The 50,463-nt window shown below is 55.0% G+C and overlaps 4 protein-coding genes across 13 annotated transcripts; 3 read left to right on the forward strand and 1 right to left on the reverse strand.

Annotated features, from left to right (window-relative positions):
- Positions 1-2,400: 2,400 nt before the first annotated feature.
- Positions 2,401-15,767, forward strand: HROB (homologous recombination factor with OB-fold). The gene is made up of 10 exons (XM_040989205.1): positions 2,401-2,901; positions 3,682-3,732; positions 6,687-7,793; positions 9,218-9,301; positions 10,246-10,386; positions 10,988-11,096; positions 11,287-11,372; positions 11,717-11,842; positions 13,165-13,285; positions 15,420-15,767. The coding sequence occupies exons 1-10, from the start codon at positions 2,401-2,403 to the stop codon at positions 15,509-15,511; spliced, it is 2,418 nt and encodes an 805-aa protein (XP_040845139.1). The 3' UTR covers positions 15,512-15,767.
- A 5,186-nt stretch (positions 15,768-20,953) lies between these two features.
- Positions 20,954-30,674, forward strand: ASB16 (ankyrin repeat and SOCS box containing 16). The gene is made up of 5 exons (XM_040989248.1): positions 20,954-21,300; positions 25,709-25,976; positions 29,147-29,639; positions 29,982-30,095; positions 30,489-30,674. Exons 1-5 carry the CDS (start codon positions 21,000-21,002, stop codon positions 30,672-30,674), a joined length of 1,362 nt encoding a protein of 453 aa, XP_040845182.1. The 5' UTR covers positions 20,954-20,999.
- A 6,410-nt stretch (positions 30,675-37,084) lies between these two features.
- TMUB2 (transmembrane and ubiquitin like domain containing 2) lies at positions 37,085-40,855 on the forward strand. 5 transcript variants are annotated; one of them, XM_040989274.1, is made up of 3 exons: positions 37,085-37,199; positions 38,918-39,469; positions 39,638-40,855. In XM_040989274.1, exons 2-3 carry the CDS (start codon positions 38,943-38,945, stop codon positions 39,999-40,001), a joined length of 891 nt encoding a protein of 296 aa, XP_040845208.1. In that variant the 5' UTR covers positions 37,085-37,199; positions 38,918-38,942; the 3' UTR covers positions 40,002-40,855. The 5 variants fall into 5 exon arrangements, with proteins under 5 accessions (XP_040845208.1, XP_040845209.1, XP_040845210.1 ...); XM_040989275.1 differs by lacking the exon at positions 37,085-37,199 and adding an exon at positions 37,246-37,711; XM_040989276.1 differs by lacking the exon at positions 37,085-37,199 and having other exon boundaries at positions 38,404-39,195; positions 39,307-39,469.
- Positions 40,856-40,932: 77 nt separating this feature from the next.
- On the reverse strand, positions 40,933-48,132 carry ATXN7L3 (ataxin 7 like 3). Of its 6 annotated transcripts, none has more exons than XM_040989266.1 (13): positions 47,901-48,132; positions 46,490-46,600; positions 46,074-46,206; positions 45,736-45,907; positions 45,500-45,597; positions 45,306-45,328; positions 44,952-44,997; positions 44,698-44,726; positions 44,343-44,411; positions 44,064-44,107; positions 43,858-43,929; positions 43,594-43,751; positions 40,933-43,497 (listed from the first exon to the last, which is right to left on the reverse strand). In XM_040989266.1, exons 2-13 carry the CDS (start codon positions 46,538-46,540, stop codon positions 43,349-43,351), a joined length of 1,044 nt encoding a protein of 347 aa, XP_040845200.1. In that variant the 5' UTR covers positions 46,541-46,600; positions 47,901-48,132; the 3' UTR covers positions 40,933-43,348. The 6 variants fall into 6 exon arrangements, with proteins under 6 accessions (XP_040845200.1, XP_040845196.1, XP_040845197.1 ...); XM_040989262.1 differs by lacking the exon at positions 47,901-48,132 and adding an exon at positions 47,190-47,703 and having other exon boundaries at positions 44,698-44,783; positions 44,952-45,018; XM_040989263.1 differs by lacking the exon at positions 47,901-48,132 and having other exon boundaries at positions 44,698-44,783; positions 46,490-47,703.
- Positions 48,133-50,463: the final 2,331 nt, after the last annotated feature.

The following is a 50,463-nucleotide window of genomic DNA, read 5'->3' on the forward strand; positions in this document are numbered from 1 at the left end:
TTTTGAATTGCTGCCACTCTCACCACTCCAAGCACAATGCAGTTGTTGGAGATTCTACTGATCGACATAGTCCAACATAGCGTCTCCGTTTGCCCAGTATTTTCACTGCCAACATATAGTTGAGGTGGTTAATTGGCTGTTTCTGTCCTCTGTCATTTGATGGTTAGTGTTCTGATGAAAGCTCGATTGGGGGGATCCCCAAAGAAAATTTGTCTGAGGTGTTCCCAGACCAGACTCTTGCATGTGCTAGCAAGCACAGGGCCCAGTACAGTCCATCGCCCGATCAGCTGGTGGTTGTAGTTGCTGGGTTGGTTCTGTTTCCACCCCTGTCTTCCTCTGGAACCAATGGGTGTTTGCAGTCCAGCCAGATTCTGCCCAGCGTATACTTGGCCCTCACACAAACCAGTGGGAGCTGCAGCCTAGCCGGAGTGACCCACAATAACCCCCACTAGGCCCACCCCCTACCCTAGTTTGCTAGTATGTGTGGCAGACTAGTCCAGTCTGTCCCACATTCCCTTCTGCTCTCATGCATGTCAATGGGTATTAAAACCTTGTTCCATCTAACCAGCTCAACTGTCTAGCCTTCACGGATGTTGTTGGGTATCTGTCGAGCCACCCCAGCCCCTGTCCTAGTTTTCGTGCCCTTCCGTGGGGGGTGGCAACTCAAGAGGCAGGAGCCCACTATTTTCCTCCCAGGCCTCTCCCACTCCCAGATTATGCACTCTCCAGGTGGTTCTGTGGTTTAATTTGACAGAAGTAGCCCCCAGTGCCAGCTTCTGACAGCTGATGCTGCGGCTAAGCCCCAACAACCTTCACCCACTCTAATTGTAGATTGCACCAGTAGGAATAATCAGCCCAGCCTGGTTTTTCCCTGATCCGGTCCATATGAGGCGCACAGGTGTCGTAGCCTTGCCTAGTCTGGTTTACCCCCATCCCAGCTCACTGGAATGGCACTGTTATAGGAGATACAGGCTGTGTACGTAGAAGGTTAGTCTGATGTTCCACAATACTGACTCCACCTGAATTCTTGAGCTGAGTCTGTATTACTCACTTCGATTACAAAGCATGAAGCATGCTAACCTTTTTACTAAAGAGAAGGAACATAGGCGCCATAACAGGGAGGCCCATTCTTCTCCTTGCCCTATTGGTGACAGTGCTAGAAAGAAGACATTTGATTTTTTGGGGAGAAGTTCTTGAACACGGTGGTGGATGCTTCCCAACCCAACAATCACAGACAACCTCACTAGCTCCTGTAGGCTCTCTCTACAATGCTCTAGCCACCCTCTATTCCATTCAGGTTATAAAAGGAGGGAGGGACTGCAGGTGGGCAAAGGCAGTGCCAAGGGCATCTAACTTAGAAGAAAGATGCTGGAGGAGAAAGCATGGGACTTCCAAGCTGCCGATTCACCACTGCGCCTAACTCTTCTCCTCTGTAAGACATTCTACCCCCACCCGGACCCTGCCCTGCATAGTATCTTTTTTCTTTTTTTTTAATATTTATTTGTTTTTAAAAAAGATTTATTTTTATTGGAAAGGCAGATTACAGAGAGGAGAGACAGAGAGGAAGATCTTCCGTCCGATGATTCACTCCCCTAGAGGCCGCAATGGCTGGAGCCAAGCCAATCTGAAGCCAGGAGCCTCTTCTGGGTCTCCCACGCGGGTGCAGGGTCCCAAGGCTTTGGGCCATCCTCGACTGCTTTCCCGGGCCACAAGCAGGGAGCTGGAAGGGAAGTGGAGCAGCTGGGATTAGAACCGGCACTCATATGGGATCCCAGAGTGTTCAGGGCGAGGACTTTAACCACTATGCTATCGTGCTGGGCCCAGATTTATTTATTTTTATTGGAGAGGGTAGCAGGGGATAGCTTGGCTCCTTGAGTCTCTGCCACCCCTGAGGGAGACAAGGATGGTCCTGGCTCCTGGCTTTGGTCTGGCCCAGACTAGTGATGGAGCCCATCTGGGAGAGTGAAGCAGTAGATGGATGATCTTTCTTTGCTTTTCTGTCTTGCTACTATGCCTTGCATATAAATATATAAATACGTAAACAAACAGAAACATTCAAGTCAGCTGCCTTTCTCCCGAGACTGCCGCTCCAGCTGCTCCAGCAAGAACGGAAAACTGAGGTAGAACTGAGCATAGATCTCTAGCATAAAACTAGATGAAACACTGCACTGGATGTGCAGCGAGCTGGACGAGGCCTCTGCCCTCACCGCGGTTGTCGGGTGGTGACAAAGGCACAAGATAAACTGCCAAGCCACAGCAGGTGTAAATTCTTAAAAGTGCTGAGAAAAAGACTGGCTGTGGTGATAGTGGAGGGGTAGTGATGGGGAAGGGAGTTAACAGGGATGATCTGGGACCTACGGAAAGGAGAAATAATAGAGCCAGACCATGTTTTTTTGCTGGATGAGAGATGACTCGACAAACCGCGCGACTTCTGGTGTGAACCAAGCCTTGTTCCAGCACCCCCGGTGTGGTCAGCACAAAAGCAGAGGCGGCCTGGGGAGGCGCGTGGTGGGCCCGCCCATTTCCCAGCCCTGCGCACCTGAAAGCGGGCGGGGCTCGTCGGCTGCGCCCGAGCGGCCGCTTGGGGGCGACCGAGAGCCCATCCGTTTCCCCTTTAAAGCCAGAGCGGAAGGCGGGCGGGTGAAGTTCTTTGTGTCGGCGAGACAGAAGCCGGTCCCTCCCTTTAAGAGGGCGGAGTCACTGGCGCGGCGGCGGCTTCGAATGCGGCCTGTGACTCTGGCCTCCAGCTTCCGGGCGACCCAGCCCGCTCCTCGACCCGACTCGCAGGGGCCTCTGCCTCCCACTGCTCCCCTGGAGCACCGGCGCCGGCGCCCGGCATCCGACCCTTCCTCCTGGGACAAGTCAGAGGGCCTCGCGAGCCCCCGCGTGGGCGTCCGCGGCGTCAGTACACCGACCCGAGCCCATCCTCCGTCGCCATGGTAATGAGGCGGCCATGCCTGGGGGTCCCGGGGCCGCTTGCTTCCCGAGGCAGGGAAGGAATCTGCGGGTTCCAGTCCCTCTCTCGCAGCAGCCGCAGGGCCCGGGCCTAGGCGGACTCGATGCAGGCGAGAGTCCTGGGTCCTCATCAGGGCTGGCCCGAGGTGGGGCGCTCGGAACTGCACGACCCTCTCTGCACCGCGCACCTGGTCCCGAGTCTCCCACCTGACGCTCTCCTCCTCGAACTCCTTGTGGATCCTTCTGAGCACTCAGACCCATGAATTCCCTTCCCGCCGCTCACTGCCCGCTCCTATTCACCCGAAGTGTCTGGCTTCTGGGTTTGGGTATGACTCTTGGCTTGTTGGGTCTGACACTCAAGTGGCACTGATTAAAAGGAAGCAGCCGGCCTGGCGGGAGCCCAGCTTTCGGCTGGATTCGGTAGAACAAAAAGGGCTGCCGTCCTGGGCCGCTTGGGTTTGTGGCGGTTGCCAAAGCCTGGGACCCCTGTGACCAGCGCTGGCTCGGAAGAACTGCCCCTTGCCCACTTGACAGCCTTCCTTTCTCTTTTTCAGGTGGAGCTGAATGGATGATTTTTTTTTTTTGCAAAAAAGTATTCTGTGTTTTAGAACTGTCTGCCCCACCTCCAAGCCAACTCCCTGCTGATGCACCTGGGAAAACAGCGGAGGATGGCCTGTTCTTCCAAGCAGTGTTTCCCCAACCTCAGCTCCTTTGCTTTCCTTGCAGACGTGCAGTTTGCAGAAGCTGTTCACTGTGGAAGAGGAGTTTGAAGATGAGGTAAGGAAGTATTGGAGATCAGAGGTGACAGGGGAAGTCTTACATAAACACCCATAAAAGAGAAGTCCAAAAACAAAACAAAACACCACAGCAGGTGAACTGCGAGGGTCAGGCAGAGCCCTGTGGAGCAACCCGGCCAGCTGCATTTGGTTGGCGGGGTCATCTCACCACTTGTGTCTGAGCCGGGCTGGGACATGCTGAGAAATGTAAACAGGTGGCTTAGCTGTCAGCAACAAACCAGAACCTAGAGTGCGGGGTGTCTTCCTTGCTGCACCATACAAAGTTGAGGGCCCTTTGCTGGTCTGCAGGCCGTAGGGATGATTTCCTTTGCCTTGAGGCAGGGTTCGGGTGTGGAGCTGAGGAGGAGCCAGAGCAACATGGGTGGCAAGGCAGGTAGCAGATGGCAGGGGTCCTGTAGCTGCCATGTGACCCACTGGCCACGTGACCCGGAGTGGAGAGCTCTATGCCTTGTCCTTTCGTTTTTACTGCCCTCCTGAGAGATGATGTTCTTTTGGCTTCAGTTGCTCTATCCTTCTCGAAAAAGAAGTGGTGAGCCTGATGTGCTGACGTCACCGCTGCCTCAGTGCCTCCACACAGCAGTTCCATCAGAGTCTCTGGCCAAGGCTCCAGAACATACTGACTTCAAAGCTGTCTTCCCATTCAGAACCAATGGACAGGGTGGGCACCTGGCTACAGGTATTAGGACACTGCCCGAGATGCCTGTGTGCCAGATTGGAGGGCCTGGGTTCATGTCCCTGCTCCACTTCAAATCCAGCTTCCTGCTAACGCACACCCTGGGCAACAGCAGGTGGTAACCTAGGTACATGGGTCCCTGCCAGCCATGTGGGAGACCTGGGTAAAGTCCCCTGGCTCCTGTCTGGTCCAGCCCTGTGTGTATTTGGAGACTAAACCAGCAGATGGACGATTTCACAGTCTGATTATTTGGTATTTTCAAATAAATAATAAAGTGAAAGAGGATGTAATAGTTTCACCCACGAGACTGGAAATTGCTACCTGAAATCCTTGATGGCAAGATGGAGCATTTAAGGAAGTGCAGCTGGCAGAGGTGAAGTAGCCAGCCTGTGGATGGAATGCCCACGCGGCAGGGGAACTTGACCTTGTCATCCAGCCTGACAGACATGGACCCTGCCACACTGGCCTGGTAGACCACAGCCACTCGGCTCCCCCACCACCACCCCTAATGACAAGCCATTCAGGGCTGCTGTTTGTCTCCCAGTGCTTGGCCTCAAACATTGCGTGTAGAATTTGCTCTGAGGACAGACTTGGGCTGCCCTGGTGGTGAATGCTGTGCCACGTACCCTCTCTCAGCTCCAAGCCCCAGGTTTCCCTTCCTGTGAAGCTCTTGGAAGCCAAGGTCTAAGGAGAAAGTAGACTTTCTACAAACCTTTTAGAGATCAATCTTGGCTTGGCTAGTTCATGTGTAACACATACTGACAAGGGCACAGGTGGCTTCTAGACTTGGTTCTCTGATGTGACTTAATCTCTCCATTTCTGCACTTGGTAAATGGGATCTGTGATCGTGCCTGTTTTTAGAGCTGTTGTGAGAAGTGAGAGGGGTGTGGTAAAATACTTACAGAATACCTGGTGCTCTGTAAACTTCCATATGCCAATTGTCTTTGTTATTTGCCACTGATTTTTTTTTTTCATAAATCAGAACTGCTAGCTTTGTTGAAAAGATGTGACCTTGTCTTTTTTTTTTTTTAAAGACTTATTTATTTATTTGACAGGCAGAGTTACAGAGAGAGGAGAGACAGAGAGTGAGTGAAATCTTCCATCTGCTGGTTTATTCCCTAAATGGCTGCAACAGCCAGGCCTGGGGAGTCTGAGACCAGGAGCTTCTTGTGAGTCTCCCACATGGTACGAGCCCAAGCACTTGAACCACCTTCTGCTTGTCCAGGAGCATCAGCACGGAGCTGAGTGAGAAGTAGAGCAGCTAGGACTCGAGCTGGTGACCAGAAGGGGTGCCGGAACCACAGGCAACTGCGGTGTCCTTCCCTTTCACCTCTGGAAATGTGTTATGACAGGCCGAGAAGGTGACACTTAGTGTCCCTCGTAGGTCTTGCCGAGTGATGGCTGGGCTGCTGGACTAACAGTGGAATTAGAGTGAAGGACCGGCAGCTCGGGCGCCTGACCATGACAACGGCAGGCCAGCCCCTCCCTGATCCGAGGCAGAGGCGTCACCTCTGGGAGCAAGCTCTCAAAGGGGTCTGTCAGTCACCGAGGGCATCAAGGCCTTCTGACTGCCGAGGTTGTGGTGGTGGTTGTATGAATTCTGAAATGGGCCTGCCTTTCGCCAGGACTGCAACCCAGTGTGGCGCAGGGGTTGGGGGAAGGTGGGAACCTTCCTGTCAGTGAAAATCAGCAGTTCTGACTCAAAAACACCCTCGGAACAGGTCTGCTGTGCTTGAAGGTGTTGCTCTCGCCTTGCTTCCCAACTGAAACCCATACGTAATTGAACTTGCCTGGAAAGCTATATTTAACTTGCACTTGTTTGGTTGGCTCCAGGGCCTCTCCTGCTTACTGAAGGCTGTGTGTGTGGCGTGCGTGTGCATGCATACATACATGCATGTATATGAATTGGAAATGGGGAGTGGGCAAAAGACCCTCGTTGTGACCAGCTGGGTAGATCTCTGCTGTACAGGCTGGACTGCAGAAGGGATTTCCTTGAGATGAGTGTGTGACTGTGGGCCATTGCTTTGACTCCTCAGTGTTCCCCTGTCCCTGCAGTCTCTTGTTACAGAGGTTACAGAGAGAGAGGAGCTACTTATTTCGACATTTAGTCTTAGTGTGTTTCTGGTGGGAGCCTGGCTGCCATTGCCTTTGCGTCATACCTTCTGGCTTGCCTGACCCTGTGCGTGCCCACCCCCACCCCCATTGGACAGTAGGAACAGGGTCCATGTGTGCTGAGACCCACCCTTTCTGCTTTGCTATAGGATTTCCTGTTGGCGGTGGAGGATGCGGAGAACCAGCTTGCCAGCTCCCTGCCTGGGAATGTTGGTCGGGGGAGACCCGTCTCTGCCAGGCTGCAGGAGACCATGCAGGCCCAGTCCTCCCGGCCATTGCTGCTGTCCCCCTCTGCTTTGCAAGAGGCTTGGAGCCAGCCAGCCCTGGGGCTCCGCCTGGCTACCTCCAGCCTGCCTGCAGTCGTCACGGGGCCAACTACTGCAGGCACAGTTCCGCTGAGGCCTGCCTTGACTTCCAGCAGCTTGACTGGTGATCCTAGAAGAGTGACACGGACGGAAGTGCTCCGAGAGCCAGCACTGCCCCTGTCCTCCCTCCCCCATCCTCTGCTCTCCTTTGAGAGCCCCCAGCAGGGCCTTGCCGGCTCGGAGGGGGCCAAACAGGATGAGTTTGATAAGGTCCTGGCCAGCGTGGAGCTGGAGGGCCCTGGCATGGAGCTGGAATTGGGAGTTAGCAGCGAAGCTGCACGCATATTGCCTGCCCAGCCGCCGGAGGACTCGGCTGTGGCTAACAAGGCCTGGAGAAATTCTCCGAATGGTTCTGGTCTCCAAGGGCCCTGGCCAGCCACCTGTACGGCGGGTGTCACCTTGGCTCAGAATGAGCCTGTCGATCCTGTTGGCCACTCTAGGACTCCAAGGCCCTGCCTGCGACCTAGTTCTGCAGGTGGCTCTAATTTCCCAGCTCACTCAGTGACTCCCCCTCAGCAATGTGCCCGCCAAGTCTGTCCCACAGTAACCCAACTTCCCCATGCGACTGGAGGACCCGGCCAGAACAGCCCTCAGAACCGATTCCCCTGTCGGTCTCCGAGGCCCTGGTTAAGCAGCAAGCCTCATCTTCCCAGACCTCAAGGCCCCTCACAGCCTCGAGCTCCAGGACCTTCTGTGGCATCTCCTGTGGGCCTCCCAAGGGGTCCCCATTGCTCCCTGGCTCGCCACACAGCTCTGCAAACGCCTGTAGTCACCAACCACCTGGTGCAGCTGGTTACCGCTGCCAGCCGGACACCCAAGCAGCCTGGCCAGCGCTCCACTGGAATCAAAACCCGCCGCTTCCCTGGCCCAGCAGGGCTGCTGCCTCATCAGGTGAGTGACTGACCTGTATCCCAGGGTGATGGGAAGAAGCTACATCCAGGCTAGAAGGTCTGCCGTCCTAGGGGCAAGGCAGGGAGGAGCACAGAGAAGGGCGGGTTTGCCAAACCGCAGAAGTCATGGGAGGTGAGAAGGAGGAGTTGATGCTCTGGAAGCTGCTGTCCCAAGACACATTCAGTATGACTCGAGGGTCTCACTGTGATCCTGGGTTGTTGAGCTGCCACAAAAGCAGGGCAGCTTCCTCGCTCCTCTCAACTGATTGGTACGGATCACTTAACAAACTTGGAGCTGAGAATGCAAAGATTGGAAGAGAAATGAACTCAGGGCCCAGCGCCGCATTCTAGTGGCTAAAGTGCTTGCCTTGAACACTCCAGGATCCTGTATGAGCACCGGTTCTAATCCCCACTGCCCTGCAGCCCTGCTTCCCATCCAGCTTGTTGCTTGTGGCCTGTGAAAGCAGTCGAGGACAGCCCAAAGCCTTGGGACCCTACACCTGCGTGGGAGACCCGGCAGAGGCTCCTGGCTCCTAGTCTTGGATTGGCTTAGCTCTGGCTATTGTGCCAATTGGGGAGTGAATCAGCAGATGGAAGATCTTCCTCTCTGTCTCTCCTCTTCTCTGTATATCTGGCTCTCCAATAAAAATAAACTAAAGAAAAAGAAGAAATTAACTGAGTAGGGTATGGTACAGCAGAGGAAACCGATAAGAACAAATGGTTAGGCAGAATACCCAGTGTGAGTGGGGGTGACTTCAGGAACTGGGGAGACACTGGCTCTGTCCTGGGCTTGCCCAGGGGCTTAGGCTGGATGAGGAGAAGATTCAGGGGTGTGCTGGTGAGGTTTATCCCTCGATGGGCAGAGGGGAGCTTGGGCAGTGCACATACATGAGCGCGGTTCACCGTGGCTGCTGCCTGCGGACAGTGGGAAGTTGGGGCTAGGAGGAGGGTCAGGCTTTGGGTTAGATCCTAGGGCAAGGACTGAGACCCCAGCTGGCTTGGCTGGTCAGCCCCTTGCTCTCAGCATGGGCTCCTCCAAACAGTCTGCGCTTTTTACTCTTGCCTCTCCCTGAGGCCATAAGAGAAACCCAAGGAGACCTGTGTTTTTCCTCAGTTCCACCTCCCTGCGGAGTGTTGGGTCCCTGAGAGGGGACTCAGAACTACCTAGGCTCATGTGCAGGTCACCGCCCCCGCAGGCAGCGTTGGGCCTGTGCGCTTGGGCAGGCTCCAGTTTCCTCCTAGTCCCCAAACAGCTCCCAGTGTGTCTTTTTTTGAGCTGCTGGCGCTCCCGAGACTTCGTTAGGAGGGATGTAATAGGTGCTAATTGTCCCTGATAGTTTTCTTACCGCCTTACGTCACCCAGACAAGAAGCTGAGCTTAGCAGCAGCAGCTAAGCTTGTTCTCGCCTTCTCTCGCCCCTCTCAGCTTCCTGGAAAAAATCTGGAGGAGATCATGGTGTCTACACCCCAGACTCCAGCTCATGGGGCGCTGGCTAAATTCAGGACAGAGGTAACTACTTTCGTGTCATGTTGGTCCCCCAAGTGTCATCAGAGCATGTTGGGATAGCCAGCACGCCTCAGGACTTGGGGGACAGAGTTGTCCTGTTCCCTTGTGTCACCCTGCAAATGCCATGCTGGGGAGGTAGTGGTTTCACTGGCATCCAAGGAGGCCTATGCTCATACCAGCCAGGCGTTAGCTGAAGCCGGTGGTAGAGGGCGGGGGTGTCCAGCCTTTTCTTCCATCTATAAAATGCAGGCCCTGCCAGGGCCAGCTCCCTGAGGGGAGAGCGTGGAGCAAGTAGCATGAGATTGTATCTTGGGAAGCCTTCTTCTCGGGTGTCTGGGAATTGAGCTGGGAAGATCTGCCCCCTTCATGCCTCGTGGCTTCCCTGTGGATGGGTGGAACCAACTCCCCTCCTCCCCAGAGTTCTGGCTGACCAGCTTTGCCCTCAGACCCACTTTTGCAATCAATGCCCCTTAGTGGTTTTTCTGTTGGTGCAGCTCCCCATGCCCACCAGGTCATTTCACACCAAAGCAGCCTGTTCTGGTTGGGTTCAAGGCAGTTAGCCTAATAAGAATGTCATTCATGAAAGCCAATGACTTTCTAGATAAAACAACGACTACATTTGGGGTGAAATGGAAGCCCATACGTGGGCGAGATGTCCCCACCTCTAAGACTTTGTGAGTCTGTTAGCAGGAACAAGCGTGAGTGCCCCCTGGCTTGAGTATAAACACTGGCCAGAGCTGTAGGAGGACACCTCTGGTATAGCTGCTCCGTGGAAGAGGTGATGTGCCATCAGGCTTCCTGGGCCACTTGCTAACCTTGGAAATAATGAGAGCAGAGCCCACAGTGCAGTTGTCCCCAGGGATCCCTGCCCCCTTGCTCCCCATCCTGTTTCTATCAAAGGTCAGGAGTAAGGCTGACCCCTGAACGCAGGTCTCCTCTGTATACAGATTGTTACTGGCTCTCAGGCCTCTGTGGAAGAGGATTTTGGGCGGGGACCCTGGCTGACCATGAAGTCTACTCTGGGCCTGGATGAGAAGGATCCCAGCTGCTTTCTCTGTACCTGCAGCATTGTCATGGTGCTGCGCAAGGTAAGGAGTCCCGCGTGCCCACCAGCCTGTGGCCCTGCTCTGCCATTCCTGGGCCTGTGCGCACATCAGCCTGTGGCACTGCTTCGTCCTTCCCAGGCCTGTGCGCTCACCAGCCTACAGCCCTCCTCTGCCATTCCTGGGCCTGTATGCCAGAGCCTATAGCCCAGCTCTGCCGGTCCTAGGTCCATGTGCTTTCTCTGCCCCAAGGCCTCTCTTAGTAGCATTCTCCTGTCCACTGTTGTCCACAGTGTTGGACACACAACAAGTGGTAAGAGCATACATCTGCACTTCCAAGCCCTGGATGGAGTACAGTAGGCATGCTGTTAGCCTCCCAGCCCTGCGGTGGTCCAGGGCCACATGCAGACATGTGTGTTACCAGCATCCCAAATGCAAACCAAAGGAGGCAAGGGAGAGAACAGATGGGCCTTCAAGAGGAGGTGGGATGCATGCCTGAAACTGCCCCTTAGCTCTCCACTGAGGACGTGCATCACCGTGCCTGAGCTTTGCCCCCTTCTCCTGGTCGCCCTGGCATGCCTGGGGACCTGGATGCTGACAGGTGGCCATGCTAGTGAGGGAATGCTCAATCTGTCCTTGTAAACAGGCAGCCCTGAAGCAGCTCCCCAGGAACAAAGTCCCCCACATGGCAGTGATGATCAAGTCCCTGACTCGTAGCACGATGGATGCCAGTGTGGTCTTCAAGGACCCCACAGGTAAGCAGTTAGGGTCTGAGTAGGTGGGTTCTAGTAAGGGGGCCCTGTGGAGTCAGGAGATGAGGAAAAACTCCACTCTCAGTTTGCATTTGGTGAGGGTGGGGGTGAGCAGCCCACCCCCAGCCAGGGCCCAAGGCAGTTGTCTCCCTGACATTGACCCCTCAGCTGATGTGCCATGTGCTGGTTTCAGGAGAGATGCAGGGGACCCTGCACAGGGTGTTGCTGGAGACACGCCAGAGCGAGCTGAAGCCTGGCTCGGTGCTGCTGCTGAAGCAGGTATGGCTCCCTGGGGTACCTGTCACCAACCCACTCCCTAGATGGAACCCCCAGGAGTCTGTCTTCTTCCCTGGCCGCCTGCCTCCCCTCTCAACACCCAGGCAAGGAGCGACTGTGCTCTGACTTGCTGGAGCAGGGTGAGGGCCCATGGCCCATTCTCCGGGGGCAAATGGGAAAGGAGGGGTGAGGTGCGTTGGTTCGATCCTGGCACCCAGGCTGAGGCAGGAGCCATCTGGGTGACCCTGGTACAGGGCGAATCTCGGGGGAGGCGGTACACACTGGATGGCTACCTGGCATCACCAGTGCCCCCTTGGGACACTGACCTTTGCCTCCATTGGCTCTAGATTGGAGTGTTTTCCCCTTCTCTTCGCAATCACTACCTCAACGTGACCCCCAACAACCTCGTCCATATTTACAGTCCGGATTCTGGGGATGGAGACTTCCTCAAGCCCTCCCAGCTCTTCCCCCAGGTAAGAGGAGCAGGACAGGAAGGGGGCTGGCAGAGACCTCCTCCTGCCCAACTTGGTTCTATTCCTTGCTGGGGAGAGGCGGGTGGCTGCCTGAGGTGGTAAGGGGCTTCAGGCAACCAGAACCAGCTCCCCCTGTCACTGGGCCAGCTGCCTGCCAGACGGCTCTGTAACAGTAGCTGCAGGAGCAGCTGGCTCCGTAGTGATCCCCTAGTGTCTGGTGACCAGCCTGAACATCTGAGAGGGCTGCAGTCACTTGAGAACCAACTCTGTTCAGGGCTCACCAGAGGTGGTGGCAGTAATTGACAAGGGTCTGATCTGCTACAGGTGACAAGCAGAGCGTGAGCATGGCCTGTCAGGTGAACTGGCACTGGTTCTGCATCTCCTCCCACCCCCTTTGCAGGATTCTGGTCTGGGGTAGGAGACCTAAAGTGTTTTGTTTTGAAGAGTTATCTGTTCGAAATGCCAAGTTACAGAGATTTTCAGTCTTCTGACTTATTCCTCAGAAGGCCACAATAGCCAGGAATAGGCCAGGCCAGAGCTAGGAGCCCAGAGCTCCATCTGTGGGTAGCAAGGCCCAAATACTCAGACCATCTTCCAAGATTTCCCAAGCACATCAGCAGGAAATCAAAGCGGAGCAGCTGGGACTTGGCCCATATGGAATGCTGGCATTCCAGATGACAGCTTAACTCACTCTGCTGTTGTTATGCCTTTAAGAATGAATATTACACTTGACCTCTAATCAAGTGGTTTGGCTTTGAGCGTTTTGGCTTTGAGCGTTAACTTTAGGTTCCAGTTCCCTCATCTTTCTTTTAAGATTTATTTATTTATTTAAAAGAGTTACACACTTACACCATCCTCCACTGCCTTCCCAGGCACATTAGCTGGAAGCTGGATTAGAAGTGGAACAGCTGGGATTTGAACCAGCACCCATATAGAATGCCAACATGACAAATGGCAGCTTAGCAATTTAATCACCAGTTTTCATCACCTTTCCATACACTGAACATAGCTTGGAGATGAACAGCTGATTTCTGCTCTCAGATGAACTTCTCAGCTTACTGCTGAATGGCTTTTTTATTCCAGTTCAAAGAGTCACTAAGACATCAGCACCTATTGAACTGGCAAAGAAAAGCAGCCGTCCAGAGGTTGACTTTGGTTTGTTTTGATTGTCCGCTGTCTTGGGTATTGGCCACCTTGGGCCTGCATCCCTCACCTGTCCCTTTCCTGAGCCACCGCCCAATCTTTTGAGGTTGTCGGTGCAGGCAGTGCCAGCTCCGGGGGTCTCAGGGCATGGCAGTCGTCACCAGTTCCTTTGTCCCCAGGATCTGGAAAGCTTCCGGTGTGGACTCCAGCCTGACATGGCCGCAAAGCCTAGGGAAGGCCTGGGAGCAGTGCAGGACCCTGAGGCAGGGCGCCCCACTGAGGATGAGCCCTTAGAGGCAGGTAAGGCCGCTGCGGGTCTGGGGAGTGAGGCACTCGTTCCTTGGTGGAAGCGCAGCCGGGCCTTCCCAGCTGTGACCTGTTCCTCTTGCTTTGGGTCTTGGTGTGTTACCTATTCCTACAAAACCAGGGATGGTGTCCTGTGGAACAAAGTTGCAGATCACGAGCTAGTTCCATGTGTGTAGGAGCCAGGTAGAGCTCTGAGACCCTGACCCACAGATCTGCCCTAGTTCCTGGGCTGTTAGCCACAGTAGGGGACACTCTTGTCCTCTGAGCAGGGGGACAACTTCTGTCTACACCATGCCAAGACCATTGAGGACTGGTGCCCGGGTCACCGGGGCTGAGTCATCATCTTAACTAAGCTCATTGAACACTTTTCTCCCTTGATGTTTAGTTCTATTGTACATTGTTTTAAAGATTTACTTACTTGTTTGAAAGGTAGAGTGACAGACGGGTCTAATAGCTGGAGCTGGCTATGGCAAAGCCAAGGGTACCTTGTGGGTGGCAGAGACCGAGGCCCTGGAACTGTCGTGTCTACCCGGGAGTTATCAGAGGGCTATGTGAGAAGCAGAGCAGCCGAGCAGCCAGCATTCAAACCAACACTCTGATATGGAATGTGAGCATAGCAGGCAGTGGCTTACCGTGCTGTACCACAACACCTATCCTTCCCCGCTAAGGAGTATAGGGAGAGGGAGCAAGGATGTGCACCTGGCAGGCCCGATCTCAAACCTGCAGGTAGTCGGGCTGGTTCCTAGATCACTGTGCTGAGGCCAACAAGCAAGAGCCTGGTCATTAACTTTTGGATTCCAGAACTCAATCCTGTTTGGCCCAAAGCTTGTGGCCTCACAGATGGGTGTCTCCCACTAATCCAAGTCACAGTGTACCAATGGCTAAACCACAAAGGCCATTGACTTAGGGTTTGTGAAACAAAGTATCTGCCCCGTGTGCTGGAGTCCTGCCTGGTTACCTTGTCAGCAGGCTTGCTGGGGGTCCAGTCCCTGTGGAAAGGTTACAGGAGCCAGAGCAAACAGAATGAACTGTAGAGGATTGGAGCTGGTGTTGCATCTCCACCCTCAGACAGATTTGCCCAGCAGGCAGCTGCTGGCTGCCTGATGGGGATAGAGACAGATACACAATCTATAAATCCCAGTTTATAGGCAGTTCACCCTCACTGCTCACCCCCATGCGTCCTGCCAGGTGTTTGAACAGTCACAGTGTAGCCAGTGGTGGGCAGCTGTTAGAAATGAATTTCAACTCTGTTGCCCTCAGCACCCCTCTTGGTCACCTGAGTTAAATTCTGATTACTCCCCAAACCAAATCCCATCCAGCCTTCCCACAGCAGGTTCGTGGAGTGCTCTCGGTGCCGGGCTCCTGGTTGTAGTTCACAGATGGTCAGACCCACACCCAGAGTTGCCAGATCCTGGCCAGTACGTGGGAGCTGTCTCCTTGGCAAGGAGCCCGGATGTGCTCACCCTGGGCAAGTTGTGTGACCTCTTTATAAACCCTGCTGTCTCAGAAAAGTGGGGTTTCCCACAGGAACTGTGATGAGCAGCCCGCAGAAGGCTCAGCGGGGCACAGAGTTAGTAAGTACTCTGGTGTCGGCTACTGTAGTGTCAGCAAGGACAGCTGAGGCCCTGGTGCTGGGACATCAGTGTGGCATCTGAAAGCTGTGGTCAGAACACTCACTTTCACCCCCTCTGCCCATACAGGCCTTTTGGGCAGGGGTGATATGGTCTCTCCCTCTCAGGTAAGAACTAGTTCCCAGAACTGTGGGATTTGGACACATCTGCTAGCTTTCCCCGGTCATCTTTCTTCCTCTGTCCAATGAGAGGTTGTACGAGGGACCCTCAGAAGCCTCTGGGCTTGGCATTGGGCCTCTGGATGAAAGGGGAGAAACTAAGAGGCCCAGTGGGGCCCTCTTCCTCCCCAGCATGGCCAAGTGACTGTGCCCTGCCTTTGTTATATTTATGCAGTGGTGGGCACATGGCAGTCAGACCAGATTCAGGCTCCCCCTGGCACCACCATCGTCCCAAAGGCACAGCCAAGCCCAGGCCCTCTTGAAGGCATCAGCTTCATCCTTGAATCCCTCAGGGCCCAGGGTTGTCACTGATGCTCCCCTGTCTGTGTCCCCGCGCAGATGACCTGGATGGCTTGCTCAGTGAGCTCCCAGAGGACTTCTTCGCTGGGACCGGCAGCTGGGACTGCTCCAGGACAGGCCACCCTCCGTGAACAAGCAGCCTCCAGTTCCCGGGCCAGCTCTGAGTGCCTGATGGCATCTGAAAGAGAGGAGGAGGCCAGCATGTTAAAGGCCGAACCAGATTGGGGGTTTCTGTGGCGCCCGCACTCACTGCACTTCACAAGAGCTCCTTCCTGCCAGATCCAGCGTTGCCCTTAATGGGAGACTTCCTGTGGCACTGCTGTACCAGGCCTGAGCCTGGCCCTCAGCCTTCCTCTCCTGCCAGCAGGAAAGGTGTGTCACCTTTGGTGTTGCTCTGATGCACCTGGTTTCCATGTCTCTTTGTCCCAAGTCCCTGGAAGCTGAAGAGCCAGGAGCAGCCATGGCACAACCACAGCTGCCCAGCTGCCCTAGCCCAGGGTGCCCGGGCGCATGGGCAGAGAAATGGGTTACTGCACCTTGTTCTGAAATAAAGCAGCCCCTGCTTCTCATCCACCCCATCTCCTGCGGCCAGGGCTTAGCCAGGGCATCTCAGGCCGACGTCAGCCAGAGCGCAGCCCAGTGGTTCTCTTCTTGCTGTCTTCTTCACATACTCATTCTTTTACACAGTTTCAGGTTTACAGGGTTGCAAAACTGTAGAGTTCCCATCAATTCCACATCCCCAGTTCCCCTCTGAACATCTTCCAGTGGTAGACCACATTGCTGTAATAACTGAAGTGGTATTGACAGCGTGATTATTAACTGAACACCACACTTCATTCGCATTTGCTCTGTATTGCTCTCCTACCCTCTGTTTCAGAAACACATCACTGCCATCTGGAATCTCACATCATGTTCAGCCTTCGTGCCTTTTTCTTTGCTCTTCTGAGCTCCTCTTGGCTCTGGCAGTTTTCCACACTTTCCTTCTGTGTGCGTGTTTTTTGTTTTTTGTTTTTCCCAAGATTGATTGATTTGGAAGGTAGAGAGAAGGGGAGAGATATAGACAGACAGACCTTCACATCTGCTACTCCGCTCCCCACATGGCCACATTCGCTGGAGCCAGCACCTTGAAACTTCACCCACATCTTCCATGTGAATGACAGAGGCCCAAACATCTGCTCCATCCTCTGCTTCCTTCCCAGGCATGTTAGGCAGGGAGCTGGAGTGGAATAGAGCAACCGGGACTTGAACTGGTACTGCAGTGTGGGATGCTGGTGTTGCAGGCATGACGTAACTGGTTGTATCGGTACACCAGCCAGTTTGATGACCTTGATAGGTTTCTTTTTAGATTTATTTTATTTTTATTGGAAAGTCAGATATTCAGAGAGGAGGAGAGACAGAAAGAATCTTCCGTCTGATGATTCACTCGCCACGTGAGCACAATGGCTGATGCTATGCCAATCTGAAGCAAGGATCCAGGAATTTCTTCCAGGTCTCCCACGCAGGCGCAGGGTCCCAAGACCTTGGGCCGTCCTCAACTGCTTTCCCAGGCCACAAGCAGGGAGCTGGATGGGAAGTGGGGCTGCCGGGATTAGAACCGGTGCCCATATGGGATCCCGGGCATGCAAGGCGAGGACTTTAGCTACTAGGCCACGCTGCTGGGTTCGACCTTGACAGTTCTGGCTGATCCCACCAGACATAGCATAGATACCCCTCCATCAGACTTTTCCTCATGGAAGCTGAGATCAAGGTTTTAGGAGATGTCCAGAGGTTGCGCACCTGCCATTTTGGTCACCCCTACCTGATCAAGGGTCCATGATGGCCTTGGACATTTGGCTGAGGAAAGGCAGCTCCCCTGCAAGTGGTTGTATTTCCTTCTCCTGTCCTGTTCTTTTCAGAAGGCAGTCATGCTTTGAGTACACACCTGAGGAGCAGAGGCTCATCCTATTATGGGTAGTATCCACTGGAATTCTTCATATATAGAGAGAAGAGGAGAGACAGAGAGGAGGATCATCCATCTGATGATTCACTCCGCAAGTGGCCACAACAGCCAGAGCTGACCTGATCCAAAGCCAAGAGCTCTTCTGCGTCTCCTACATGGGTGCAGGGTCCCAAGGCTTTGGGCCGTACTCTGCTACTTTCCCGGGCCACAAGCAGGAAGCTGGATGGGAAGCATGGGTGCTGGGATTACAACAGGCAACCATATGGGGTCCTGGTGCATTCAAGGCAAAGACTTAGCCGCTAGGCTACCACACTGAGCCCTCATGTTCCTTTCTGAAATGAAGAGCAGGAAGGAAAATGCTTAGTTCCTGGGTGGCAAGAGGTGGGTTACAGGCCAGTTTGGCTGCCACCTGCCCATGCTTTGGGCTCAGCCTTCACTAGGCATTGGAGTGGAGGGGACTTAACCTGGGCAGAAGCCTGGCACTGCTGGAGGGTTGCTTTCATCTTTCCCATAGAGAAGCTGGTCCCTTGCACTGCCTTGGGCTGAAGGGAGCAGTTGCTTTGAGAACGCTGACTGCAGTGGCAGGTTCATTCACCAGTCCCTTGCCCCTTCCCTTCCATTTAGACATCATACCAGAGCCCACCACATGCTCTGCCCTCCCAACCCCCACCTCAGCAGCCAGAGCCCATCCCTACACCGTGCTCTGGCTGCACCTTAGCTACCTTGGGCCCCAGCCCAATGTGCCCCCTTATAGGCATTCCTGAGCTGCAGTCCCTCCCGTATACTCCAGGTCCCAATTTCTCAGTGAGCTCTACAGGCTTCAGATTCCCAGAAAGCAGCCTGGGCATCTGGTCACCTGGCACCTCTCCCTCCAATGACCTTTGTGGGCTCCCAGGAGGCCCATGGCAGGCTGAACTGAAGCTGACCTTGGGAACAGGGGACAGCTGTGGTCAGCACCCTCAGACCTATGACAGAAGGACAGCTGAGAGCAGCTGGGCCACGGTTATTGTGTGTCTTGGGGAAGGAGGGGGGGCCCCTGCCCACCCTTGCTGGACTTGCAGCCCTGGGAACTCAACCGTGGGTGCTCAGTCAGGGCCGTTGGCGGGCAATGAAAACACCACCCGGCTTCCAACAGGGTTAATCACAGCTGTGTTTATAGAGGCATCTTTCTGTGAGGATCTCCGAGCTGTCGCCATGCATGACCTCATCCCTCCTCTGGGGTCCCCCAGCTGGCGTGACACCAACAAGCTAAGGCCAGGTAGGGAGTGGGTGAGCAACAGAGTAAGCACAGCACCAGAAGAGGTCCTGGGTACTGCCACTCACCCATGCAGGCTGTGTACCACACACAGGAGGTCAGCCTGCAGGAGCCAAGTCTCTTTAGCCACCTGCCCATGCCTCTGACTGTCCCAGCCTGGCTGGTAGGCATCACCTGCACAGAACGGGGCTCTCCAGTGTGCGCCTGAAGCCCTTCAGTCATGGGGAGTGGCTGCAGCTACTCCAGGAGTGGGGAACCTAGGGTTGCTGTGGAGACATCTCCTGGGAGCAGGTGACCTTTGAGGTGGACTTGGAGGAGTGAGTCAGCAGGAATTCCACACTAAAGGCAGGTCTGCAGGGAACGACTGGGAAGGGTAAGGAGCTGCGATGGGAGTGTGGTGTGACGTGGCTGATAAGCGACTGCAGTTGGAGAAAGCAAATCAGCCGAAGTTTGCTGGTTTGGGATTTTGAATAAATAAAAAATGTATTTATTTTGAATGGCAGAATTACACAAGAGAGGGAGACAGTCACAGAAAGATGTTCCATCTGCTGGCTCACTTCCTAAATGTCTACAATGGCTGGGGCCGGGCCAGGCTGAAGCCAGGAGCCAGGAACTCCATGCTAGTCTCCCAGGTGGGTGGCTCCCAGGTGCACCAGCAGGGGCAGGCCCTGGCAGCAACAGCTTTTAAGCAAGAAAATGACCTATTCAGATCACTAGGGGCAGAGAAGAAGGGGGGTGGTGTGTGGCCGGAGGCAGGAGGCTGAGCTGCTGAGGCGAAAACACTGAAAGGCATGAATTTAGGATATCTGAGGACATGAAATAGAAGCCAGCACTTGTTTGTGTGCAAAGACCAGGAAGCCAACCAAATGAGCCCCAAGTCTCAGGCTGCCAGGGTAGGGAGAGGAGCACGCCTTGCCACCTTGCTATGTTAGACGGGCCAGACCCACAGCTGCAGGATCACTGGGCAGACTGAGATTAGGAGAGCTTCGGCAACTGCTGGCAGCACACACACACACACAGTCCCCCTCCCCACCTCCTGGTTGGCAGTCACACCCTCCCTGTGGTTTAGTGGCCTCATTCCTCCCCCTAGAGGCTCCTGGAAGCAGAGCCGCTTCCTCCCAGAGGTGATTGGATTTGTGGCTTGTGCACCTCTTCAGTCAGATATTCCTTGAGTTTCTATGTCAGCCTCTTCACCCTGCACAGACAAGCCTGTGAGCCCCCTGAGGAACTGGGTTACACACACACTCTGAAGACGGTTTCTCAGAGACCATGCTGCCCTGCCTGGAGAGTGAGCAGCCTGGCCCAGCTATCCTTGTCCTGCCGTGTCCATACTGGAGCCTATCTGCACAGGCTCAGCCCAGTGGGTTCTGGGGGAAACTGGGTGGGTCCCTCACAAACTGTGACTGGGAACCAGCAGCCCTTCCTTATTAAGACCTACCATGCCTCAAATGTCCAATTTCATTTTTTAAAGATTTATTTACTTTTATTTGAAAGGCAGATTGTTACAGAGAGAAGACAAAGATCCAATAGCTGGTGGCCGCATCAGCCAAAGCTGAGCTGATTTGAGGCCAGGAACCCGGAGCCTCTTCCAAACCTCCCACATTGGTGCAAGAGCCCAAGGACTTAGCCATCCTCCACTGCTTTCCCAGATCATTAACAGGCAGTTGGATGAGAAGCAGAACTGCTGGGACACAAACCAGTGCTGCAGGTAGATTAGCCTGTTGAGTTGCAGTGCCGACCCCTCTCCTCAGCTGTAGAAGAGAAGCCCACTCAGGGTGTTCAACTGTGAGAATTGATCTGGCCATATTGTGGACCTAACCCTATTGCTTTCTTGGATGAGTAGGAAGGAAATACGGTCACCCGGAGAAGGGGCTAGGAAAGCAACTTAGACCCTGCAGGGCCCTGGGCATACATATGCCTACAGCTGCTGCTGCTGCCCACGGTGATGCCTGCTGCCTGGCACCCTGCCTTGACTGCCTTTGCTTCCCAGGTGAGCTCAAGCCTCTTCCCTCCACACGGGCCAACGTGGGCAACTACCCTTGGCCAACATCACAGTGGCTGGAGGGGCCTGGTCTCCCTCCCTAAATTGCCCATCCCCGTGATCAGGACCCTCACCCTGGATCCTGCTCCCTCCAGAGTAGCAGGAGGGCAGGGACTCAAGCCCAGCAGAGGGCCTGCTTACCAACCACAGGACAGCAGCAGGGCCAGGGGCTGGGTCAGCCCTTTCCCTGTACCTGGATCATAACTCTGGGCAAACTGTGTTTACCAGGGCTGCGAGGTACCTATTTATAGCCTCAGCTGCTCCTTCTCTGGCTCTCAGAGGGGTGGGGGGCAGGGTGGCTCCTCAGAGCAGGGGTGACCAGCACAGGGCCGCTGGCCCTGCCTGAGTGCTACTCCCGGACCCCTGCCCTCCACTCTCACCACCATGGCGGGGGAGACCTTCCCCTTCACCTCCTCCACTCTGCGCTCCCTCCGCCTGCAACGAGAGTGGCTGGAGTGGGAGGACCGGCGGCGTGCTGCTGCCCAGCAGTGCCGCAGCCGCAGGTGCCCCTTGAGTCCCCGGGCCCGACTCACTAGGCCTCGTCGCTCCTGCCGAGACCCGGCTGTCCATAATGCCCTGTTCTCTGGCGACCTGCAGCAGGTGCAAGCCCTGTTCCATGATGAGGAAACTGCCAATATGATCGTGGAGACTGTGAGCAACCAACTGGCCTGGTCCGCCGAACAGGGTACAGAGCTGCAGTGGGGGCAGAAAGAGGGCAAAAGTGATGGGGGGAGGGGCAGGGAGTTAGGAGAGAGGGAGGGGAGGGAAGGGGGAGGGAGGTGGTCCTCAGCCCTTCCCTGCAGACCCAAGACTAGACCTGAGCTACCCTGGGTACTGACCCATGCTGGCACCCTCCTAATTTGATGAGGCAGTTAATGGTTTAGCTGCCTTTATAACTGAGTTATATTCTTTAAACATCTGTCTAAAAAAGTGGTGTATATATTGCATAGTAATAGTTACTTCTTAGTGCATTTTTTCTCTATCTATATAATATCTCCACACATAGGAATGAAAATCTATTCCCCATGCAGTTTCATAAACTGATTTTTTTCATGTATCACCTATCCATGTCAATATGTCCTACAAATGTATTTTAAATAGGCATGTAAATTCTGTGTGATGCTCACTAAGACTTATATAACTAATCCCCAGATGGAATGGATTTTGTCTTAACTGTTTACTTGTATTATTTTATTGTAAAGAGTTATTTACAAGAACTGCAGGGAGAGAGCAAGAGAGAATCATCTACCTGCTTACTTCCCATTTGGCTGCAATAGCTGGTCCAGGCTGAGGCCAGGAGCCCAGATCTCCCTTGTGCCTGGCAGGCCATCTTTGACTGCTTTGCCAGGTGTGTTAGCAAGGAGCTGCCTTGGAAGCAGAGCAGCCAAGACAGGAACTTGCTCTTACAAATGAGATGCTCCAGTAGCAGCAGTTGTTCAACTCTATGTGGCATAGCACCTGCTCTCCTTTTGTAAAAAATACTATTTTGGGCCCAGCGCGGTGGCGCAAGTGGTTAAGGTCCTCGCCTTGCACGCCCCGGGATCCCATATGGCCGCCGGTTCTATCCCGGCAGCCCCGCTTCCCTTCCAGCTGCCTGTCTGTGGCCCGGGAAGGCAGTTGAGGACGGCCTAAGGTTTTGGGACCCTGCACCTGTGTGGGAGACCCAGAAGAGGCTCCTGGCTTCGGATTGGCATAGCATCGGCCGTTGCGCTCACTTGGGGAGTGAATCATTGGACGGAAGATCTTCCTCTCTGTCTCTCCTCTCTGTATATCCGCCTTTCCAATAAACAAATAATAAAAATAAATCATTTTAAAAAATACTGTTTTAAGGAGCCCAACATGATGAATTGAAGGCTAAAATCTTAATCTTGCATCTGCCACGATCCTATATGGGTGCCAATTTGTATCCCAGTGCTCCTTCCTTGAGTGTGGCCTGGAAAGCAGTGGAGGATGGCCCAAAGCCTGGGGACCCTGTGCCTGCATGGGAGACCCAGAAGAAGCTCCTGGCTCCAGGTTTCAGATCGGCTCAGCTCTGGCCATTGTGGGCACATGGGGAGTGAACCAGAGGAGGGAAGATCTTTTTTCTGTCTTTTCTTCTCTCTGTAAAGTTGATGTGCCTTTCTAAAATAAATAAATGAATGAATCTTTAAAAGGATTATTTTAAGTAGCAGTATGATGAACATCTTCATGCACTTGTGATTCTGCACCGATGACTTCCTTAGGGCAAGCTCTGACTAGAGGGTTCATGCCTGGACACCAGATGCTTCCCCTGGGGTCCCCACAGCCTACAGACTGACAGGAAGGCAGGTGTTGTGACAAAGCTGCTTCAGCACCTTTCAAATTCCCACTTCCCATGTTGGAGTGCCCAGATAGAGTCCTGGCCACTCCGTGCTTCCAATCCAGCTTCCTGCTAGTACCCCTGGGAGGCAATAGAGGCTAGTCCAAGTCGTTGGGTTCCTGCCCCCCATGTAAGAGACCTCGATGGAACCCTTGGCTCCTGGCTTTGGCCTGGCCTGGTCTAGCCAGCCCATTGTAGCCAAGTGGGGAATGAAGCAGTGGGTGAACGATCTCTCCCCTCTTCCTCTCTCTCTCTCCCTCTGGCACGCTGTACTTTTATATATATATATATTTTTTCAAGATTTATTTGTACCCAGTACAGTAGCCTAGTGGCTAAAGTCGTCACCATGAATGTGCCAGGATCCCATATGGATGCTGGTTCTAATCCCAGCGACCCCGCTTCCCATCCAGCTCCCTGCTTGTGGCCTGGGAAAGCAGTAGAGGACAGCCCAAAGCCTTGGGACTCTGCATCCATTTGGGAGACCTGGAAGAAGCTCCTGGCTCCTGGCTTCAGATTAGCTCAGCTCCATCCATTGCGACAGCTTGGGGAGTGAATCATCGGACGGAAGATCTTGCTCTGTCGCTCCTCCTCTCTGTATATTTTCCTTTCCAATAAAAATAAATAATAAAAAAATCTTAAAAACAAAGAAAGCTTTAAAAATTTAAAAAATCATTCATTTATTTTTATTGTAAAGTCAAATATACAGACAGGAGGAAAGACAGAAAGATCTTCCATCCAATGATTCACTCCCCAAGTGGCTGCAACGGCCAGAGCTGCACCAAACCGAAACCAGGATTCTGGAACTTCTTATAGGTCTCCCATGCTGGTGCAGGGTCCCAAAGCTTTGGATCGTCCTTGACTGCTTTCCCAGGCCACAAGCAGGGAGCTGGATGGGAAATAGGACCACCGGGATTACAACCAGCATCCATATGGGATCCCAGCACGTTCAAGAAGAGGACTTTAGCTGCTAGGCTACTGTGCCGGGCCCAGTACACTATATTCTTTCAAATAAATACATAAACCTAAGAAATAAAGTCCGATAGAGCACTCCCAGACACAACCAAGTCCCCATCACTACTGGCTCCAGTCCTGCTCACTTCAGTAGAAAACGGCCGGGCCTCCACCTCAGGCATCCTGCTCTCATCTCGCCACACGTCCATCATCTCCAAGATGGAACTCAGTCTCGACATTAACCCTCATAGAAAACAAGATGTTCCGTTCAAGATTGAGAAAAATCAGGGATTTATTTGCTACCATGTGAGCAATCTGAAGGTTTTTTTTTTTAAGTCATACCTTTTTAAAAAAAAAAAAATTGCTAACATTTATTGGTCTTAACAAGAACAGATATGGGGAATAGATCACAAGGGTTCTGGAGAAGTAGCCCTGCCCAGAGCTGAGCAGGCGTCCTTCAGCAACGTGCAGGAAGGACCAAGCAGAAAACAGAACAGAAATCAATACACAAGCATTCAGAAGACACGGCTAGATTCAGTAAGAATAGTACGAATAGTACCCTGTAAGAATAGTACCGTTAGCTCTTTGACATCAGTGTGGAAGCTCCTAGAAGCTGATGAAACTCTTTACCTTCCGGAAAGAGTTCCTGGTAAAATCCTGGCAGGACTGTTCATCTGCTTGTCCTTTTTTTTTTTTTTTTTTTAAATAAAGATTATATTTCTGGGCCCAGCACGGTAGCCTAGTGGCTAAAGTCCTCACCTTATGTGTTCCAGGATCCCTTATGAACACCAGTTCATATCCCAGCTGTTCCACTTCCGTTCCAGCTCCCTGGTTGTGGCTTGGGAAAGCAGTCGAGGATGGCCCAAATCCTTGGAACCCTGCACCCATGTGGGAAACCAGAAAGCGTCTCCTGGCTTCAGATTGGCTTAGCTCCGGCTGTTGCGGCCGTTTGGGGAGTGAACCAGCGGATTTAAGATCTTTCTGTCTCTGTCAGTACATCTGACTTCCCAATATAAACAAATAAATCTTTTAAAAATCATTTATTTTTATTGGAAAGCCAGATGAGTTTTACAGAAGACAGAGAGAAAGATCTTCCATCCATTGGTTCACTCCACAAATGGCTGCAACAGCCAGAGCTGAGATGATCCAAAGCCAGGAGCCAGGAGCTTCTTCTGGGTTCCCTATGTGGATGCAGAGTCCCGAGGCTTTGGGCCATCCATGACTGCTTTCCTGGGCCACAAGCAGCCAGGTCACGCACCAGCGCACACATGGAATCCGGGACCTTGCAAGGTAAAAATTTAGCCATTGGTCTATCATGCCAGACCCAGATCTCTGTCCTGTAATCAAGTTCTTGAGCTATTCCACCACTAGAATCTGTCACTAATCACAGAATTCAACCATCTCCTCCACTGTTCTCCACACCAGGCTAATTGTGTTCCTTCCCCTGTCCTGTACCTCCATCTAGCTCTCAGTGCCTAGGAGTAGCCCGGACTCAGCTCCAGGCTCACGTGGGCATAAGCACCCTCCACCCAGAGCCTGGGCTGAGCAAAAATGGCCATGAGCCCCTTAGCAGCTTAAAGACCCTGAGCAGGCTGTACCATCTGCAGGTGGCCCTTGTGGTTTGAAAGCACTGTTACTTCATCCTATGTCACAGAATTCTGTTTTGTCAGGCTTAAGGTAGCCCCTTGTCACGATCACAGCCGGACATACTGGAGAGGCCAGTGTTAGTTACAGGCCAGCATCCTCATGTCCCACCCTGTCTGCCAGTCTCCCCCCCACCACTAATACCACTTGCTCTCCTCAGGATTCTGGGTGCTAACCCCCAAGACCAAGCAGACAGCCCCTCTCACCATTGCTGCAGCCCGAGGCTACACCGACTGTGCCCGCCACCTGATCCTGCAGGGAGCAGAACTGGATGCCCGTATTGGGGGCCGGGCGGCCTTGCACGAGGCCTGTGCCCAAGCACAGCTGGACTGCGTGAGACTCCTGCTGAACTTTGGGGCCAAGGCCAACATCCTGTCTGAGGAGGGCACAAGCCCCTTGCACCTGTGCACAGTTCCTGAGTCCTTGCAGTAGGTGCCTGGGGGTTGGGGTGGTTTGGGGAGCATATCTCTGTGTGTGTATTCATATGCGTGCATGCATATATACGCATGTGCATTGCATGCAAATGTGTGTATCTGCACATGTGTGTAGGTGTGTGTATGAGTGCGGTATATGTATGTGTGTGTGGGCAGCTCACAAAGGTCTCTTTCTGCAGATGTGAAAAACGGGGCTCAGAATGACCTAGTGACTTTTCCAAGGTCATCTCAGATAGCCCTGTTTTCACAACTGCCCATGAGTCCCAGTGAACCCTCCATAGCTCAGCAGGTAACCTGTTTTGTGGAAGGCATCAAGAATTCCAACAGAGTGAAGAGCCCCTCCCAGCCCTTCCTCCCACTTTCTCTTTCTTTTTTGTAATAATTTCCTTTTATAACTAGATGTATCTCCTTAATCGCATTCCATCTTTTAAAAAAAAGATTTATTTATTTTTATTTGAAAGAGATTTATGGAGAAAAAGAGAGACAGAGAAAAAGATCTTCCATCCATTGGTTCACTCCACAAATGCCCACAATGGCTGGAGCTGAGCTCATCCAAAGCCAGGAGCTTCTTCTGGGTTCCCTACGTGGATGCAGGGTCCCGAGGCTTTGGGCCATCCATGACTGCTTTCCTAGGCCACAAGCAGGCGGCTGGATGAGAAACTGAACTGCCAGGATTAGAACTGGCATTCATACGGGATTCCTGCTGAGCCAAGGGCAGGATCAGGAACAGACCCACACGTGCCAGCCCACGCTTGGATTCTGGTGAGCATGGAGTGCACTTCTCAACAACCTCATCCCTTCTGGTCAGGTGATAATACCATGACCCATAACCCTGTGGAGCAGGCTGTTGGGTATTACTGAAGCATGAAAGCAGTCCATGATTAGAAGTAACTAACAAACGAATACAGCAGTTTGTAGAAGACTGGCTGCTTCACAGTGCTTGCCCACTGAGCAAGGTGCCTCCCAGACTGATGAACCCCAACTCCAGCCACTCGGGGCAGGTGCCGGCCTTCACCACTCCCTGGTTCCCAGTGGCTCCCACTGTTTCCAGTGGATTGTTAATTATAAATTACTCTTAGTGTGGTCATCATTATTAATTTACTTGGCTGTGTCTGGCTTAGCCTGCAGTAGGTAATGATGCGTACTGGCTGGAACAGCGCTCCGCTCTATAATATTTTTTTTAGGTACCAGGAGACTGTAAAACACGTACTTTCCCGGATGTTTGCTGTTTGCTCGCTCCAGGGGAGAGTGGAGCAGGGAGGTCTCCTAGTGCCTTAACTTTGAATGAGTGTCACTTGGTCTAAGAAGAATGTCTTTTTAAGTCCGGGAGGAGAAGAGGGAAATGTTAGTTTGTCACTGTTTTTCTGTTGGGCTGATATGTAGTCATTCTCTCATTTTCTTCTTTCTTTTTAAATTTTATTTTATTTTTATAATCTGTACATAGTTAATTAGGGCACAGAGGGTCAAGGGCTACAGGAAAGTGGATAAGACCATTGTTTCCACATTTTCTTTTCTTTATCTGGGGTTATGGGTGAGTAAAGGGAGAAGCCCCGCCCAGCCTCCCAACCATCCCAGGGTCTCCGATGTGGGGCACTGCTGAGGGCACTGCTCAAGTGGTTTTGATAGTTCAACAGCTCTGAATCACTGCCAATCTCACCATGCCAAGCACGAAATCTCTCTAGAATCTGCTGGCTGGCATAGTCCACTTTAGAGTCTCCATTTGACCAGATTTTCACTGCTAACATATGGCTGGGGTAGATGATCAGTTTGGTCTGTCCTCCGTCCTTTGTTGTGGTATCAGATGTCCTCTGCAGGTTCCGATGAACTGCCATATCCTCCATGTGCACCTGGTTTTGTTGTTAAATGTTACTCTCTTATTTTCTATGCTGCATGAGTGTATACTGGAGTAGGTTTTCTTTATTTTTTTTTAAGATTTATTTATTTATTTTTATTGGAAAGTCATATATACAGAGAAAAGTAGAGACAGAGAAAGATCTTCTGTCTGTGGGTTCACGGCCCAAGTGGCCACAATGGTCGAAGCTAAGCCACTCCAAAACCAGGAGCCCAAGGCCTTGGGCCATCCCTGACTGCTTTCCCAGGTCACAAGCATGAAGCTGGGAAGGAAGTGGAGTAGCCAGGACACAAACTGGTGCCTATACTGGATGCTGGTGCATGCAATGCAAGGACTTAGATACTAGGCTATCACTCTGGGCTCTAGAGTAGATTAAAAAAAATGTGCTATGAAAATGTGTCTCTCGGGCCTGGTGCAATGGCATAGTGGTTAAAGTCCTTGCCTTATAAGCCTCGGGATCCCATATTGACACCGGTTCTAATCCTGGCAGCCCCACTTCCCATCCAGCTCCCTGCTTGGGGCCTGGGAAAGCAGTCGAGGACGGCCCAAAGCTTTGGGACCCTGCATCCGTGTGGGATACCCGGAAGAAGTTCCTGGATCCTAGGGCCTGGCAGCGTAGCCTAGCAGCTAAAGTCCTCACCTTGAACGCCCCGGGATCCCATATGGGCGCCGGTTCTAATCCCAGCAGCTCCACTTCCCATCCAGCTCCCTGCTTGTGGCCTGGGAAAGCAGTCGAGAACGACCCAAAACCTTGGGACCCTGCACCTGCATGGAAGAAGTTCCTGGATCCTGGCTTCAGATCGGCTTAGCATCAGTCGTTGCGCTCACTTGGGGAGTGAATCATCGGATGGAAGATATTCTTGTCATATCTGCCTTTCCAATAAATATAAATAAATCTTTTAGAAAAATGTGTCTCTCCTCCTCTCTGTATATCTGACTTTCCAATAAAAATAAATCTTTAAAAAATGTGCAGGGCCCATTTACCAGGGACTCAGAGTCAGGCCACATGGTCCTCAGTCAGCAGGAAGTCAGGGGATGTGTGAGGCAGTGAGTGTCACTTCTGGCAGTCCCATAGATGTCCTTGGCTGCACAAGACTTCATTGGATGCAAGATTTTCATTTGAAAAGCGAAGATGCTGCATGTGGCTTTCAGGGGTCTTCTTGCTCTGCTCTCCTGGGGCTTCTGAGCTCTGACCTGGACTCCAGGCTCAGGGCTGGGAGGCTTCGGTAGGCTAAGGGATTCCCAAGGACAAGTTCTAGGCCCTCAAGTTCTGCCCTGGGGCTCTGCGTCTTGTTCCCCCCCCCCCCCCCAGGTGCGCCAAATTGTTGCTGGAAGCAGGAGCCACGGTGAACCTGGCAGCGCAGGAGAGCGAGGTGACTCCCCTGCACGTGGCAGCAGCACGAGGCCTAGAGCAGCACGTGGCTCTTTACCTGGAACACGGCGCCAACGTGGGCCTGCGCACCAGCCAGGGCGAGACTGCACTGAATGCTGCGTGTGCCAGCGCCGAGGGCCCGGGCAGCAGCAGGCAGCACGAGGCTGCCGCCCGTCGCCTCCTGGAGGCCGGCGCGGATCCCCGGGCAGCCGGGCGCAAGCGCCATACCCCGCTGCACAACGCGTGTGCCAATGGCTGCGGGGTCCTGGCCGAGCTGCTACTGCGCCACGGGGCCTGTGCTGGAGCCCCCAACGGGGCAGGCCACACGCCCATGGACTGCGCGCTGCAGGCGGTCCAGGATGCGCCCAACTGGGAACCCGAGATCCTCTTTGCGGCACTACTGGACTATGGGGCCCAGGCTGTGCACCCGCAGGTACATGGGGGAGGGCCTGGGCAGGGAAGCTCTGGCTGGATGGGGAAGCCTAGGACTGCCTCTGGGGAGACAGGAGTCCTAGAGACAGAAACTTCCACCTTAAGAGCCTGGAGGGCTGTCCCAGGCTTGGGATGGGAAGTTATGGTGGAGGGTGTCCAACAGAAGAGAGAAGCCAAATGCAGCCGAGAGGTTGAGTGGGGGTCAACTGAGGCACAGAAAAAGAAAGGAAACAGAAACCTTAACCGCCAAATGTGGATGTGCCTGGGATTTGGGGTAGCCTGCACTTGGACCTGCCTTGCCCGGGACAGGCATGGTGCCCCTGTGACCCTACTTCATTCCCAGATGCTGAAACACTGTGCCAACTTCCCTCGGGCCCTGGAAGTCCTTCTTAATGCTTATCCTTGTGTCCCGTCCTGTGACTCCTGGATGGAGGCTGTGCTCCCAGAGCTGTGGCAGGTATGATGTCCACTCCTGGGGCAGAGCCCTTGCCGAGGGGGAGGTGGGCAGGGCTGTATCTTCAGGACCCACTGCATGAAGGGTGGAGCAGGACGGCCCCAGAGGAAGAGGATGCACAGAGTGAGACACTTAGGGTCCAGACCCCCACCCCCATGGCAGGCCACATGCTTGTTGCCTCCAGTACCTGTGGCAGTGCACACATGTACAGGGTAGCCCTGGCTTGGGTGACAGGGGGCGCTGTACCAGCACCAATGGGGTGACACTGGGTGCAGATGTGGCTGAGCCCCTTGCCCTGCAGTGTGAGTTCTTCCAGGTGCGCCACACTCAGGATCGCCCTGGGCCAGGGCAGCATCAAGGGGGTGGGGCCCCTGACCTTCCTTCACTTTTGCGCAGGAGCACGAAGCCTTCTACAGCTCAGCCCTGAGCATGGTGAACCAGCCCAGGCGGCTGCAGCACCTGGCACGCCTAGCTGTGCGTACTCAGCTTGGGAGCCGCTGCCGGCAGGGTGCCTCCCTGCTGCCGCTGCCTCCACTCCTCCGGGACTACCTGCTGCTGCGTGTGGAGGGACGCATCCAGTGAGCCGGGACCAGGCTTTTCCACAGCCGGGCCGGCCCTCCCCACCTGGCCCACCTCCCATCTTAGCAGACCTGGGCTCTGCCCTGTGCGCTTGCCTGTCCTCACAGTTCAGCCCATCCCTTGCTCCAGCGTGTGGGTCTACAGACTCAGCCATTGTTCACCACCCCACTTTGCCCACCCCCCCCGCCCCCGCCTCGGATGGATGCCTCAAGCCTGTGATGCTGCTATGCATGCATCTGGCCCGCCTGCTAAAAGGCACAGGTCCTGCCTCACCCTGCTCTGCCCAACCTGCCTCTCTCCTGTCAAGGGAGACCTTGGAACGGATGCTGGAGACATCTGTGGGAATCGCAGCTCTAGGCATTCATTTCCTTCAGCCCACCATCAACACACTACAAAAGGAGGCCCATGTAGACCCGGACCTCTGGCCACTAGGGCACTTTCAAGCCTTCTTATCCTGCTTACCTAACCTGTTGGAGCTGCTCTGCCCTTCTTGGCATCCAGCATTTGCATGGATTGGTCCCATCGCTTCTGGAAGCTTCCATCTCTTTTGACCTACTTGGGGCCGAATGAACCCACAAGACTGAGTTCCATCACGCTCTGTGCAGGGCCTCACTCTGCCTGCCCAGCAAGCATCCCTCCTCGGTGCCAGGCTCACTGAGTGTTAATGTCTGCTTGCAGTCCTTGAGCAGGCTGAGAAGTAGGTGGTCATGATACCTGGGGCTACCCCATGCCCGAGTGATGCATGGCACCATAAAACAGTGGTCACCACATTTGTGGTCTCTGAGAACCCATATTGAGGGGCCAGCCACCAGTTGTCCTCCCTCTCTGTCCCTCACTTTCTGTGGTCTCAGAGCTGAAAGGATCACACCCCATCTTTAGGAGGAAGTTTTACAAGGCTAGCTAGCCATCTTTGACCATTGCCCAGCAAATAAATGGCTTGCACAGAATTAAAGCATGGATGTTGTCAGATTCCAGGGTGACCGCGGGTCCCAGCATTCCAGGTTTATTTCCCTCTTTTGTGCTCTCCTATGATTTCTAAGGTTTTTTTTAAAGATTTATTTATTTATTTTAATTTGAAGGGCAGAGTTATACAAAGGGGAAACAGGGATCTTTCATCCACTGGTTCACTCTCCAGTGGCCATAGCTGCATCTATCCAAAGCTAGGAGCCAGGAGCCTCCTACTCCAGGTCTCTCACTTGGGTACAAGATCTCCAGGCTCTGGTCCATCCTTGACTGTTTTCCCAGGCCTAGCAGGGAGCTTGATGGAAGTGGAGCATCTGGGACTTGAACCAGCACCTGTATGGGATGCCAGCACCACAGGAAGTTTAGCATACTATACCAATATTACTTGTGATAGGAAATAGGCATGAAGAACAATGCAAGACCCTCCCAGACCCAGAACTTGTGGTGCCCACAACAGGAGGAACCCGAGCAGAGGCTCATAGTGCCTGCTCGCCCAGCCCTTTCTTAAGGGAGCCTGGGCTCTTGGGCTCACTACCAGTCAGAGTCCTGGGGCAGCCAGCAGCAGGAGTCCTCATCTTCTGTAGATTCCCTTTCACCCTCACAGAGGCAACTGTGACCTTTGACCTTGGTTGCCTGGTAGCAACCGTCCATTTTCTGGATAAATTTCTGGCTTCATTTTTTGCAGAGCCAGGAGGCCTGAAAGAAGACAAGGAACTGTTCCAGTGGCCATGGCTATAGTTCAATAGGCTAATCCTCTACCATGTGGTGCCAACATTCCATATGGGCACTGGTTTGTGTCTCAGTTGCTCCACTTCCCATCCAGCTTCCTGCTTGTGCCTGGGAAAGCAGTGGAGGATGGCCCAAAGCTTTGGAACCCTGCACCCACATGGGAAACCTAGAAGAAGCTCCTGGCTTCAGATTGGCTCAGTTTCAGCCATTATGGCTGCTTGGGGAGTAAACTAAGAGATAGACCTTTCTCTGTCTCTCCTCTCTGCAGATGTGCCTTTCAAATAAAAATAAATAAATCTTAGAAAAGAAAAAAGGAAGTGCTTCCTAGTGCTGGGCAGTGGTGTACCCTTCACTCCAGGGACCAAGCTAAACGCCCCGCCCCGCCCCGCCCCCACACACCTCACAACAGCTCGGCATGTTTTTCACTTTTAGCACAGCAACAGGATACCTGTTCAGACCAACAGAAGATTATTGTGCTTACCTGTGTTTGGGAATGGGAAAAGATTTCCCAGCATAGAAAAAAAAAAAGAGAGAGAAATAGATCATGTTACAAAAAAAAAAATTAAATTCAGTGACACAGACACCAAATCATCACCATAAGCAAAAGGCAAAAATATTGGAGCAATTACCTGCTGCTAAAAGGTGCTGTTCCCCTGAGCTGTGAGGCTGGGAACAGCATTTGTCCAACCACCTGCTACTTAGAGCCCCCAGTGCCTCCCACACCTGTCACATCACTGAATGATGATGTACCATTTCACTGGTACCCAGGGAATGCAAATCAAAACAACAGGGGCGGGCACTGTGAGGCAGCAGGTAAAATGCCACTTGGGATACCTGCCTCCCATACTAAAGCACTGGTTTGAGTTCTGGAACCTGCGTTTCCTATCCAGTGTCCTGCTAATGCACTTGGGCTAATGCCCCATGTGTGGGAGATACAGATGAACTTCTTGGTTCCTGGCTTAAGACCAGCACAGCTCTGGTTCTGTGGACATTTGGGAATGAGCTCGTGGATGGAAGATTCCCTCTCTCTTACTTTGTCTTTTCAGGTAAATGAAAACAAACATTAAGGGCCCAGCACAATGGCTCAGTGGCTAAATCCTGATCTTAAATGTGCTGGGATCCCATCGGGTGAAGGTTTGTGTCCTGGCTGCTCCACTTTCCTTCTAGCTCCCTGCTTGGGGCATGGGAAAGCAGTTGAGGATCGCCCAAAGCCTTGGGACCCTGCACCCACATGGGAGACCCAGAAGAAACTCCTGGTTCCTGACTTTGAATCAGCTCAGCTCTGGCTGTTGCAGGCACTTGAGGAGTGAACCAGCAGGTAGATCTTTTTCTCTGTATTTTCTCCTCTCTGTAAATCTGCCTTTCCAATAAAACTAAAATAAATCTTAATAAAATAAACATTAAAAAATAAGACAACATTAAGATATTATTCCTGTTGGGCCCGGCAGGATAGCGTAGTGGTTGAAATTCTCGCCTTGAACACACCGGGACCCATATGGGTGCCGGTTCTAATCCCTCCAGGCCCGCTTCCCATCCAGCTCCCTGCTTGTGGCCTGGGAAAGTACTCAAGGACAGCCCAATGCCTTGGGACCCTGCACCCACATGGGAGACCTGGAAGAGCTCCTGGCTCCTGGCTTCAGATTGGCTCAGCTCCGTCCATTGCGACAGCTTGGGGAGTGAACCATCAGACAGAAGACCTTCCTCTCTGTCTCTCTTCCTCTTTGTATATCTGCCTTTCCAACTGAAATAGATATTCCTGTCCTAGATTGAAAATACACAGTACCTGTGAAGATAGGAAAACCCAGTCTCTCCAAGCCTATTAGTGAGCAAAAGCCTCTGCACAGGTAATCTAAGAGTATCAAAAAAAAGATTTATTTAATTTTTACTTGAAAGATTTAACAGAGAGAGGGAGACAGAAAGATTTTTTACCCACTGATTCACTTGCCAAGTGGCCACAACAGTCAGAGCTGAGCCAATTTGAAACCAGAAGCTAGGAGCCTCTTCTGGGTCTCCCAAGTGGGTTCAGAGTACCAAGGCTTTGGGCTGTCCTCAACTGCTTTCCCAGATCACAAGGAAGGAGCTGGATGGGAAGTGGAGCAGGTGGAACATGAACTGGCACCCATATGGGATCCTGGTGCTTGCCAGGAAAGGATATACCATTGAGCCTTCGTGCTGAGCCTTCCCATGAATTCTTGTACAATTGTTTTTAGAAAAAAATTTAAGAATGTGCACAATCTCTATCAATTTAAAAATTAGCATGAGAAATATGTAAATACACTAGGAATCACGAATACAAATGAACACACATCTTTGCCTATTAAATTGCCAAAATTTCCTAGTGGTTAGGAAAGGGGCACCTTGTGTAAATGGATTTCCTGTAAGCCTGTTAGTGGAGGTACATTTGGATTCAGATACCCTTATCACTACAAAACCATCAAATTGTCCTGAGAGGTATAACAGCACCAAAGTTCAGGGTCAGTGTTGTAGCCTAGCAAGCTAAACTGCTACATGCAACATCAGAATCCCATATCAGAGCTTTGATTCAAGTCCTAGCTTCTCTGCTTCCATCCAGCTCCATACTATGGCCCAAGTGTTCAGGACCCAAAAGAAACTCCTGGCTCCAGGATTCAGAGCAGCTCAGCTCTGGTCATTATGACCATTAAGTAGTGATCCAACAAATGAAGTATCTCGGTAACTCTGCCTTTCAAAAACAAAAACAAAAAAATAGGGGACAACGCAATGGCTCATGTGGCTAATCCTCTACCTGCCATTGCTGACACCCTATATGGGTGCTGATTTGTGTTCTGGCTGCTCCATTTTCCTTCCAGCTCTCTGCTTGTGGCCTGGGAAACCAAAGATGGCCCAAAGTCTTGGGATCCTGCACCTGTGTGACCTGGCTTCGAATCAGCTCAGCTCTGACCATTGCAGTCATTTGGGTAGTGAAACAATGGATGCAAGATCTGTCTCTCCCTCTCTTATTAAATCTGACTTTCCAATAAAAAATAAGTGAGTTGGACCTGGTGTGAGAGCCTAGCGGCTCAAGTCCTCACACACGTGCCGGGATCCCATATGAGCACCAGTTCTAATCCCTGTAGCCCTGCTTCCCATCCAACTCCCTGCTTGTGGCCTGGGAAAGCAGTTGAGGACCACCCAAAGCCTTGGGACCCTGCACCTCCGTGGGAGACCTGGAAGAGGCTCTGGGCTCCTGGCTTTGGATTAGCTCAGCTCTTTCTGTTGCAGCAGCTTGGGGAGTGTGAATCATCAGATGGAAGATCTTCCTCTCTTCTCTCCTCCTCTCTGTGTATCTGACTGTCCAGTAAAAAAATCAATCTTAAAAAATAAGTCTTTAGGGCCCAGCGCGGTGGCGCAAGTGGTTAAGGTCCTCGCCTTGCACTCCCGGGATCCCATATGGGCGCTGGTTCTATCCCGGCAGCCCCGCTTCCCTTCCAGCTCCCTGCCTGTGGCCCGGGAAGGCAGTCGAGGACAGCCCAAAGCTTTGGGATCCTGCACCCGCGTGGGAGACCCGGAAGAGGCTCCTGGCTTCGGATTGGCATAGCATTGGCTGTTGCACTTACTTGGGGACTGAATCATCGGATGGAAGATCTTCCTCTCTGTCTCTCCTCTCTGTATATCCGCCTTTCCAATTAAAATAATAATAATAATAAGTCTTTTAAATAAATAAGTAATAAATAAACCTTTTGTATATTAAAGAAAAAGGATTTTATTTATTGGAAAAGCAGAGTTACAGAAAGAGGGAGACAGAGATCTTCCATCTGCTCGTTCTGTTCCCCATGTGGCTGCAATGGCCAGCAGCCAGAAGCTTCTTCCAGCTTTCCCACAGAGGTGCAGGGGCATTAGCAGCGAGCTGGACTGTAAGTGGCATAGCAGGGACTGACTTTGTCCCTTCAATAGAGTGGATGTGGGCATCAGGTATCACACGTGGTGGCTTGTTTTACTGAGGTGCAACAAGCCCCTGGCCAACTTGTGTTACATAAAATTCAAAAGCAGGAAAAACTAAGCTATGAGGGACATCAGAGGCCAGGACATGAGGGGAGCTGTGCCAGGGTCATTTTCTTTCTTGCTCTCAGCATTTATTCTACCAGACTGTACAGACCACCGAACTCTTCACTTTAGGAGTGTGTCTGCGTTATTTATACTATAACCAATAGTTCACGAACCACCAAAGCCAACACCTGTCCGTTGTTCAAACTTCCTCCCTTTTTCTTTGGTTCCTTTCTGGGGGTTCTAAAGCTGCGCGGAATCCAGCCGCGTTCATCCAGACCCCGCGCTACCTAAGTCCTCCATCATCAGTCCGACTCGCCCGGAGCTGAGAAAGTCCGGTCCTCAGTGCCTCGGCCAGCGCGGAGCTCAGTTCGCGAGGCCGACGAGGGAAGCGGCCGGTCGGCCCGGGAGGCGAAGGGGACGCAGGCTGCAAGCGAAGGTCCGGTGCTCGGGCTCGGCCAGGCAGCCGACCTTGGCAACTCCCCCGCCGTGAGACCACGCCTACAAGCCACGCCCACCAGGCCCGCCCCACGGGCGTGGCCTCGCCCCCGGAGCCCGCCAACAATGACTCCGCCCCTCTTTCCGGGGCTGAGAACTCTGTCCTTTTTATTTAAAGAATACGTTGACATCAGCTCGCCTGACGTAAGGTTTACGTCATCAGTGCTCGGCGTGGAGGCGGGACTTCCTTGTGGTTTAACAGCTTCCGGGAGAAGCCGGAAGAGACGGGACCCTGGACCGAGTCGAGGGTTGCCAGCCCCTCCCCCGGCCCCTACGGGAAGACGAGTCCAGGGGCCCGTCCTGGAGGAGGCGGAACGTTTAGCCTGGACTCTTCAGGTGAGGACCTCTTTCCGGATTCGAGCGTGGTGCGAGTCCAAGCCCCCTTATTTCCCATGACTCCTCGCGCCCTCACGCCCCGCCTCCGGTCCCCCAGCCCCGCCCCGAAGTTTGAGGGGTGTGGATGGTCTGTGCCCCCTCCCCTGGTGGTGCCCCTCGGGGGCTTGGGGGAGCCGGGTTCGGGCCCCGCCACCGGCCTAGGAGGCCTCCTCCTGAGGTGGCCCCTGCGCGGAGCCTCGGGCTCCCCGGACCGGGGTGGCGGACCCCGTGGCCCGCGTCAGGCCGAGGAGAGGTCCGTGGGGGCCGTGGGGTCCGGCGCGAGCCCCCCGCGGCCGCCGCTGCTTCTCCCTGGCCATCGGAATTCATGACAGTCACCTTCTGGCCGTCAGGACTTGGTTGTGGGAGCGCTAACTGCTTGCTCCCACTTCCTTTTTGAACAATTGAGTGTACCGAGCACTGCACTCAATAATTGCTTCAGTAGTTTCACGTCATCTGCAAAATAGTCTCGTGAGGTAGGTAACTATTTTTAAACCCGGTTGCAGACCAGGAGGCTGAGGCGTTGCCCAGCCGGTAACAGGTGTGCGGCCAGGCTGTGGACATCATCCCGGCGTTGCTGGGCTCCATTCACACCTCCTGAGCAACGACTCCTGGACGGCGTGATCTTCATAGAGGGACAGGCGGAGTGAAGTCCTGTGGGTGCTAACAGAATAGTCAGACCCCCGCTGCATGTGTCCAGGGACACCTTGAGGCCATGGCGGGCGGGGGGAAGAGTTGGCACCGCATGGAGCAAGCCTAGCGCGCAGCTCCACAGCAACCACAGGGACCTGCAAGAGGGGCTGGGAGAGCTCTCCAGCCATCCTGCTCCCCCTTGGGCGTGCACCTGCTGGCTGACCATGCTGTTCCAGTGGGGTGTCCCACTGGAGTGACGTGACTCCTGGTGACGAGCACGTCATCTTCCTAGGCTGTCAGCATCCGGGCCTGAAGATGTGACCTATGAAGGAGATGCAGGGCCCTGACCTGGCTGAAGTGGTTGCCCAGTGCCTGGTCTCTTTAAAGCTGAATTGCAGATTGCTTAGAGCTGCGTGTTTGCTTAACCATGTGTTAGAAGAAGTCCCTGCTTCTCCCCATTCACCAGAGTAACAGCCATTAGGGTAGGGGTTGTGGTACAGTGGGTTGAGTGGCCATCAGCTGGGGCACCCCCATTCTATACTGGAGCACTGGTTCAAGTCCTGGCTGCTCTACTTCTGATCCAGCTCCCTGCTAAGGTGCCAGGGAAGCTGTGGATGGCCCAAACCCTCGAGTTTTTGCTCTGCTTAGGAGTGACCTACGTGGAGCTCAGGATTGCCTGGTCCAGCCCTGGCAGCTGCTGCCTTTTGGGGAGCAGGTGGAAACATGCGCGCTCGCTCTCTCTCTCTGCTTTCTCAATAAGCATTTTTTAAGAGCAGCAGTAGCAGCACAAAGCTGAGGTTTTGCTGGTGACCTGCTCCTTGGGAGTTTGGCATGTGCAAGAGGAAGGGTGTGGAACCTGTGAGTTTCACAATAGTGGCAAAGGGAAGTCCTTGGCTTTAGGTTTGGGGTCCAGGATTAGGAAGTTCTGTGCCTCCCTCCCCCACCTAAGGTTATTTTCTTTCAGGGCTAGGTCAGTGAGAGGCCAACCAAGCTGGAAGGCTGATCCCAAGCCCCCAGGCTCCACTGATGATCCCTCTTTGTTCTTGCAGCCCGGAGGCAGCCGGTGGGCAGAGCATGGAGCTCTCTGACGTCCCCCTCATTGAGGGCGTGGGAAATGAGGTGATGGTGGCCGCAGGTGTGGTGGTGCTGATTCTAGCCTTGGTCCTGGCTTGGCTCTCCACCTATGTAGCGGACAGCGGTAGCAGCCAGCTTCTAGGCACTATTGTGTCAGCCGGTGATGCTTCTGTCCTCCAACTGGGTCATGTGGACCACCTGGTGGCGGGACAGGGAGCCTCCGAGCCCAGTGAGCTCCCACGTCCATCAGAGGGTAATGAGGAGAAAGCCGAAGAGGCTGGTGAAGGTGGGGGAGACCCCACAGGGGAGTCTGGAGCTGGAGGTGGTGCTGAGCCCAGCCTGGAGCATCTCCTTGACATCCAAGGCCTACCCAAAAGACAAGCAAACATGGAAGGCCCCTTGCGGTCCGAGGATGGCACCTGCACATCACCCAGCCCCGGCCTCATCAACGTGCGGCTCAAGTTCCTCAATGACACTGAGGAACTGGCTGTGGCGAGGCCTGAGGACACTGTGGGTGCCCTGAAGAGGTGAGTGGGTTGGAAGGTGGGAGGCTGCCAGTGCCATTGGTGGGGGACAGATAGTGGCTCGACTGGCAGCTGGGAGGTCTAGCCTTTTCCGGGGTGCTGGGCTACTTCCTTAGACTTGCACCTTTGTTTGGCTGTTTGCCTTCTCATTCCTCATCTCTGTTTTTTTAGCAAGTACTTCCCTGGACAAGAGAACCAGATGAAATTCATCTATCAGGGCCGCCTGCTGCAGGACCCAGGCCGCACCCTGCGCTCCCTGAACATTACTGACAACTGTGTGATTCACTGCCACCGCTCGCCCCCAGGGTCAGCTGTTGCAGGCCCCTCTGCCTCCCTGGCCCCCTCAGCTGCGGAACCAGCTAGCCTTGGTGTCAACGTGGGCAGCCTCATGGTGCCCGTGTTCGTGGTGCTGCTGGGTGTGGTCTGGTACTTCCGTATCAATTACCGCCAGTTCTTCACAGCACCCGCCACTGTCTCCTTGGTAGGGGTCACAGTTTTCTTCAGCTTCCTAGTATTTGGGATGTACGGACGATAAGGACATAGGGAGAAAATGAAAGGCATGGTCTTCCTCCTTTATGGCCTCCCCCCTTCATGGCCAGAGCTGGGCCCAAGGGCCTGGGAGGGAGGAGTGGAAAGGACATGGGATTGCCCCTACTCTGTTGGGCATGGGACACAGGCCCAGGACCACCTCTTCATGTCCCCAGGGACATATACATCCCTTCTGTGTGAATACAACTCAGGTAGATTAGAGGATGTCCTCTTCACGTAAGGAGTCCTGAAGGAGTTGAAAGCTGATGGGCAGATTCAGTGGGAAATTGGGTTCTGAGGGTTCCCTTCCATGCATAGTTACCACCCCCAATACTTCCCAAATGCCCTGCATGTTCCTCCCCCCCAGCACCTAGGGCTGCCTGCCAGGGTGGCTTGGCATGCTCCAGTGGGGAGCCTGGACCATCTGCAGCTCCTTAACCAAGGACCAGTCTGTCACAAGTAAAATCACACCAGCGGGGATAAAGATTGTGCCAGTCTTCCTCATGTACTCCCAGCCACCTCTTTTCTCCCAGCCCTGTGGCAGGAATAGGGCATCTCTCATGTTCTAGACAATTCCCAGTGTTTTCCCCTTTCAGAGCACTTTTTTTCATGTCTTGGTAGAGCTCAGTTGGGATGGGGAATGGGGCATGGAGCCAAGCCCCTGGCATGGGGAGAAGCCAGGCCACAGCTGCTACTCCCCTAGGCCTAAGGCTGTGAGCAAGAGACAGTGCTGGCCCTCTGCCAGCATCCTACCCTGCCCAGCTCCAAGGACAAGCTCTGGGTATGGCTCCTGGGGCCCTGAGCCCTCATGTCTGGGGCTCTTGCAGGGTCACTATCTCTGAATAAAGTTCTATTACTATGGCTGTGGAGCTGCCTCCAGTGACATTAAAAGAATGGCTTTGCTCTCCTCAGCAATGTAACAAGGGGGGTAGGCCGGGTTACCAACGGGAGTTGCAGTTTATTTACACCAGCAGCCATGGGGGCAAAGGGAATACACAGCGTTTACAAAGTTAGCTACCTGTACAGGATGGATTACATATGCAAAAATAAAAATCTCAAGACCACAGGACAGCGTGAGCCCCACCCCCCTCCCCCAATGACCCCAGCATGCGGTAATGCCAGGCGGGCGGCCCCTGGGCATGCGGGGGGGAGTGATGCATGGAAGGAAAAAGCCACCGGCCATGGGAATTAGTACAGAACCCCCCACACACTCAGACACATGATAGGATACAGGGTGGACAACACCTAGCCAGGGTGGGAAGGATGGGAATTGAAACCCACACAGCCTGCTGTTAGAGGGAGGTAAGTGGGGAGCTCCTGGCCCCTGTTCAACTACATGGTAGGGGGGGGGCACACTCCCCAGAAGAAAGGGATCTGCTTGTTCCCTCAGGGTTCCTGCTGGACCAAGCCCATCTCTTACCCAGCCTGGGCATGGGACTCTGCCCTGAGGGTGGGCCAAGGACCAAGGGGGACGTTTATGTGAACAAACCAGTTCCCAGACTGCTCCCCACTTCTCCCTTTTCCAACCAGAAGAGGGGGGAAGGGTGAGGCCAGAAGGGAAGGGGGATGCTAGGGTCTGAGCTGCAGCTGCCTCCCAGGAGGGAGAGTGGCCGTTGGCCATGGCCGTGCTGAGATGCTCCTCTTCCTCTGGCTTCCCCCACGGAGGGAGAAGGCTGTGTAGAGCCAAGAACAGAGGCGCCTGGGCCCCAGGATTTATTCTATCTGCTGCCAAAGTATGTTTGGCTTTTTAAAAAATAATCATTCTTGGGTTAAAAACCAATCTGTAACCAGGCATCAGCCACAATGAAAACAACCCCAACAGGGGCCTGGGGTTTCAGACAGGGCCCCACAGCCCCACCTCTGTTGCTCCCTTAGCCCTCAAGGGTCCCTAACCCCAGTCAGTCCAACCAGTCCTGGGTACTAGCTACCCAACCCATGGGATGGCTCCTGGGAGGAGGGCAGGGATGTGTCCAGGAAGCGCCAAAGAACTGGGCTCAGTGTCAGCTCCATCCCTGGGTCAGTCAGCTCTGCTCAGACCAGACCGCAGTCCTCCAGCTCGGCTCCTGGGAGTGCTGGTGCCCACTGGAGGTGGGGCGGTACATCTCTTCCAGATGTAGACCAGGCAGGTGGGCATACTGGTGCAACAGTCCCCAGAGGGGCATGACACCCCTTTGTCCTCTGACAATCCAGGGCACGAAGACCACCCTCTCTTCCCACCCCACTCCTAGCAAAGGGGGAGAGGCACAAGAGTCAGGTTTTCCTCAGAGCCCCGAACCACAAGTACAGAATAAATAACTTAAAAGCGGCGAAGGGAGGGGACACAGGGCAGGCTCTGGAGGGAGGAGCACTGAGAGGAACTGAAGCTGGTCAAGGTGAAGGGGTGGCAGCAGCAGTTGGGGACCTGGGCTGCCCCAGCAGGGCAGGGTGGGCAGGAGGACTGTGGGGCCACCCCAGGAGGGTGAGGCTGGGCCCCTTCCTGGGGCAGGGAATGAGGTAAGAAAACATGTCAAATAAAGCAGCACCGTTCCCTCTCACCTTGGGCCCCACTGCTCACCAGCCCCGGGGCAGGGAGGAGAGGCAGAGGGGAGTAGCTCTGATCCACACCACTCCCTCTTCTTACCCTCCCCTCTCCTGCCCCTTGAAGCTGTAGAGGCCAGAGGCCCTTTCCTGGCACCCAACAACAAAAGGACAGCTCCTGCTGCCAAGGAGGCCCATGGGGACTGAGGGGAAAGGGCTGCCCCTGTGAGAGGCAGGGAAGGTGGCGGCAGTTCTGGACGCCCACCTCAGCAGACAGCGCACTGGCTGCCTGCTTGCCCCTGGGATTGGGGGCATTTGATAGGATTCTGCACACAGACAGGACATGCCCAGCCCTGCCCCTCAGCTCCAAGCACCAGACCCATTCACATTGCTGAGGGCAGCCTGGGGCAGGGGAGGCCCCTCCAGGCTCAGCTTCCAACCCACAGCCTCCAGGGAGCCACAATGCCCCTCGGCAGGGCTTAGTCCAGTTCCTGGGGTGGGAGGCAGGCAGTGCCCTGGCACAGTGCCCAGGTCAGGCCCCTGGCCTAGCTGGACGTCCAGTAACTCACAGAATAAATAGGAATACCGCCTCCCCACCAAACTTATGTCCAAGGCATAATATGTCCAGGTCTGAGTCCTGCACACCGAGGAGTCGTGCTCCATCACAGAAGACCCTGACACCCCCCAGGGGTGCATAATTGGATCCTCTGCCTGCTGGGCCCACCAACCTTCCCAAGCCCAAACCCCCAGCAGCCGTCCGTTTGCCAGGCTGTGCCACCTGGGTGGGGGTTGGGACACAGGGCTCTTCTCAGCCAAAGGCTATCCTTTGCACCCAAGTCAGTTGATGTCATCATAGATGCTAGGCGTCGGGGGCGCTGGGGGCTTTGGCTTCTTCTTTTTGTTGGAGCCCAGGCCAGAGGCAGTCCCTACCAGGCTCAGATGGGATTTCTTTTTCTTGGTTTTCCGAGACTCCGAGCTATTGGTACCTGCAGAGGAAGGCACGAAGGCCAGAAAAAGGGGTGGAGATCAGGCTGTGGCAGGATGGGGGCATCCCAGCCGTGGGGCCCAGCTGCAGCACCTACCTAGACCCCATCCCTGATTTTCACTCGTCTTGGAGGAGCCTGAATCAGAGGGTGATAGATCAGAGGAGCCGTCCCACTGGAGCCGGCTGATCAGGGCCTGGCTGTCAGTCATGTCAAAGCTGTCATTATCCAGGGAGCTCTCGACCTCTGACAGGACACTGGGAAAGAACCGGAAGGGCTTTAGAGAGGCAGCTTCTGCCCCTATCCCACTGCCCAGCACCCTTCTTGGTGGGGGAGGTGGCAGCAGTGGTGGTTGTCACTCACGCTGAGGGCCCGAGGAAGTAAATTCGCACGGTTCGCCTCTGCTCATCCGTATGCTGGGGGCAGCGTAGGGACCTGGTAAGAAAAGAACCATCAGCCCTGATGAGGCAGGCAAGGACTGAGGACCTGAGGTGGCCAAGGCAGGAGAGGAGGGCCCCAAGCAGAAGGGGAGACAGGAGCCTCTCTGCCCATGGAAGATCCATGCTCACCTTGTGCACATCTTCTTGGTGTGTTCCGAGATCACCCCACATTGCTGCAAGAAGAACAGAAGCTGAGGAGGGCTGGGGGATCTGACTGGATGCTAGCCCTCACCAGCACAGTGGGCCCCTGGCTGTGTAGGTGGTCTTGGGCCACAACGGACAGGGAAACTACCTTCCAAAGCAAATGCCAATGGCCCTTGACTGCTGTGTCACCACTTCCTGCTTGGCCTTGACCGCTGCCTGCGGCTCCGGCCACTCCCAAGGGCTGCCCCTTCCCCGGGTGCTCACCGTGGTGAGCAGGCTCCGCAGCTCCTCGGGCCCCAGGGTCTCATAGCTGATCCCAGTGGAGTTGTTATACTGCGGGAGAACCAGAGATGGGTGAGAGCAGCAGCAGGCGGCATCAGTGTGGCATGGACAGTCCTGGCCCTCCTCCCTCTCTAAGCGAGGGGCATGGAGACTGCCTGGCGGGCTTTCCCAGGGCCTCTGGGCCCAGCTGCAGAACTGTCGGGGTAGGGCCAGGAGGAACCAGGATGTGTCTGACCCCACGAGCAACTCTAGTGCTGCTGGCTATCAGCGTTTCAGCCCCCACTACTCCAGCAAGGACCCCCCGAGAGGGAACAAAAGGGAGACAGCCTCTGCTCACCTTAAAAGGATCCGAATTGCTAAGTTCCCCTGAAGAAGAAAAAAGAAGGGGAAGGGTGTTTGATGCAGAGGTACAGACAGAGAACCCTGAAAATAACCAGAGAGGAAGTGGGGGTGATAGAAGGATCACAGGCCCGCCCTCAACACTCTTCCCCACAGCCTCTCCCCCCACCCACCACCCCACCATGCCCCCACCCCAGAAATGCGTCCCAGATCCACTGTAAGCAGCCTTTCTGGTGCCCCAGCCCCACTTACCATTTTTGTGTTTTAAAGACTTGGATCTTCGAGGGGAATTGGGGTTCTGGAATGGGAGATACCATAGCTTTGGGGAAAAGGGTAACGACAAGGGGGAGCCGAGAACCCAGGGAAGGAAAAAAGATTTGACAAAGAAACATCCTCAAATGCCTGCTTTCCCTCCCCAGTAAGAGGCTCGGCTGCCCTTGTTCCCTCCCATCAGCCCAAGGCCTCTTCTGCCCCCATGCCCACGAGATACCTCCCTCTCCAAACCCACAGAGGCCCCCATGACCTCAGATGGCATCAGAGCCCCTGCCCAAGGGGGAGGGTACCTGGCCTTCGCCCCAACTTCCCCCAGGCTTGCCCCGCTCTCACCTTGTCTGATTTCCTCTTCTTGGCTGTCAGGGACAGAAGAACATAGAGCAGGGTTACTGCTGAGTTCTCACTCTAAGGGCAGCCAACCAAAAGGCTACAGTGACACTCCTCCTGGCACTTTAGACAGCTTGTGACCACAGCCTACCCATCTCCTCACCATGCCTCCCAGGTCTCCCCAGATCCCAACCAGTCACCTTTCTTCTCTGAGCCATAGGACCAGTCATTGTCATTGATGTCATCATTATCCTCCTGGTCACTTTCAGACTTGTTCATGTTGTTGCTGTTGGCAATCCTGCCAAGGGAAGGGGACAGAGAGGGTCAAAGTTGCTGCCCCGCCCTGCCCATATCACCACAACTCCAGGGAAGCACCCTTTAAGGGAGCACCCCCCAGTGGGCAGGCCTGGAGCCATGGCATGGGGAAGCCCCTCACCGGCGGTTGGCGATCCGGCTGCTGTTCCGACCCATTCCCAGGCACTTCTCCAGGTGGGGGGCAAAGCGGGAGGCAGCTATGCTGCGGCTGCAGTTGGGGCACACACACTCCTTACTCTTCCACTGGTTGAAAACCTGTCCAAAGATGTCCAAGCCCGGCTGGTCCACGATCTCTGGGGACAGGAGAGGCATGGCGGTCAGGGGCAGCCAGGGTACCCTCCCCTCTTGTTCCTCTGACTAGCCTCGCAGAATTGCCGTGGGACAGGGGTGGTCTTCATCCAGGCCGGTTCCCAGAAGCAAGTGGGAACCTTGCGGCTCTCCTCCCTCCCTGGAGCTCACCAAAATCCTTCATGCTCTCAGGGTCCGTGTCATCCAAAAAGAAGTAGCCACACTTGACAGCCCGGTGCACCTCAAAGCAGAATCCCAAGCAAGAATCCTCTACCAGGTCCGCGTAGATCTCCTGAGCGATGGCCTACGCCCCGGGGGAGAACACAGGTGGTCAGCAGTTGCCAGCAACTCTCGGCCATCGCATGGCCCACCGAGCGGCCCCAGCCCAGCAGCACACGCCCTGCCATTCTTCCCATCTTGACTTCGCCTTCTTTCTTCTTCCTGGATCCTCAGGCCTCCTCCAGCTGGCCAGTCCTTTGAAGGAATGAGCCTGACTACCCACGTCCCTCTTGGGTGGGCACGCCAAGACAGTGTGCCGTGGAGACACCAAGAAAAAGAGCTAGAGGCACACGTGGGGGAGCCCTCACCTCTAGTTTGCTGTTATCCAGGCCAGACAAAGACATTTCCTCCATTTTCATTTGTAAACTCTGGTGGAGACGGCGCTCTGACTGCTCATAGCACAGCGGGCGGCAACACGGCTGCACAAACGGGGGTGGGGTGTCGCTGTGAATCCTGGCACCTCGGGGCCCAGAGCTGAAGCTGGGCACCAGGCTCTCTCAGGCCTGAGGCCCAAGGGTGCTGGCCTAGTCCTTCCAGGCCTCAGCTCAGGCCCCGCACTCCCCTGCCAGGCACAGTCCAAGGCCACCACTCACCCCAGGCCCCCCAAACTCAAACCCCTCTCTGGTACCCATGGTGCAATGCAGCAGACGGAGAAGGAACTCCAAGGCCCCAAAGCAAACCCACAGGGTGTGGCAGAGAACTGCACAGACTCCTAAATACAACCCCCTTTCCCTAAGGCTCTCTCTGGTCACCTCTGTTCTCAGCCAGTATGTCCACTTGGGGGGGTACTGCTACCAGAAGTGGCGTTGGCCCTAGGACCCTACAACCTTCACCCCACTCGGTCCTCCCTGGAAACGAGCCGGCCGCTCCGCAACACGGGCACAGCCCGCAGAAACCCAGCGCAAAAGGGCATCGCCAGCTGCGGCCCCGCCGCCACCGCCGCGCGAGCACGGGGGCCGGCGCGTGGTGGGCTGGCACGCCATGCCAGCAGCAGGGCACTCCCCTTACCTGTTCTTCCTTCCGAGAACCACCCGCCCTCCCTCAGGACCTGCCCGGAAGTCTCTCCAAGAGCCCCAAAGTCCAGCACGCCCCACCAAAGGATTCCGAAACAGCGCCCACAGTCCGGGGCCCCTGGGAACGGTGGGTACGAGTTTCAGGAGCTGCCAGCCTCCCGTGGGGTGGGGACTGACAAATGAGCCAGGGGCACTGGGCAGGGTAGGAGGCCGGGCCTCGGCTCTTCCCCCGTCCCTGCGGCACTGCTGCGGCATCATACCGACTGGGGGGAGGAGAGCCGAGCCGCCCGAGGCCGGCGCCGGGCCGGGCCGGGCCAGACCGACCCCCCGAGAGTGGGCAGAGTGGGACGCGTCCCGGCCCCGTTCCTGCCCGGCCTGCCGGCGGCCCGGCCCAACCGGGCAGAGGAGTCCGGGAGGGTGTCTCTATTGTCCCGGGGGCTGGGGCCTGGCTCCCTAACAAAGGCCCCGCGCCCCCTCCCCGGCCGGCCCTGCCCCGCCCAAGGGGGGACCCAGACAGGGGGAGAGCAGGGGGCCCCGGCCGGGCCGGGAAGCCGGGGGAAGCCGGGCGTTTCCGCGTCGGCCCAGGGGGGAGGGGAAGGGGCGCTGACCCAGACCTGGGGGGGGAGGGGGCCCAAGCCCCGCCTCGGGCCCCGCCCCCCGCCCCCCGCAGGCCCCTCCCCCGTTCCCGTCTCCGTCCCGTACTCACCCCGCCCGGGGGGCCGCGCCGGGGCCCGGCGGCCTCTCAGGGCCGCGTCCTCCGGCGGCGGCGGCGGCGGCGGCTGCTGCTCCGGAGCCCCATGTCCGTCGGTCCGTCCTCGCCTCTCCCCGGGGCCCAGGGCCCGGGGCCGGGGGGTCGGGCCGCCCCCCCGCCTCGCCGCCTCACCGGGCGGCCATGGCCCCTTCCCCTCCCTTCTCGTCCCGTCGCCGCCTCCTCCTCCTCCTCCTCACCTCACCCCGCCCGCGCGCAGTCCGCGCGCCGTCCGCGCGCCCCTCCCCCCGCCCCCCACTCCAGCCCGCCTCTCCCGGGCGGGGGGTGCGGCGCGAGCCCGGAGCGCGCGCGCGTGCCGCGACCGGAGGATGGATGGATGGAGCGAGCGAGGACGCGAGCGTGCGCGCGCGCGCCCCTCTCCTCCCTCCGCGCGGGCGCGAGGCCCAGCGCGAGCGCGCCCCGACCTCCTCCTCTTCCTCCTCCCGCCCCTCCGCAACACCCCGCCCTCGCCCTCCCTTCCTCTTCCTCCTTTCGCTTTCGCGCGTCCAGCGACTGCTCGCGCCTGCTAGAAGGGCCCGAGCGCGTGCATCTGCCCCGCGGCCGCAGCTCGACAGCATTTGCTCCAGGGGGCGGGGACCGGGAGGGGAGGAGGGGCGCCACGCCGCCGTCCAAAGTACCGGCGGACGGAGCCGGGGGCGGGGAGATGGGCGGGGCCTCTTCGGGCCACCCGAGCCAATCGCCGCGTGGCCTCTGCCCGGGAGACCCAATAGGGTGCGAGTGGGTGGAGCAGCGTTCAAGGTGAGGTGCGCGGTGCGCTGGGGGCGGGGACGCTGTGCCGTCCCGGCCGGCTCGGGGGCGGAGGCAGCGGGTGGCGTCGAAAGAGAGCGCCGGCTGCCAGCCGAGCCTGGGACGCCTTCCGGCCCATGCGCCCCCGCCCTTCCCTCGGGGCCCTCAGCCGCCCCCCGCAACTCCTTTGCTCCCCACCTTTACGACGAGGCGTGCAGTCACTTCTGTGAAGAGAATGGGCTTGAAGTGGGGTTGCTCCGTCAGCCTGGCAGGGCGGAAAACGCATGGAACCCAAGGGGCTCGTCCGCGCCTCCGTGTCTCCGGTTTCGGGGCGGGTCTCAGCCCACTCCAGTTCTGCGCACCGAGAACCGCCCGTGATGAGGGTCCGCCGCTGTGGGCGGAAGCCGAGAGCTGCGCCCTTCTGAGCGGGGCGCCCTCCCCGCCCGCATCCCGATTTAGATCCCACACCTGCTCGCTTTTCCTGCTTCCGGAACTCAGGCTGGACCCCCCACCTCTGTATAGACAGCCTGCCTGGCCCTGATCAGACCCTCCCCCACAACCCAGCGCTACTGTTTGGGGGTTCCCCTTTCCCCCGGCAGCCTTGGTTTTGGGAAGGAAACACCTTTCTCGAGCCACGTGCACTCCCGGACCTGCGTCTAGGTTCCTCCATAGTTGATGGAGGTGTGATGGGATAAGAGCAGAGGAGACTCTGAAATTCCATATTTTGGATGAGACAATCCCGTTAGGTGGTCGTAGGGATGGAGGGCAGGTCCGTGTGGAGCTATTCCTTCTGATAGGGCCGGGCACATCTTAGCCCGTACTCTAAGGCTCTGTGGGTGCTGGAATCTCAAGGTGAAATGAGCAGGTTGTGCCTCTTCAGGAAGATGTGTTTCGAAGGGTACAGAGACCTGCAGGGAAGTCATTAGAGGAAAGTGCCACAGAAACCAAGGAGGTACCAGAAGATTTCAAAGACTCATGAGCAGTAGAATCAAGAGGTGTTTGGGAGCAAGTGCTTGAAACCCATGCATAGTTTTAAGGTAACAGTTTCCATGTTTGTTTTGTTTTTTTTTTAAGACCTATGCCGTGAGTACAAAGATGCCCAGGAAGACATATCAAATGACCTGTGAGAACTGGTCAGGAAAGGTTTCTTAGCGGGAGATGCACCGGGTCAGGGTAGACTGCGAAGGTGATAGGTTTTCCCAAGAGAAAGCTTCTGAGCCCAGGCTTAGGAGCCGCTGGAACGTGGGAACTGGGGCGGGGGGGGGGTGGGGGGTGGGAGGGGGCGTGCAGAGCAGGTCATTCAGGGAACCAAGTGAGTGAGGAAAGATTTGGGGGCCCTAACATGGCAGATGGTGAAGGTTTAGGGGACCCTTGCAGCACATGTGCATTTTAGTAGATGGTACTGGTGAGTGGAGTCAGTGACGTAACAGGTGTGCTGGATCGTTAGGGGATCAGTTAGCAGCGTTGAATGAAGGAGAGAGGGGCTTCAGGAGGACACAGAAAGGTAACATTACATTTGGGATCTACTAGAATTTCGATGGGATTGGCTGGTGGAGATCCCGAAGGTGGCTGAACTGGTACCTGAAGCATGGACGTGAGCCAGGTCTTCCGAGCTTCCTCAGCACAGCCCTGACCTTCCTGGCTGCCATCCTGCGTTTCAGCGATACTGATTACTTTCTTTCCCTAAATGTAGGCACCCCCCACCCACCCAGGCCCCTCACAGCCTGCCCTTCCGGAATCTGCCCACACCTGAGCTGCTTTCCTGTGCCTCCCT

The sequence above is a fragment of the Ochotona curzoniae genome, unplaced genomic scaffold (assembly GCF_017591425.1).
Source record: "Ochotona curzoniae isolate NIBS_2020 unplaced genomic scaffold, NIBS_Ocur_1.0 contig_520, whole genome shotgun sequence".
Lineage (NCBI taxonomy): Eukaryota > Metazoa > Chordata > Mammalia > Lagomorpha > Ochotonidae > Ochotona > Ochotona curzoniae.

What these genes read in the sequence shown, in the direction of transcription:
- HROB (XM_040989205.1), top strand. Translation starts at nt 2,401, where the DNA reads ATGAGAGATGACTCGACAAACCGCGCGACTTCTGGTGTGAACCAAGCC. An exon ending in AAGAGGAGTTTGAAGATGAG is followed by an intron (nt 3,733 to 6,686) that starts GTAAGGAAGTAT and finishes GCTTTGCTATAG; the next exon opens with GATTTCCTGTTGGCGGTGGA. An exon ending in GGTCTTCAAGGACCCCACAG is followed by an intron (nt 11,097 to 11,286) that starts GTAAGCAGTTAG and finishes TGCTGGTTTCAG; the next exon opens with GAGAGATGCAGGGGACCCTG.
- ASB16 (XM_040989248.1), top strand. Translation starts at nt 21,000, where the DNA reads ATGGCGGGGGAGACCTTCCCCTTCACCTCCTCCACTCTGCGCTCCCTC. An exon ending in GGCCTGGTCCGCCGAACAGG is followed by an intron (nt 21,301 to 25,708) that starts GTACAGAGCTGC and finishes TGCTCTCCTCAG; the next exon opens with GATTCTGGGTGCTAACCCCC. An exon ending in CCCAGGCTGTGCACCCGCAG is followed by an intron (nt 29,640 to 29,981) that starts GTACATGGGGGA and finishes CTTCATTCCCAG; the next exon opens with ATGCTGAAACACTGTGCCAA.
- TMUB2 (XM_040989273.1), top strand. Translation starts at nt 38,895, where the DNA reads ATGATCCCTCTTTGTTCTTGCAGCCCGGAGGCAGCCGGTGGGCAGAGC. An exon ending in ACTGTGGGTGCCCTGAAGAG is followed by an intron (nt 39,470 to 39,637) that starts GTGAGTGGGTTG and finishes CTGTTTTTTTAG; the next exon opens with CAAGTACTTCCCTGGACAAG.
- ATXN7L3 (XM_040989262.1), bottom strand. Translation starts at nt 46,540, where the DNA reads ATGAAAATGGAGGAAATGTCTTTGTCTGGCCTGGATAACAGCAAACTA. An exon ending in AGCCGGATCGCCAACCGCCG is followed by an intron (nt 45,598 to 45,735) that starts GTGAGGGGCTTC and finishes TTCCCTTGGCAG; the next exon opens with GATTGCCAACAGCAACAACA. An exon ending in TACTTCCTCGGGCCCTCAGC is followed by an intron (nt 43,752 to 43,857) that starts GTGAGTGACAAC and finishes GTTCTTTCCCAG; the next exon opens with TGTCCTGTCAGAGGTCGAGA.